Source organism: Mucor mucedo (genome assembly GCF_025094135.1).
Source record: "Mucor mucedo strain NRRL 3635 chromosome Unknown EV154scaffold_109, whole genome shotgun sequence".
Lineage (NCBI taxonomy): Eukaryota > Fungi > Mucoromycota > Mucoromycetes > Mucorales > Mucoraceae > Mucor > Mucor mucedo.
The window spans coordinates 57951-127493 of record NW_026252393.1 but is presented as its reverse complement, the minus strand read 5'-3'; the positions used below and the strand labels follow the sequence as shown (position 1 = coordinate 127493).

The 69543-nt window shown below is 36.2% G+C and overlaps 15 protein-coding genes across 15 annotated transcripts; 11 read left to right on the top strand and 4 right to left on the bottom strand.

The window, feature by feature from the left end:
* Positions 1-1388: 1388 nt before the first annotated feature.
* On the top strand, positions 1389-2290 carry EV154DRAFT_554710 (uncharacterized protein; the record flags this gene model as incomplete). Its single annotated transcript, XM_051605216.1, has 3 exons — positions 1389-1652; positions 1675-1799; positions 2093-2290. Exons 1-3 carry the CDS (start codon positions 1583-1585, stop codon positions 2288-2290), a joined length of 393 nt encoding a protein of 130 aa, XP_051453762.1. The 5' UTR covers positions 1389-1582.
* Positions 2291-17897: 15607 nt separating this feature from the next.
* On the top strand, positions 17898-20306 carry EV154DRAFT_485188 (uncharacterized protein; the record flags this gene model as incomplete). Its single annotated transcript, XM_051598741.1, has 8 exons — positions 17898-17912; positions 18070-18261; positions 18426-18536; positions 18964-19119; positions 19401-19564; positions 19640-19705; positions 19934-20015; positions 20187-20306. 8 exons carry the CDS (start codon positions 17898-17900, stop codon positions 20304-20306), a joined length of 906 nt encoding a protein of 301 aa, XP_051453761.1.
* An 11456-nt stretch (positions 20307-31762) lies between these two features.
* Positions 31763-33857, top strand: EV154DRAFT_574103 (uncharacterized protein; the record flags this gene model as incomplete). The annotated part of the gene is made up of 2 exons (XM_051606418.1): positions 31763-32150; positions 32219-33857. The coding sequence occupies exons 1-2, from the start codon at positions 32002-32004 to the stop codon at positions 33855-33857; spliced, it is 1788 nt and encodes a 595-aa protein (XP_051453760.1). The 5' UTR covers positions 31763-32001.
* A 760-nt stretch (positions 33858-34617) lies between these two features.
* EV154DRAFT_554709 (uncharacterized protein) lies at positions 34618-37064 on the top strand (the record flags this gene model as incomplete). Its single annotated transcript, XM_051605215.1, has 8 exons — positions 34618-34642; positions 34799-34855; positions 35472-35501; positions 35622-35725; positions 35920-35951; positions 36205-36366; positions 36432-36514; positions 36544-37064. The coding sequence occupies 8 exons, from the start codon at positions 34618-34620 to the stop codon at positions 36651-36653; spliced, it is 603 nt and encodes a 200-aa protein (XP_051453759.1). The 3' UTR covers positions 36654-37064.
* Positions 37065-38399: 1335 nt separating this feature from the next.
* EV154DRAFT_554708 (saccharopine dehydrogenase) lies at positions 38400-39922 on the top strand. Its single transcript, XM_051605214.1, has 4 exons — positions 38400-38478; positions 38549-38616; positions 38676-38762; positions 38827-39922. The coding sequence occupies exons 1-4, from the start codon at positions 38445-38447 to the stop codon at positions 39889-39891; spliced, it is 1254 nt and encodes a 417-aa protein (XP_051453758.1). The 5' UTR covers positions 38400-38444; the 3' UTR covers positions 39892-39922.
* EV154DRAFT_449497 (peptidase family M1-domain-containing protein) lies at positions 39861-42476 on the bottom strand. The gene is made up of 10 exons (XM_051597182.1): positions 42220-42476; positions 42016-42161; positions 41902-41950; positions 41551-41832; positions 41374-41481; positions 41270-41309; positions 41062-41196; positions 40807-40971; positions 40376-40741; positions 39861-40306 (listed from the first exon to the last, which is right to left on the bottom strand). The coding sequence occupies exons 1-10, from the start codon at positions 42433-42435 to the stop codon at positions 39969-39971; spliced, it is 1845 nt and encodes a 614-aa protein (XP_051453757.1). The 5' UTR covers positions 42436-42476; the 3' UTR covers positions 39861-39968.
* Positions 42477-44838: 2362 nt separating this feature from the next.
* EV154DRAFT_521503 (uncharacterized protein) lies at positions 44839-45412 on the top strand. The gene has a single exon (XM_051602907.1). The coding sequence runs from the start codon at positions 44881-44883 to the stop codon at positions 45349-45351; it is 471 nt and encodes a 156-aa protein (XP_051453756.1). The 5' UTR covers positions 44839-44880; the 3' UTR covers positions 45352-45412.
* EV154DRAFT_521501 (uncharacterized protein) lies at positions 45306-46617 on the bottom strand. Its single transcript, XM_051602906.1, has 3 exons — positions 46226-46617; positions 45846-46126; positions 45306-45779 (listed from the first exon to the last, which is right to left on the bottom strand). Exons 1-3 carry the CDS (start codon positions 46472-46474, stop codon positions 45671-45673), a joined length of 639 nt encoding a protein of 212 aa, XP_051453755.1. The 5' UTR covers positions 46475-46617; the 3' UTR covers positions 45306-45670.
* Positions 46618-46867: 250 nt separating this feature from the next.
* EV154DRAFT_574096 (uncharacterized protein) lies at positions 46868-47847 on the top strand (the record flags this gene model as incomplete). Its single annotated transcript, XM_051606417.1, has 6 exons — positions 46868-46919; positions 46965-47128; positions 47176-47269; positions 47300-47445; positions 47489-47526; positions 47600-47847. 6 exons carry the CDS (start codon positions 46868-46870, stop codon positions 47694-47696), a joined length of 591 nt encoding a protein of 196 aa, XP_051453754.1. The 3' UTR covers positions 47697-47847.
* A 120-nt stretch (positions 47848-47967) lies between these two features.
* Positions 47968-48919, bottom strand: EV154DRAFT_521496 (transcription initiation factor IIA, gamma subunit-domain-containing protein). Its single transcript, XM_051602905.1, has 3 exons — positions 48629-48919; positions 48427-48574; positions 47968-48283 (listed from the first exon to the last, which is right to left on the bottom strand). Exons 1-3 carry the CDS (start codon positions 48682-48684, stop codon positions 48140-48142), a joined length of 348 nt encoding a protein of 115 aa, XP_051453753.1. The 5' UTR covers positions 48685-48919; the 3' UTR covers positions 47968-48139.
* A 259-nt stretch (positions 48920-49178) lies between these two features.
* EV154DRAFT_567673 (uncharacterized protein) lies at positions 49179-51961 on the top strand (the record flags this gene model as incomplete). Its single annotated transcript, XM_051606032.1, has 6 exons — positions 49179-49272; positions 49338-49425; positions 49499-49632; positions 49690-51157; positions 51259-51792; positions 51862-51961. The coding sequence occupies 6 exons, from the start codon at positions 49179-49181 to the stop codon at positions 51959-51961; spliced, it is 2418 nt and encodes an 805-aa protein (XP_051453752.1).
* A 196-nt stretch (positions 51962-52157) lies between these two features.
* Positions 52158-54044, bottom strand: EV154DRAFT_554702 (WD40-repeat-containing domain protein; the record flags this gene model as incomplete). Its single annotated transcript, XM_051605213.1, has 2 exons — positions 53769-54044; positions 52158-53708 (listed from the first exon to the last, which is right to left on the bottom strand). Exons 1-2 carry the CDS (start codon positions 53868-53870, stop codon positions 52158-52160), a joined length of 1653 nt encoding a protein of 550 aa, XP_051453751.1. The 5' UTR covers positions 53871-54044.
* A 3627-nt stretch (positions 54045-57671) lies between these two features.
* On the top strand, positions 57672-58173 carry EV154DRAFT_485176 (uncharacterized protein; the record flags this gene model as incomplete). The annotated part of the gene is made up of 2 exons (XM_051598740.1): positions 57672-57770; positions 57919-58173. 2 exons carry the CDS (start codon positions 57672-57674, stop codon positions 58171-58173), a joined length of 354 nt encoding a protein of 117 aa, XP_051453750.1.
* Positions 58174-64199: 6026 nt separating this feature from the next.
* Positions 64200-64850, top strand: EV154DRAFT_18979 (uncharacterized protein). The gene has a single exon (XM_051594285.1). It carries the CDS (start codon positions 64315-64317, stop codon positions 64666-64668), a length of 354 nt encoding a protein of 117 aa, XP_051453749.1. The 5' UTR covers positions 64200-64314; the 3' UTR covers positions 64669-64850.
* A 1160-nt stretch (positions 64851-66010) lies between these two features.
* On the top strand, positions 66011-66996 carry EV154DRAFT_545345 (uncharacterized protein; the record flags this gene model as incomplete). Its single annotated transcript, XM_051604649.1, has 4 exons — positions 66011-66086; positions 66296-66366; positions 66424-66616; positions 66664-66996. The coding sequence occupies 4 exons, from the start codon at positions 66011-66013 to the stop codon at positions 66912-66914; spliced, it is 591 nt and encodes a 196-aa protein (XP_051453748.1). The 3' UTR covers positions 66915-66996.
* Between the last annotated feature and the right edge of the window lie 2547 nt (positions 66997-69543).

Sequence of the window (69543 nt, the reverse complement as noted above, 5' to 3'; positions counted from 1 at the left end):
ACTGACAAGGAAGCTATGATGGAGAATTTGAATCGTTCTGCCCTTTCTGTTTGTCGTGCTTTCGCTTCTCAAAATCACATGGGTAAGTACAGAGGATGGGGATCCTTGAATGGCACTGAGCAATGGACAATGCTCAAATCAATGCAAGAGGAAGTAGTGGAAATCGATCCAAGGTTTGGTTTTCTTAAGTATTGTGCTCGTCTTTGGCCATGCGAATTTATTTTGCAGCCCAAATGGACACAAATGTCCAAGAATTTCCGAACAGAAAGGTAAAGAGCAACATGAAAGAAATAAAAGTCTTCCGGTACTAACCTAGATATTTAATTACGTAGGCAAAACGCAGAAGCAAAGAAGATCATAGATGAATATCATTATCAAATGACACCTTAAATAAAAATCATATTTTTAGTTATCCAATTTTTGTAATAAATATAATAAGGTTTTAAAAGCATCATTAATTTACATCAATTTACATCCAGCTGATGTTTACACCATTAAGGTGGGATTAGGTGCATATACGTGTTAACATAATTCAAGTGTAATAAGATTGATTTAGGTGTTAACACCAGCTAGGTGTAATGAAATGTGATTAGGTGTTAACACTATTTGGTGTAATTTGGTGTAATGTGGTGTTAACATCAGACTGCCCCTGGGAGCGGATTTTTACACCGAAATGGTGTTAACACCAAATTACACCAAATTACACCAAAATTTCCCGATGTGTATACTATAATTTCATACCCAGATTATCACAGAAGTACCCATATATGCGTGATACTTAAAGACTCTTTCCCGGTTATTAAAACTTTCTAGACTGTGAATATGAGAAGTCCTCAGACTATGTCCGGGTAGAACTATTCGATTTATCAGTAACATAGTTGTCTTGATTCTAGGCAGAGTCACGTTAAAATCAGTGATAATCCGTCACTAGCTATCTTGGTTTAAAAAAAAGATATACATACCACATTGTTTGATAAAGACGAACAGAAAGTTTATTGATTGTAATGTAATTTAACGTATACTCATGCCAGTCTTGAGAATTAGAAGATGAACAGGGGGGATGTCAAAATTACTTTGACCCATGTGGAATCTGGTCATTGGCCCACATTTGCCCCATCCATTGGATGAGGCACCTCAAGTACCATAAGGTCTTATGTAAACAACTCATACGCGTTGATCATACCAATAAGAGCTGCAACTGGAGTGTATTGAAATAAACAAAAAATCACATGTCATTTATATGAATGACTACACATTAAATGATTGTTGTTATATTTTTTTTTTTTTTTTTTTTTTTGCAATGCATCTCCAAATTGCGTTAGTAATCGGTTGAACAGAAAGAAAATAATAACAGACGAGAAGGTTTATAAGACAAAAATTATTTTTTAAGAAAAAACTACATTTATTTGTAAGAATAATGATTTTCTATATATTGTGGACGTTAGCCGTTCAGAAGAACGTTACCAAGTCTAGCCACGGGGAGGCCTCCACTTTGTAGACTCACCCCCCAGACCCCAACGCTGAAAAAAAAAGAACATTAGTTTCAATAATATTAAAAGTTACCACCACAAAAGACGATACAATGGGAGAGATCACGACATCAGAAAAAGCCAAAACCACAGGAAAGACCAAAACCAGAGATACTAGCCTATGTTAGTTTTAATAATGTTTAAGATTACCAAAAACTCCAAGACGAAAGACGACACCACGGGAGAGTTCAACACATCAGAAAAAAACCAAAGACCAAACCATTGATACTAGCAAATGTTAGTCTAGTTGCGAAACTATTGAAATGGAACGTGCGTTGATATATACCCATACAAAAAAATAGAAAAGATTAAAGGAAGGAAAAAGATGAAAAAAAAATTTCTCGTTTTAAAATTCAAGCTAGTGTGTGACTTTCTTTTCTATATTTGTCTTCGATAACATCCTTCGGAAAAATAAAATTATTAGGATAAGTCATTAAAACACCAGTTGTACAATATAGAAAATATAAATTATATGAAAACGTTAGGTGGTTTTAATCTATTTTGACCGGTAGTAAAGATACATTTTATGCCACTATTTATTAAGTTTATCATTTTTGCCAAAGATCACACCGGTATTTGGGGATGAGATCTTTTTAGGGGACTACGAAATCTCTACGGTCGCCTCTGGATACCTTGTTTTACCTCTGAGTTTTTTTTCACTTTTTGTGTTGTATATTGGCTGCCACTTTTCTGTTAAACTTACCAGTAGAAAACAACGCATGCTTCTTTCTTTGAAATTAGCCTTTCATGCACGAATGTAATTGTTTAAGGCGTGATTTAACAAGAGCTCAAAATGTCATTAACTCATTTTATCATGTCTTGCCATAATGTCTTGTGAAATCATTCCCCAAACAACTATAATAAGACCATCTTGCATTACATCGAGCTCACAGTAAGAAGTATTTTAAATCAAGTCTCCCAAATCTTCTCTAACTCAATCTTTCTAATAATTTTTGGCGATAGGTAATTTGTTTTGCAAATTTACTTTTTGCGGCTGTGACCAAACGATTAAACTGTCTGAGCCATCTAACTATTCAATATCCACGTAATTCAGCTTATTCTTACTCGTCAAAGTTTCAAAACTCTTTTTTGTTGATGATAACTTTCATTCTCACTGACTTTGTCTGAATTTATCATATGAACAACATGGTATTTTCCTTTTGTGCCATCTCTAGTATAATTAATGTTAGTCGTTTCTGGAATAAAACCATTCTGAATCTTTGACCTAAGGCACTGTTGATCTTCTTAGATGATCTCATATTTTTATACAAACCTTCACTGTTTCGCCAAGTATTCCTCTGTTTTATAATGTCGTATTTTTCTCTTCTCTATGTGGCACTAATTCTGAAAAACTTATTTCGTCTGTTATTCTTTTTATTACGTAAGGAGAATGAAACGAGGTTCATGGGTACTGGTATATTCGAAAATATTACTCCTATTGCATTGTCTGATTATTTGAATAGCGCTTTTCCAGCATCTGTGGGTAGTCAAAAGTTGGAATCGATTAATTATAAACTGCGTGCACCATATTATAAACTTACACTATATACACACAACATACAGACTTCCGTATGCCTATGACTACAAAAATGAGAAAACCAAACTGGTAATGAGACCTCCCATCAAAGTGATTCATTCCTACAATGTTGCATTGGAGTTTTCAAGCAACAATAAATGACCAGGGTAAATGCTTCGGAATCATCTCCTCATACTATTTCACTAGCCTGGAGATCTTTTTTTGGTAACAACGAACAATCTAGTTGGTACCATCCGGGGAATGATCATAAATGTTACATTGGGAGATGATCCGAGAATCTTGTAATTTAAAAGTCTCTGACAAACTTCGATTTAATGTCCATACTATTGCGTAAGAAAATCTTGGTGAAGATTGCTACATCTTGACGTCGAAGAAGATTATGATAAAGGTTTTCAAGACTAAAAGAGCTTGAACCCTTTTTATTAGTTTGGTATCTTTTTTTTTTATACTTGAAAAATCCAAGCCACACGTTACTTAAAACAATTTGCCAAATCAAGTACTTTGTAGTAGGGATGTTTGCAGCACACTTGAAATTCCCCGAGACAACGTTTTTCTTTTCTTGGTCTCTTCTACACTAAAATTTTCTCTAACATAATTCTTTCGTTCCAAGGGCTCTAAATATGATACGTAGTTGGATAAGAACAATTTAAAAGCTTACTACGTTAACATCTGTGGTGTACCGTTCTCCATCTATGATTTGTCATAGTTTCTGTTACGTTGAAGACTTGCAGTATGTGCCACTCTTTCAAGTTTGGTTTTTATGGTATTATTTTTAAGTCACCAAACTCAAATTGTCTCTTTTTGTGTCGCCTTCTCTTGAATTAGCCTAAGCCAATTCGTGTTACAGCTAGTGCGTTTGTCATTTGTCGTATTTGAAGCGTAATTTTACTAATGTAATTACTTCTTATCTTGGCACTCAGATATAGTACATATACGCTATGTATTATAACTACCATATTTGGAATACATTTCTATTGGTTTGACACAATGTCAGATCAATCATATGGGTTGTATCGCAGATGTATTGAATCATAGATACAATAGAAATCCAATATTAGATCTCAGTAGACAGACTGGAGATCTTAATCATGGAAAGATTGCTATGAACGAATAACAATACATGAATTAACATTTATTTAATTCAAATGGACTAACGATTGAATAGTTAATCCCGATTTGATTTACAATTAGTTTAGACACAGCTTCGTAAAAGTATAAATACGACCTCATTCAACTGTTAATGAAAGGCTATCTTTACTTTGATTATTCATAAAGACCCATTTAATATCTATGATATTACAATATGTCCAGCTGAGATCAGATTTCATAATCAATCCTACATTGGTCGAGTAGCTGTTGTATTCCGGCAGTATATACAACACTTTTACGGTAACGTACATGAACTCCGACGAATGAGGTAAAATAACATCTTTAACCTTTTGGCCTATGACGGATGATAATTCTAAATTCATGTAACACTCATATCACAGTCGCGGACTCGGTAGCGGAAACCCGCAACATGTTGCGTAATTCCACGACATGTTGCGGAAAGACGCAACATGGTGGATAAAACACGCAACCATCGGCATATAATTTTTTATTAATATTTATTTTTATTTTTCCTTCCTTTCCTCTTTTTAAATTTTTTTTCTTTTACAAGCACTGTCATTAGATCAATTGTTGAAAAGAATTTAATTATAATAAAACTTGTCTACGCATTACAGAGAAAGATACGACCAACTTACAAATCAGCTAAAGAACCAGCAGGATAATGATTAACCTTATGAGTATAGTTAATTTAAGGCAAACAAGCTTTATAAGAAGAATATAATTCTTCTTTGACCAATAAGGAGCAAATCCGTAGAAAAATGGATGATGTGCTTCTACAAAAAAGTGTTACAATCAGCTACTGTAGAAGATGTTTTAGCGTGATTCGCACTTTAAATAATTTGCTATAGATTAATAAATTTGTTCATTTAGTTTTCTCCCTTTCTTTCTCTTATAACTTTTTTTAAGGCAGCCCGGAATTCTGCTTCGTGTTTTAAGAGCTGTTATTTAAGTAATAGATACCGTAGATTATACAAACTAGGTAAATATGACATATGAAATACAAATTGTTATTATGTCATTACACTTTAAAGTACCAAGAATTTGTGTGTATACATTGTCCTATGCTGAAGGTAATTATCATTTGAATTTCCAATACGGTTTTTCTAAAGAGTTGTATAGATTTCGAGCCGTCTTTGGACTTGAAAAGCAGGTTTAGGCTGTGAAAATTTTTTAATTAGGCTATATTTTTTTCTTTAGGCTGTAAATTTTTCTTTTAGGCTGCAATTTTTTCTTTTAGGCTGCATTTTTTTTTAGGCTGATAAAATGATTTGGTCTATATACTGCTACATCTCGCGGGACTCTCGAATGTTACCTGTATCTATAGGAGTCTGTTTGGCTAGTATGGTGTTAATTGGGCCCGTTAATAGTAAGTGCAAGAAGTATTATGGAGGTAAGTGCAAGAAGTATTACGGAGGTAAGTGTACCTTATCAATTTGGAGATGATAGGTACAAAAATTATAATAAATAAAGTAAAATACAAAATAAAAATTGAATAAAATAAAACGTTTTCATTTAAACCCTGCTTTTTTATTATATAATGTATTTCTTGATTGCGCAACAGTATAAAGGTTCATCAGCATCAATAATAATATAGTTAAAGTGATGTAATAACGTACGTACTACGTTTTGAGTGAAAGGACGCTATATTATGGTAAAAAGACGCATCAAGTGGAATTTAGTAGCTACTAGAAGTGGTATAAATACGCAACATGCGGAAGAAACCCGCAACACTAGGTGGTAAAAACACGCAACATGTAGCAAAAACCCGCAACATTAGGTAGTATAATTTTGGAGTTTTACCACATCCGGTGGTAAATGAACCACAATTCCGCAACATTCGGTGGTATAAAATGGACGTTTTTACCACCAAATGTTGCGGGTTTTTACCACATGTTGCGGGTTTCTACCACCCAGTCCGCCACTGTGTATATTTACTTCAGCTATAGAATGTTATTTTGTTATCCTTGATGAACCTTGCGGGATATTGACAGTTTAGACAACATGTCAATATAACCTACCCACGGTAGCTTTCTTCTAGTTTGCTGTAAATAGTTGTGTTCTTAGTGTATAAAAGAAACCCGCATTTTTATGTTTAATAAAGTTCAGTTCTTTTTTGCAATCTGTTTCACTCTCTGTTTCATCGTCTTTTTTATTTAATGATTTTTCAGAAGCTGGCGAAGCTTCTAGTTTCTCATAAATTTATTTTATAAATCCAATTTAGAACTCTGTCATTGAATAGACAAACTATAATGCACCAGAAGTGCCGGATATGGGTCACCTAGCTGTCTTCTATATAACAATAAGTTATGTTTCTTATGTAACTGATTTACAAATATTATTATATCATTTTAGTGTTCGAGGGTAGACAGTCAATTCGATCTGCGCAGGAAAAATCTTGCAGTAATAATTTATTATAAGAGGGACCTCTATTTTATTATGACAAACTCTCCAACTTATAATAAAAGATTATAGGGTCTCATTTCATTAATTGCTTGATTTTCCAATATACTCATATAAATGTTATTGTTTAAATTGATGTCTTCTGTTTGTATGAAGGAAAATACCAGATGTGGTTCGTTCATAAAATAAAGGATCAGTATTTAATATGAAGTACGAATACGAATTAATGGAGGATTGTCCAACGAATGATTTTAGATGTATGGATAGTAATACATAGTAATTGTATTTCCCAAATAACAGCACTCAGACCAGAAGGATTGTGTCTGTAAATTGTGTGTGTTCGGTACTTTTAACCCAAAATTCAGAATGTGTTTTGCAATTGCTGTATAATTGTATGATGGTGTTCAATGCAAAAAATCAAACGGCGTAAATAAGAAAACTCGGACGTAAATACGGGGTACTTCAAAGGACGAATCGTATTCCTACTAATAACAAAAAATGTGTATATGTATTATGCTGTCAGGAGCGGGGCTGGGCAAGCGCAGAACAGTTTAATTATTTAGGTGAGAACAGAAAGACAGAAATTATATATATATACAGTATATTAGTATTTTTATATGTATAAAAATAAATGAAAGTCGAAAAAGAATTGTTCCAAGAAGAAACGAAGATATATAAGATCTCAAATACAGAAGAACATATAAATAAACATGCTGCTATTTTCTATAGTTGACAGGACGGGTAGACAAGGGTTTTGGGATCAAATTTACAGAGACAGATTCTTAGTGATATTGAGTTAAAGACATATATGTGGCATCGCGCATACGTAGAGATGCTGACAAGGATTGGTATTACTAATGTTGTACAAGGGAGTTCAAGAGCACCGATACAAAGACAATGGATGTTAAATGTGTTTCAAGTACATGATATAACTGAAATAAACAATTTAGAGCAAAAACGTCCGACAGGATACAATAGTCATGTTTAAGAGCATCCCCAGCAGTGGCGCTTAAAAAACGGTTAGATAAAAGTGCGGTTAAATAAAAGTTTTAAATCAACCCCAGCAGTTGACAAAAAAAAAGCAAAAACTGACTTTAAAAGCTTAATTGTATGTGCCTGAAAAAAAAAAAAAAAAAAAAAGTTTACTTTTTACTCATCTTAAAGACTTTATAACATGGAGAATTACGCAGCCCTCGCAATGGCAATTATCAAAAAGCGTAGAATAGACACCGCTGTTCAGTTAATCAAAATTGAAATGTGTTTAGACGAAATGAAGAGAAAGTCAAAGACAGGTGGCTCTGTCAAGGGACGTAGAGTCATTAATAGAGATAGCGAGGCAGGCCATCAGCTTCTTATGAACGATTCCTTTGCCGAGAGACCAGTTTACGGTGAAAAGGAGTTTCGTCGTCGATTCCGAATGCGTAAAGGCCTTTTTATGAGAATTGTGGAAGCTGTCACCGAGCATGATCCATACTTCCAAAGAAAGCCAAATGCTGCTGGAAAATTGGGTCTTTATCCTTTGCAGAAAGCTACTGCTGCTCTCCGACAATTGTGTTACGGTTTTAGTGCTGATGCAGTAGATGAGTACTTGAGATTGGGCGAAAGTACTGCAATGGAGAGCCTCAAGAAATTCTGTGCTGCAGTCGTTGATGTTTTCGGTGAGGAATATCTGAGAAAGCCCAACGAGGAAGATACGGAAAGACTGTTGGAGCAGAACAAGAAACGTGGATTCCCCGGTATGCTGGGATCAATTGATTGCATGCACTGGGCATGGAAAAACTGCCCAACAGCATATCATGGGCAGTATACAGGCAAAGACAAGAAGCCAACAATCATTCTTGAGGCTGTGGCATCTTACGATTTGTGGATCTGGCATGCCAATTTTGGTTTGCCTGGCTCGCTCAATGATATCAATGTTCTTAACAGATCGGATATCTTTGATAGGTATACGGAAGGAAGCGGTCACGATGTCAAGTTTAACATTGGTGACGAAGAGTTCAATTTGGGGTATTATCTTGGTGACGGGATATACCCCAATTATGCGAACATTGTGAAGACGTATTCCGTCCCTAGACCTGGTGCCGAAGCTGTAAGTCTTGTTTCTACTAGCAATACTTAGTATTTGGGTTATTAATCGACTCTTCCTCTTAAATAGAACTTTGCCAAGGCACAAGAAGCATGTCGAAAGGATGTGGAGAGAGCTTTTGGTGTGTTGCAGGCTCGATTTGCCATTATTAGTAATCCTGCAAGACTATGGAAAAATGGTGATCTTTGTGGAGAAACTTTGTTTAACACAGAAAAAAAATAGATAAAAAAACAGGTAAATAAGATTAATAGTGCTTGTAGGCTTTTATTCTTATTATTAGTTTTAAAACTGAATGACCTTGTACATTATAGTAGAAGGCAGGGTATTTATAGTTATTGGGATCTGTAGTTTAAACGGTTATCTAATAGTTAGTGAAGGTACCATTGGGTGGTATAATACATGTCCGATGGTGCCTTAAATTTAAGCAGTCATTGCCTTTATGATTGGATTGATTCGTAAACAATGAGCTAGTCTTATTGTTCTGTCAGAATTGAGAGGACGATGGTTCTGAGAAATCTTAAGTCAAACTGAGTTCTAAAGTAGTAACTCAGTTTTTATACCTGATGTTCTTTTCTTTTGTGATATTGTATTTGGTATATGAGTCGACCATGTGGGATCGACGATTTATTTATTTTATTTCATTATTTATAAGTGCGATTTTAGCACAATCTTGATACGATCATGAAAGCCTGTATCATCATACACAACATGATTGTTGAGGATGAGCGCGACGAAAGCGATATGGGATCGTACATATACCATAAAACGCATTCTGCCAATCCTGCTGAGGCTGCTGACATTTCTCGTGATGGTTCACATTACAGCTTCAGTAGCTTTTTGGAACGTCATGGTCATATCATAGACTCATCTGAGCACTTCAGATTGAAAGCTGCCCTGGTCTCCCATCTTTGGCACATAAAAGGATTTGGAAGCCCCTCAAACTAGAATGAAAAATCACATTATAAAATTAAATAAAATCGATTAAAAAAGAAAAACAAAAGATTTATTGTTCTCTGGCAAGCCTTGCCTTTCATGATCGTTCTCGAGATCGTTCTAAGGCTTCCTCACGATTAAGCTTGTAATAAACAATGCCGTCTCGTCACCCTCAAAATCCTTCAAGTTAATCCTGAACAAGGCGTCATCTCTTTCTCGTTCACGTTGCTCACGATCTTCTTCCACCTGACGAAGTTGGATCTCACGGGCTTGATCCATCTTTTCAAGGACCTTCTTAAAGTCCTCGTCTCCTTGGGATTGCATCTTGTCCAATCCATCCAAAAGCCCTTTGTACTTCGTGTCCAAATCGGCATCCTTCTTGCTCTTTTTACGTCCAATAGGACGCACTGCAACCGATTCGTCACTCATGACATCCTCATCGTCATCAACCGCTGCCGGCATACCAGCATCAGTATCAGCATGGCTACGTGGAGCTGAAGAGGTAGCCACTTTACTCTTCACGACCTTTTGCTTCTTCGCCTTAATTTTGCGATCTCTGCACTTCAACTCGCTTTTCCACTTGGGGGCACCATTAAGCTCCTGAAAGCACGGGAAGTATTTGAATCGAACCTGATACTTTCGCTCAAAAAGCTTGAAGCTATCACCCACCTATTTATAAAAATGTTTGCTCTAGATTCTAATATTTTTAAAACAAATCTAATCATAATTCTTACCTCGTCAGCGGCAACTTTACCACTTGCCTTACGTCGTTCAATTGCAGCGACGACACCACAAAACTTGCTGACCAAAGCAGAAACAACTCTCCAGTGGTCTTTCAGACTTTTTTCCGTTCTTTCTGGCCAGGCTTGGTCGCCGGCAGCCTTGAAGTCGGAAAGAACACACTTCCAAAAAGCAGATGATTTTACCGAATTTCCTTCGATAGGTCTTTCCGAGACGGCCACCCAAGACTTACACATCTGGACGTCTTGAGCAGTCGTCCAAGCATGACGCTGCTTAGGCGCAATGGAAAGAGCTTCGCTTTGCTCCTCGACATCACTCTCATCGCTGTCATTGTCACAGGAGTAATCCATGACGTTGGTGTTGTCATCGTCATTGACCAACTGTTCATCGTCAACATTGAGGTTGTCAAGAACCATGTCCAAGTTAGCTTGGTCGTTGTCAGAGTCGTACATATTGTTCATTTCTTTGAGTTAATTTTTTTAAAAAAGGGGTAATTTGTTTATTGTCAAAGACGAATTTTTTTTGACTTTAAAAAATCTGTTATTTTAGCGAAATTTTAAAGTTTTTTTTAAATTTCGGTTAGATAAAACAACTTTAAGCCCACTGCTGGGGGTGAAAAAACTACTATTTTGCGCTTATATAACCGAAAAACGGATTTTAAGCGCCACTGCTGGGGATGCTCTAACAATGACATGTGGGACAAAAAAACTAGAACAGGAAACAGGGGCGACAAGGACGATGGATGGATTCGTTTCAATAACAATATGAGACATCTTGCAGGATTAATTTCAAACAGCAGACATCCGATTTCATGACCCCAACACTTTTTTACGTCTCGTCTATTGTATTAGAAATGAACACATGAACAGTTATTCAGACAATATAAAACAGAACGATAATCGACATTTCAAGAATTGTTTAAAATAAAACTCTTTATTAAGAATGAAGGAAAGGTGGTAATTTTGTCATAATGTTTTTGTCATAAACAAGTGCACTGTATTTATACGCGTTAATTTGCATGAGAAGAACTAATATAGGTTTAAGCTATATAATTGGACGAGGCTGTTTGTTTTATTGGTAAAATTAAGTAGGGAGGAGTTGATAATCAAAGATTGGCAAAATTTAATGGATATTGAGAAGGTAAATAATGTGAGAGAGCGAAAAGCCGGACCAAAATTCACTTGAACGATGCCTTTGACAAGATCCTTTGAAGCAGATAGGGAATACTGACATATAATTTAGTTCAATGTTGTATACGTGTTTTAAAGAGAGAGATATTTACCTATGTAATGTTTGTTCCCAGCAACTACAAGACGTTTTGGGGAAAACGAAATATACCGCTTTGGTTTCTTTTACAGGGTATAAGGTCGTTCTCAGGATTTCAATCTTGTTTTGTACCTAACAATTAGAACCAAAAAGTTATTCGTTTTGCAATGATTAATATATTATGCGGAGTACTTAACAAAAGCGTGAGCACCTGGTGAAGCAATCAATATGAAGGAGAGAACCGAAACGCGTTAGTCGCTTAAAATACTGATAGCAAACATAGGACTACCGAAAAAAAAAAAGCCTATAAACTCTCAACGGACCAAAATCTACTTGAAGAGAGCGTTTGAACTATTCAGCAAATTAAGTAGCTAATACGTAGGATGGCAAAAAAAGGCATTATTTGCTTAAAGTGCTTGTAACCAGCTTCGCATTACTAAGTACTACAGTCTATTAATTCTCAACGGACCTAAGTCGACTTGGAGAGAGTTTTCAAAGTATAACCGTTCGTCAGCGCATCCTTCAGCCCATACAAGTCTTACCAGATTACGCATTCCCCGATGGCAACAGCACATTAATCAATAAGCGTAGGAGTGATCCCGTAGAATGAAGAAGAATTCAGAATGAGTAATTGTTATAAATGAAAGAAAGTTCGAGAGAAAAATTAAGTCAACAAATACCCCAGTTATTACTTAGCTCTAGAAAAACCCAGTCACACCTGAAAACCATTTTGGCTCAATTTTTTACCCATATAGACGGGCCTTGAATACGGCTAATAGTATCAAGCTTGAAAGCGCTAATAAAAAACAGTATGCACTGTGGGAAAAAATATATGAATATATTAGAAATTATTGTATTTTGGTTTGAAAAATATTGGAATTTCCAAAATTCCAATAATATGGTTGGAAATAGTTGTAGCATAGTAGGACAATATTTTTATGGGATAAATATTGTACAATAAAAATACAACAAAATCACACATAATTCAAACATTGGAATTACGTTGTATTTTGGTTTGAAAAATATTGGAATTTCCAAAATTCCAATAATATGGTTGGAAATAGTTGTAGCATAGTAGGACAATATTTTTATGGGATAAATATTGTACAATATAAATACAACAAAATCACACATAATTCAAACATTGGAATTACGTTGTATTTTGGTTTGAAAATTATTGGAATTTTGAATATTCCAATAATATGGTTGTCAATAGTTGTAGCATAATAGGACAATATTTTGATGGGATAAGTATTGTACAATAAAAATACAACAAAATCACACATAATTCAAACATTGGAATTACGTTGTATTTTGGTTTGAAAATTATTGGAATTTTGAATATTCCAATAATATGGTTGTCAATAGTTGTAGCATAATAGGACAATATTTTGATGGGATAAGTATTGTACAATAAAAATACAACAAAATCACACATAATTCAAACATTGGAATTACGTTGTATTTTTGTTTGGATTATGTTGTGCAATACAAAATATTAAAAACATGTTGTACAATTGTTGGGTAATTATTCCCATTTGAAACTCGTGATCCAATAAAAAGACAACACTAGTCATACATTTTCCAATTGTTGAAATAAGTTGAGTATTTGTTTAAAACTGTTGTAAGATAAAATGTTTGAAAAATAATGGGTAATAATTTATTTATAAGTAATGTATAAATGTACAGAACCATGTATACATATTAATTCTAAAGATACCCACTGTTTGGTCAACAGAATTGTGCTTATGTTCTTAAAAAAAATGAGTTAAACAGAACCCCAAACCAAATTGACACGTCCTATGTCCTGATCGTTTAATGATCCAATTTCTATGCCATAAGAAACGACGTGTGAAAGCATGACGACTTCAAATGCATGGTTTAAATCGTCGTTCTTCAAATAGTAATGACAGTCTTGTTCTGCATTGTACTTTACTGGGAAGACTGTCTTGACCAAGGCAAAGTGCAACCCTTCATTACAGTACATGAACAGCACTTGTCCATACTTCAGCTGTGCTGTTCTTTCGATACACCTGTACAGGGTCCTACTGTCATCGGGCTGTGAACAGTAGACTACGAAAGTCCCCTTGCTCGATGGTTTTCCCGCGAGCTTCAACGTTTTACCGCTTCTGATCGGGAAGTAGCTTTCCACTGTTTGAGCTTCCTCATTTAGATTGAGTGCTCTTTCAATAGCTGCCCCCTCTAGTTCAGAACATTCATGAAATCTTTCAACAAGATTTATGCAATTCTGTGTCGTTAATTCTTTTCCATAAACAATTGAATTACTGTTTGTAGGAAACCAGTTTGCTTTGTAAACAGCAGCGAAATGAGATTTGACGCAATTACTTGCGTTTTCGCTTGGCTTTTGGCGTGATTTGATGGAAGATTTGATACTTCCAATCAGTCTTTCAAGTGGCCTTGCACTTATTAAACGCATAGGTCCTAAATTAGCGATAGCATCACTTAGGTGATTAATATAGTGCATGTTGACTGTGAATACATTGGGGCGGAAGTTTGCCACCAAAAACTCTTGCCATTATTTAATGCAACTATGATAAATGTTTAATTTACGTTTTAGTAATAGTTTACACTGATTTTTTATAAACTTACCGGTTTAAATCTACTAAATCGATTTCTGATATGCTGTATTTCTGCGTTATTTTACAGGCATTAGAAAGAGAAACAATTGCTCTGCATGCATTATCAGTAGCAGTCTCGTAGACATGTAATTGATCCAATGACATTCTTGATGTTGATTTGGAAGCTGTTTCTTTTCGAATAACATCTCTTTTTTGAAGTTGAAGAGCTTCTACCACAAGAGTTGGTAATATGAACACAATAAAATCAATCCAGTCTACACTGCGAAAAAAACCGGACTTTTTGTGGACATCTATTTTTTAAAAAAAAAATGGCTTAAGTTAAATAAATTTGTCTTGTATTATGTTTTGACATTTCCTACCCAAGAAAGCTCCGCTAATACTACAGCTGTGCTTGTTTTGTTGGGCCTGTTGCATTTTTGCAGATATAAGCTCTCGATACTTAACGCGAAGGAACAGAGGGTTGCTTGCATCTTGATATTTTTGACCATCATCAGTAATAATTGCCCATATTTTGCCGCCGACGTTTGCTCCCCAGAAATGCATCTCGTCTAATCCCCAAAAAAATGGGCCGTGGAAGCTATTTAAAAGGGAAAGTGGTGATTTTCGAACGATGCCATTTTTCTAATACAAACAAATTAATGATTTTTTTTTAAAAAGAAGACTCTAAAAAAACTTACTTCGTCTCCTTGAATAAAATCTTCGGGTTTTCTAATTAATTCTGTAGAAATGCCACCTTGTGGAAAGGGATAGCACATACTTGCTTTAACCCGTATAGCTTCGGTTCGACATATGCGACATCCAAAATAAGCTTGATGGCCAATATGACCACAAAGATCAGCACATGCTGGGATATCACCAATAGCTACCACGAGAGATGCAGTAAGAAGCTTCTGTTCGCCACTACTAAACTTCACTAGCATTCCATTTTTTTCTAATTTTATAAGCTCTTGATATGTTGGAAAAAGAAAGCTATGCATATTGTACGGTTTTTTGGGACCTGGTATGATTGTGGTAATCAAGATATTCTTTTTTTTGAATCTGATAGAAAAAACATATGTGTTAATTTTGTATATTTACGTTGCAAAACATTAAAGACACTAACCGTAGCTCTGGTGATAGATTTAAAATGACAAATGCTACTACAGTCATGCTTACACCACCCCTTTTAAAAGGATTAAATCCATCAGTATACATCGCCAGATCCAATTTGTAATCACTTGTGGGACACTCTTCATTATGACCGTCCAATTTATCTTTAGCTGTTCCGTCGAAAATATCTTCCAAAAAAGCATAGTTACTACCTGATTTGTTAGAGAAAAAGGCAGTATGTCTTGTCGATTTATAAGAGATGTCCGATCTTAATTGAGGTGTCTTAAGGAGATGCGCCAGCTGCTTAGCAAGAGAAAGTTGCTCAATTTGCGCTTTTGGTCTTCCTGCATCATCATAGCGATCCTCCTGGCATTTAGGATTACTACATGCTCGGCTATTATCTCCGGGATAAAACATCTGACATCCCTTTAAGCACATGTCATACTTATCTGTTTCAACAGGGCAAAATACAGCAAGTTCTTTCTTGCTCGATCGAAATTGGGTTAAGAGCGTTTTGTGACCTGTCAAAATTAGTTGTGAGCTAAATGTCATAATGCGCTTTATTCTAAACCCTTACCAACGCCAATTTCTTCCAAATAGCAATTAACCCATTTTATGATGCGTTCCTTTCCATTTTTAGATGCGCCCGACTTGGCAAGCAACGATTCAAACTCTATGCTTTTCTTTTCAGTATAGCTTAAGTTAGCGAGTTTGTCCTGATCGACAGTGACGTCATCAGGAGCCCTGGCGGAGGTTTTGAAATTTTTAAGATTTAGGAACAGGTTATTATTGTAACCACCATCTTTGTCTCTGATCCATTCTTCTTGAGGCTCTTCCAACTCTTCAAGAGCGCCAGCTCCAACATCTTCAGAATGTGCAGTGAAGTCTTCAGCAGGACCGTCGTTGTCTGCTGCTTAATTAGAGTAAGAAAAGTTTAAAACAATTTAATAATTTTTAAGTACCTTCATACACAAATTCCATAGCATCTCCTTCTGATTCAACGACGCTAACTGCACGAGAGGAACCTTCCATTGGAGAAACAACATTTCGTTCTTTAGAGCACTTCAGATTAGTACTTTTAAATCGTTGCAATGAAGCTAAACTCAGTCACCTTGTTCTCTTCTCAGATTCAATTGAACAATTTTTTGTTTTTTATGGTCTTTTAAATGCTTCTGCAAAGGACCTTGGAGTAAGGTATCGTGGGCAAAAACTGCATTTGACTTTCTGTACCATTCTATGTTATTAATGTTTTTTTATAGAACTGATTGATGAGTAAGAAAATAGAGGTGGTATTGAGCTCATGTTTCGGGCCGGATTTTTGGTGACTATTGTTTATTAACATTATTCGAAACTTACTTTTCGTTTGAGCTTACTTTTCCTGTTTCTTTACCTTTCTCTCTAAACGTTACGATGCCTCCCAGACAACAAGGAAAAACACCATCAAACGAAGAGTTATTCAATGCTTTAAATCAAGTACAAACCCGTATGACAGAAAATCATAATAATGTGATGGACCGACTCGATCGTATGGATGCAGCGATTGCTGACCTGACGAATCTTGTCCGTCAACATGTGGAAAGAGCGACTGCCGTCGAAACGACACAATCATTGCGTGTCTATCAAGGTGAAACAATTGGCAATCGTATTCCTAGACCGTCCAATCTCAACGGAAAGACCGGGTTTTTCCAATACTTGCAAACCCACTTGGCCGAGAATGATCAGCACAATGATTTGTACCTGTGTGTTAACCGTGCAGCTCTGGTAAGTGTACAAAGTATGCGAAATGCACACGGGGAACTGGAATTCGTTGGATGGGGAGGGCTTGGTCATGACTATAAGCTGGAAATGGCTGAGAACACGTTGGAGATTGCATTGCAAGAATACAACGTGTTGGATGTTATTAGACGATGTCACGATCTTTGGCCTTGTCTGATCATTCTACAGACAAAATGGACACAAATGTCTGCCTACCAGAGACGACAAAGGTAATAAATGTGTAATTTATGTGATAATTGAAAAACGTATTAACTAAGTCAACTTTTCTATACTTAAAAGGGATCTTCGACGTGCCAGACTAATGTCACAATAGCTTTGACAGCCTCATCATCATCGAAACAATTCGTAGTGCCTCTTTCGATGCTTTTTTTTTTTTTAATTTCTTTAATAAAATCTTTTTATAACGACCAATATACAATATTTTTAAAAAAAATTTTATACAGTCTTATTATTCAATATTATACAACATTATTATACGATATTATTATACAATATTATTATACGCTATTATTGTACAATATTATTATACGATATTATTGTACAATATTTTTCACACAGTATTCACACAACTTTATTGCTCAACCAAAATATATTAATCTTGTTGGAAAATATTGTCCAATAAAAAATGTTTGAAAAATGCATTTTCCAACAATTAGGTTGCACAATAATTTCCAATAATTTTCACATATTTTTTCTCACCGTGATGCTTGTTTTTTTAAACAGCGCAATTTTTAAGGAGTGATAAAAAAATTGGGGGTGCGGGGTGAACACTTCCACCCAAGAATACGGCTCATAGGATTAACGTTGTCCCTTTATTTTTTTTTAAAAAAATGTCAAATAATAGTGTAAATTGTGGGTCCTGTGGTTAAGAAGGTCATAGTCGTAGATCCCACCTAGATGTTCCTTTAAATCAAGTAAACCTATATACGAATGTAGTCATGTCTGCTTTTTTTTTTTTTTTTTTTTTTTTTTTTTTATTTGAAAATACGGACTTTTTTTTAGGTGCCATCTACATTGAATAACGATGACAATGGACTAAATAACCCAACCTCAATTCCTGTGTTACAGCAAAAAGCAAATATTTTTCAAGCATTCTCACTGATGTTCATTCCAAATAGGACATGGAGGGAGACGAACCTGAGTTCATTTCAACTCTTGAGCAAGTCCAAGAAAGAATTGTCCGCTGTTCAACATGTCAAAAACTTGGGCATTTAAGAAGAACTAGCCTTTTGTGCCACAAGAATAGTAATCGTGCCCACCAGACTATAAATCAAGCAAAGCACACTGAAATACTGCCCAGTGGACATTCTTTGGGAAGAATGACGACTATGTGTTCGGAATGAAATGCATTCATGTAGGTCAAAGAAAGATCAGAAGGCGGTCTTCACCCAGGCAGGTTTCAACTCTGTTGTGGATTGGGAAAGGACAAAGTGACGCTAATTCACCGTACACCAGGACTTATATCTAACGTAATACGCGGACATGATCAAAGAAGCAAGGCGTTTGAAAACACATACCGTCTTACAACAATACCTTAAGCTTTACATCACAGAGACCAGGTACACCAAACCAGATTTTGGTTTTTTTGACTCAGGTTTTCCTAAAGTTATTTTAAAATAATAGGGTTAAAGCAAACTATCAATGATTGACAGTTAAAAAGATAGGTGTAACTGAAGGATTCCCCTGTTGTGGAAGTACCTGGTTTTGAATATACATTCATCATATCCATAGATTTACCGGGATTGCCAAAGGATTGACAGAAAATATTGCAAGAAAGTGCTCAAGTCGTGGCACAGACAGTGTTACGTAGTCGGCATTTCAATAAAATGTGTCAACTTGCACTCTCACAAGGTTCTGACGAAATAAGCCATTATATAGTCCAACAAAAATATATAGATAATCTTTTATCATTTTGAATTGAATACTTGTCCACTGCAACTCACTGTCAAACGAGATCAAACTTTACTTTCTCAACATGACTTTAATTGGGCTATGCACTACGTTGCTCTGACTTCTCTGTGTGATGAGGATATTGTTAAACATTTTGGAAGGGTAGAGAACTATGGCTACAATGTTGTATTTTCTTTAGACATACATTTACAAGATATTAAAATAAAAACGAAGCTACATATGACTTCAATACAATCCAAAGATACATTAAGGATATTGACACAAACCATAATCTTGTTTAAAAAAAAGCATAGGCTCGACTGATTTATTTCGAATACCTTTATCTGCACTTGTAATTTATATTTACGAACCTTTATTGCACATCTTCCACCAACATGATCTATCTCAACGAGTATCTTAAACTTCCTCAAATAGGATTTTAGCATCACGTTTTAATGACCATGGGGATTAAACCCTCACTTTTGTCATTCACTATATTTTCGTCCGCTTTGCATATCATGCATAGCCCCTTTGCTTGTGCATATAAGTTCAGTCCTCTAAATTCTAGGCACGATAAATTCGTTTGGCGCTACGTACGGGAAGCGAAGTAAGTCTGGGTACCTTCTTATCTTGTCATGTTTTATTTCACTAATTGACGTTATCTTCCTTTAAACTTCGGTAGTCATTTGATGTGTCGAGCTTCAAACAATGTTTTGATAGGCTTGACCCAAAGATTGGATAAATCAAGGTATATGTTGAATTTATTTGATGCGAGAGACAATACAATTACTTTACAGATAGGTTTGAATAAAATTTGGACATAATTCCTACATCAACCCATCTTAAAGTATAATACTTAATAGAGAGTTTAGGGGACTCAGATTTTCACTAAGTGTTACACTACAGCATTCACAGTGACTTTTATCACTGTCCTAATACAGACTAGTAGAAGGCCAATAACATGAATTTTAAAAAGTTGGTCTTTAAAATATGGGATATTGACAGAAGCGATTGGCTTATTTCAAGGACAGATTAGTGAAAGCGTTTACACTAATAGTGTAAAAAATGGTGAAAAAAAACACTAATCTGATTTCCAAACAGTATAATTTACTTTTTAGTACAGTGTAAATTAATCCCCTAAAGTCTCTAATAATATCCCTAAAATCTTTGTAGAAACACAACGGTTGTAAAGCTATAATGAATATGTACATAAAAAGTAATTGCTTAAGACCTCTGCTTCGGAATTAAAAGCCGACTATTGCATAGTGTTTAAGCAAAGTGATTTCCAAAGTAGTGTCAAAAATACCCTTCAATATTTTAAAGGCGTCCTTAGTCCAGTGCAAGTTTAGGTCAAAACCAGTATCTCCTATAGTAGCAATGATATAATAAAATAACATTTGTCAATTAGCGTAAGAAACCATCACAACAAACAAAATGAGATTATAGTCATCAGTGTTCATAAATAGTAGGGCGTATAAGTATATATACATACCCAGTTGCAGTTTTACAACTCGTGGGGGTTATTACAAATGCAAAGTTATCCAAAGCTTTGGGATGAATAAGCAGGAGACTACCAGTTAAGTAATTGAAATCGTCGAGACTAGGATTTCTACTGTCGGTTTATGCAGTTGATTTGGAGGAAAAAGTAATTAAATATGATTATAATTAGAGGGGTAATGTGTGATTCCTGGTTAACTGTTATAATACTTTCCATTTTTAATGAGATCTGACAAATAACTATATTATTATATCCATGATATGATAAACATTATCCTGCACCAGTTTCAACATACCAGTTGAGACGGCAAATTCCCCAGTTGACATGACGAATGTTCAATGGTCAGCTAAACATATTAAAATATTGAGTATGCAGGTCTATTCAATTTATGGGCCACAATCGGTGATCACCAAACCAACCTTGATGTAAGGCGTCATTATGCTTTACAATATTTTCTTTTGTTTTCTCTTCGTGTATTCAGTATGACCCCTCTAATCTCCAGATGTATCATAGGAATTTTCTTCTCTTGTGCTTTCTTTACGACATTATTCACCTATTTGTTCCTGACATTGGACAATGCGGAATCCTGTGACACTCTGGTAATGGAAGATTTAATAGAGACTCTTAGGGTCCTGTCCTTTTCAGCAGCGGAATCAACTTAATTCCAATAAGACAGTAGCTCAATCGGGTCTGTGAAATCGCTAGACTTTTATCATGTCTTAGCACGATGGCCGTAACAAGCCTATGTAATAAAAAAATATCATATTCTTGGCTCTCTGAGATGATTTCAAACGTCTTCAACTTCATAATACTCTTCTTCGTAATGTGGCTCATCCGTGCTTACCATCTTTGATTCGGAAAAAGTGAAAATTGTCGTGTACATTCCCAGTGATAACTCCTTTGGAAAACGGTAGAATTTGAAAAAAGTGAAAAGTGTCGTGTACGTTCACAGTGATAACTGCTTTGCAAAACGGTAGAATTTTAAAATAAAGTGCAAATTGTCGTGTAAGTTCCCAGTGATAACTGCTATGAAAAGAAAAAAAAAACATTTGTTCTTGTTTATCTTCCTATAAAAAAAACAAATGTTTTACTATGGTAGGATTTGAAAAATGAACTTCTTTTGTTCTTTGTTCTGTCGTAGTTACAAATCATATCACCTCCGCTCACCTATAAAATAGAATCCATAATTAAATTAAATAAAGTCATCTTTTATCTACTCTTCTTTTATTTTATATACTAAAATATTATAACGACTATCACAACAGTTCTTCGTACTTCAAGAAAAAAATATCTGCTTTGTCCCTACATTGCTTTGATTTATAACTTTATCAAGATCAACAACCCGACAAATAAAGAAAAAGTAATTTGCAAAAGAGACGTCGGAGTTTAACAAAAAAATTATAAAAATTACAGCAACCAGTATTCCCATGTGGTCCCCCACCGTAGTACTGACTGGTCCAGATATTGCTTAACTGCGGAGATCGGACGGGATCCCGTGTTTTCAATATTGTATGGCCGTAACTTATTTTTCATATAATTAAAACAGCCTTATCACTAAAAAAATATTTGATAAAGCCAAAAAAGTCTTTTTGATAGACCAAATACCATACTTTTCAACAGAAAACAACAAGAACAAAGGTTTGCAAACCAACCACCACGCAACCACCAATCAACAAAGTGAATGTAACATTGTTCAGCCAATAACACTAGTCAACACAGCCATTAAGACAATTAACAACATTGCCAATATTGCCAACAAAACCAACATTGCCAACATTACCGACATTGCCAACATTGCGGGAAAAACAATACCTTACATGTACACAATGCGTTCTTCTTACGCTCTGACTGACATCAAATCTTTTGGAAGTGGATATTTCGGAGTATCAACATAGTCACCCTGTAGGTTACACCAAGGCTATAACTTTTTCGCCTGATACGTCCATTTAAACGAATGTGTAGCAAGTGTTTACCCATTTACCCAAAAAACAACCGGATTGGGTAAATTTACCCATTTACTCGTTTGGACGGATTTATAGTAAGCGTTTACCCATTTACCTAAAAAAAAAAACCGGATTAAATGCATAATTGAAGGGGGTGTATATTTTAAAATTAGCTTTTCCTTTCAGCCCTCAGCCAAATAAAAAACTTTGGTTTATACTTATTGAATTATTTAATACATTCTGTCAGGAGCGAGGCGGGGCGAGAGCAAAACAGAATGATTATTAAGGTGAGGACAAGGCAGAGAGAAAACTATATATCTATTAGTATTAATATATATTTAAAAAGGAATGAAAGTAGAAAAACGTTTATTCAGAAAAGCAGGAAAAATAGATAAGATCTTGAATACAGAAATAAGAATAAATATACATGATGTTATTTATATTAATTGACAGTTCGGGTAAACAAGGGTTCGGGGATCAGATTTACAAAGACAGATTATTAGTCATGTGCTAAAACCACATAATAAATGCTACTATGTACAAACGGAAAGATGTTTCACGAGTAATAGATCGGGATTCAGTAACCCAACTTCCTGGAAATTTCTTCATTACAACACAACTCTATGCTCCAACCAATGAGAAATCAGAGAATTTAAGGAACAATAATAAATCAAAAACAGCTGTCTTACGATCTTCAATAAACCAAAGGAATAGTCTATCATATAAAACTACGATGGATATGAGCTATCAAAAATACAAGCAACAATATGTTCAATCTTCTATAAATGTCAGGGCAAACCCGCCCGTTTAGTTAGCTCTTAATCAATTTGTATACAAATGAATCTACCAGACTTATACATAAGGTAACTAAATTATAAGGCAGTTTGTGAATAATTTGAGACTGTTTATAATATGTCTTTATTATGAAATAAAATGAACAAGTATTTATATAAAAAAGACTATCTGCTGTGCCACTATCTTAAGTGTATCTTTGAAGTTGTTATCATTTTCCCATTGTGTATCCTGTTACTTTTAACTGCTTATTTTGTAAATATTGTACACTTGGAATCACTGTGATCTTAGACACATCGTAATTTCAAATTTTAGTAAGACTTAGTCACTGTGTTCTTGTAATCTTGTGATATAATAGTACTAACTGTCTAAAATGAGTAATTGATTCCTTTATCATTTTTAATGTATTGATGTCATATATATGAATTTTTTAATGTAGCAATAACATAGCAGATCACTATAATTTTTAATTACCTTTTCGTCCCAATCACTAGCTCCATAAACCAACAGTGGAAATCCTAGTCTCGACGACTTCGGTTAGTTAATTGGTAGTCTCCGGCTTGTTCATCCCAGAACTTTTAATAACTTTGCATTTGTAATGACCCCACGTGTTGTAAAACTGCAACTGGGTATATATATATACACTTATATGCCTTACTATTTATGAACACTAATGAGAATAACCTCATTTTATTTATTGTGTTTGTTGTGATTATAGTGTGTAGTTTTAATATTTTAATTGATGAATGTTATTTTTTTATATCATAGCTATTATAGGAGATACTGGTTTGGACCTAAACTTGCACTTGACTAAGGACGCCTTTAAAATATTATAGATCATTGTTGACATTACTTTGGAAAGCAATTTGCATAAACACTAAGCAATAGTCAACTTTTTATTTAGGAGCAGAGGTCTTAAACAATTATTTTTTGTCTATATATGCATTTTAGCTTTACAAGCGTGTGTCTGTACGAAGATTCTAGGGTTAACATTAAGTATTAAAATTTAAGATGGGTTGATTTAGGAATAATGTCCAAATTTTATTACAAACGAATCTGGAAACTGATTGCATTGTCTCGCGCATCAAATAAAATTTAACAAATATTTTGATTAATCGAATCTTCGGGGCCAGCCTATTAAAACATTGTTTGGAGCTTTACACATCAAATGACTGCCATTGTTTAGAGGAAGATAACATCAATTAGTGAAATTAAATATTACAATAATGGAAGGTACCCAGACCTACTTCGCCTCCCGTAATCAGCGCCAAACGATTTTGTCGCGCCTGGGAATTCAGACGATTGAACTTATATGCACCCGAACAAAGGGGTTATGCATGATATGCAAAGCGGACGAAAATATGGTGAGTGACAAAAGTGAGTGATTGATCCCCAATGGTCATTGTAGTGGATTAGGAAATTAGGTTACACAATTACAAATATCCATAGTAGATACGGATATGGTGAAACCAGATCAGCTCTATCAGTCAGGTCCACTATCTTTGACATAACACTAATAATCAATATCTACAGATAATGTTCTTAACCAATATGATAGCTATCCTTATCATACAATTATTTAGTATAAATACCTTTGATATTTTTCCCAATTATGGAGAGATCGTACTTATATTAACTTTGAATAAAAGAGTTTTAAAAGTATTCTTTTGTTTTTTTATTTCTTTTTTATAAATCAAACTACCCTTGATTTATTACATTTTTTACTTTTAATCACTCAACAATGTCTGGCTCTAACACTACCCAAGGTCCTATGGAAAAGGAGAACTCAACTGGTGGTTCCCCTACGGCTGGTACTCCAATTCACTCGGAAGAAGGTGTACGTAATCTGGAAGGTACTTTAGCAAGCATGGATATAGACCATGTCTTGGAATCCACGGAAGATTTATTGAACCGAGGTGTTGCTAAACTGAATGAAAGATTGGAAGTGTATTCTCGGGAATACATGAAGGTACTGGAATTGGATGATCCTATCCGACTCGGTGAACTCTCTGCAAGAATGGTATCATTCCAACAACAATTGGATGTTTTCAAGAAACAACTAAAGGAATGCGAATCGAAGGAAGAGGGTTCTAAGGTGGCCGAACCTAAGCGCGATTATGTAAATCGAATCATGTCAACCAAGGATGTCCCGAAGTTCCAAACGAAGGCCATGCTTCCTAAGCTTCCTTTTCCCGAGGAAAAGATTGTCTATGAAAACACTGAACATTTTTTGAAGATGTTTGAGAAAGAAATTATGTTCGCTGGTGCTGATATCGAGGCTGAATGGAGTCGAACCATTGGATTTTCTGTCCATTTTGATCATGATAGCTGGGTGGAGTCAACCTTACTTAAATGTGATTCTTGGAAATCTGCTCGTGCGGCATTCATTGAAAAGTTTGTTACTGAAGACGATCATCGTTATGCGTCTGCCAAGGTCTTCACTATGGAAATGAACAAGGATGAGTCTATCTCGAGTTACACAACTAGATTTATCAAGACGGTATCTGAGGCGAATCTGGATAAGAACAATGAGATGATTGCTCAAAGGTTCATGGTTTCACTAACCGAAGAAGTCCAACGTGAGGCCCGTATCGCTTGGTACTCTAACAAGGATTCTACTTGGACCGTCGACAAGTTGTCGAAGATTGCTCGTGACGTTTTGGGGGATAACCCCGCCAAGTACTATGGTCGTGGTGGAGGTTCTAGCTCCGCTGATAGTAAGTGGGCGAATTCCGGACGAAGAGCAGTAGGTGGGAACTCTGCGGGTGACAAGAAGTTATTTTGCAAAATTCATGGAAAGAATCGTACGCATGTGACGGCCGATTGTCCGTGATGCCCCTGGTCCCAGCGCTCCTAATAAATTCTATGGTAATAGAAACGTTCCCCACAAGGCCGGCTCATCTTCTGGTAAACCCTGCAACTACTGCAATAAGGCTTGGTCTCCAGGTCACAGGTGTGAGGAGTTTTTACAAATGAAAAGACAGCAAAGTAACCAACGGTTTGATAAAACCATTCTGGCGTTGAAGGTCAGCTCATGTGAAGCTGCACCTAGTGAACCCACTAAGGAAGAAAGTGAGGATGAGAACGATATGGACATTGATTCATACATGGAACATGAATCCTATGAAGGTAAAATAGTTAACATGAGCACAAAATTAGATGCATTTAAACTAATTACGCCTATTATTGTTCAGGGAATTAAACTATTAGCAAAAATTGATACAGGGAGCGAGGCTACTTGCCTTTCCTTATCTTCATATAACAAGAAGTTAAATTTATTTAAAATAAATCGCGTAAAAGGAACATTAAATTTTATTTCAAGTGATGGGCATAGTGCGAGAATCGGTATAACTGATCCGCTTAAGATAAATTATTTAAATAACATTTCATTTAATCATCAATTTGAAATAATTAAGTTTAATGAGTCCATGAACTACGATGTATTATTGGGAACTGATACCTTATCGAAATTAAATATCGGACTATCTGGTGTAGCCTATAAATATGATGGTAATCATGATGAATTGTCCAATATGAAGAGAGAGGATGAACAATTCCTAAATATAAACTTTGCAAATGAGAATGAAGAAAAACCCGATGAAACTCCTGCTGGAACAAATGATGAACAAGCTAAGTTTCACGAGTTCATACAACCATCATTAATAGCAAACAAAAAAATCCCTCTAAATTCCTTTTGTACTGTTCCTGAAAGCATTATTCACATTGACACTAAGGAAGGGGCTACAAGTTATACTAAACAGTATAATATTCCTTATAAACTTCGTCCAACTGTAGATAAGCAGATTGAGGAGTGGTTATCTAACGGGACTATCATAAAATCGAGAAGAAATACTTCCTTTAATAGTTCACTATTATTAGTTCCAAAGCGTGATAAGCTGGGTAATATCGTATCGCATCGTGTAGTTACTGATGTACGCGGATTGAATAATCTGATAGACCCCATAAATTACAGCAGTAGAACAATCAAAGATATATTTAATAACATGCAAGGAAGCGAAGTATTTACCACGCTTGATTTAAAGGCCGCTTATCATCGTTTTCTCGTGGATCCCAAATCGCAACATAAGTTGACGTTTACATATAATAACCAAGCATATTGCTTTCAAGGCTGTTGTTTTGGTTTGAAAACGGTAACAGCAATATTCTCTAAAGTGATGGATATCGTCCTCGCTGATCTTCCATTTGCTGAATGTTATATTGATGATGTTGTTATCCATGGATCTATTCAAGACCATGCTATACATGTTAAAACAGTTATTGATCGATTAACTGAAGTAAAATTGATTTTAAATGTTGATAAATGTTCTTTTTTCCAAAAGACTGTAAGATTACTTGGATTTATCATTGATTCGACAGGAACTCGAATCGACCAAGTTAAATTGTCTGGTATAAGTTTGTGGCCTAAGCCACAATCAGCAAAGCAAGTTCAGCGACTGATGGGTTTAGTTCAATATTTTGCTGACTATGTCCCCATGATCTCTCGTATTGCTGCTCCCATAAACAGTCTACGAAATGATGCTGATGTAAAGCATAAGTGGTCTGAAGTTCACGATAGAAGTTTGGAGTCGTTAAAACTGATATTACAATCTAAACAAGTGCTGCACTACCCTGATATGTCGGCTCCATTTTATGTATATACAGATGCTTCCCAATATTCGTGTTCGGCTGCATTAACACAATTAGACAGTATGGGAAGGACCAAACATGTCGCCTTTTTCTCTAAAGCTCTTAGTCCTAGCGCTCGTCGTTGGTCTACATCAAAAAGAGAATGTTATAGTATCGTGTTGGCACTAAAAAAGTTTCGCTTTTTTCTGTATAACAACAACGTGACGTTTTTCTGTGATCATGTGGCTTTGTGTTATTTACACACTCAAAAGGTCGCCAACCCTATTTTAATCGGATGGCTTGAGACTCTTCTTGAATTCAATTTCAAGGTTGTACACTTACCTGGCATTACCAACATCCTGGCTGATCAATTAAGTCGACTTTATCCTCCAGTAGAAGATGAAGTAGGCGGATTAAGTCTGGTGGGGGATGGCTTGGTACCAAAAAAGACAAGTAAAGTTGAAAAAAAGAATAAATTCTATAAAAAACGTGTAGTGTATAGTAAGGATAAACAAATTAATATTCATGCATTACACATTAAACATAAACAGAATAATCCAACGACAACTGATTACATGACACCACCTATTGAAGAGCGTGCACAGTTGCTAGCAGATGTTCATGAATTTGGGCATTTTGGATCTGCAAGTATAATTAAGGAGATACACCGTAAGGGTCTCCATTGGAATACCATCTATGATGAATCCAAACAATTAACAAGCTCGTGTGCAATATGCCAGAAGCATAATATTCAAAGAAAAGGTTATCACGGATTGACTAGTGTAACCTCGTATTTACCGTTCGATCATGTAGCAATTGATCTAGCTGGTCCTCTGACAGTAACTGAAAATGGAAATGTATATTTATTTGTGATGGTTGATATATGCACTAAATATATTATCATCAGAGCAATACCTAACAAACAAAGTGATACCATCGTTAAAACAATATTAGATATAACCTCTGAATACGGATATATATCTTGTCTACAATCAGATAATGCATTAGATCTAAAGAATTCTTTAATGCAAACAGTTTGTGAAACATTAAATATTGAAAGAAGATATTCCACACCATATCACCCAAGAGGGAATGGTGCTGCGGAGAATGCTGTTAAATTATCGTTGAATACAATTAGAAAAATGTGTGACTCAAACCCTCAAGATTGGGACACGTATATTGGTATTGCACAGTTAGCAATGAACCACAAGATTAGAGAAAGAACTAATTCATCTCCATTCGCACTAATGTTTGGAAGATCTATAACTATTCCTAAAAAGGGAAGTGAAAAGAAGCCTACTCCTAATGACCCTATGACGATAGAAGAATTAGAAAAGAGAAATGAATTCATGGCTAAAATAGTATTTCCTGCAATAAAGGAACGTACCATGCAAATAACTAAATTGCAAGAACAGAAATTTAATAAAAATAACAGACTGATTGATATTCCGGACAATTCACCAGTTATGATAAAATTATCAAGGAGAGAAAATAAATTATCTCCTATATATAAAGGACCATACTTTGTAGTCAGAAGAACCAAAGGTGGAAGTTATATCTTGAAGGATGAGCAAGACGATTTGCTGCATAGAGAATATGTACCATCTGAATTAAAATTAATTACAATTAATGAAACTGAAATTGAAGATAACATATACGAACTGGATTCTATAAGAATGCATCGAGGAGAACCAGGAAATAGAGAATATCTCATAAAATGGAAGGGATACGGTGACAGGAGCAATACCTGGGAAAAGGCTGAAGCTTTCACCGATCCTACAGTATTAAATGCGTACTGGGATAAAGTAAGAAAATTAACAAAGGAGAAAAAGGTTAAGGAAATAACCAATGGGAAAGTTCCCAATATGAAGAACGCTCGTTCGATAAATAAATTAAGAGCCAAACCACTTGAACAAAGTAAGCGAAAAGTGTCGAGCGTAAATAAGCTATTGCCCGAAGAGTTAAGACGTAGTAAAAGAACTCGTAAAAATTAAAATGCCGTGTCGATCATTGATCAACTCTGGTGGGGGATAATGTAGTGGATTAGGAAATTAGGTTACACAATTACAAATATCCATAGTAGATACGGATATGGTGGAACCAGATCAGCTCTATCAATCAGGTCCACTATCTTTGACATAACACTAATAATCAATATCTACAGATAATGTTCTTAACCAATATGATAGCTATCCTTATCATACAATTATTTAGTATAAATACCTTTGATATTTTTCCCAATTATGAAGAGATCGTACTTATATTAACTTTGAATAAAAGAGTTTTAAAAGTATTCTTTTGTTTTTTTATTTCTTTTTTATAAATCAAACTACCCTTGATTTATTACAATCATAATTTTCTGTAATTAACATCACTTTGACGTGCACTTTGTGTAATAAAAAGGGCGAGCGAGTTCGAGCTATCGTATTCGCAACCGAGCCGAGCTTAAGAAACTTCGAGCGAGCACGAGCTGCAAAAAAACGCATCCGAGCGAGCTTCGACTGGAACACGATCGAAGCTCGCTCGAGAGTTTCGATCTTCATTCCGAACACTAGTTATAATGAATATGTTCTATTTAGCAAGAGAGGAAGGGGGTTAGGACTAAGATCCAGAATAAGGTTTTTCTAATAAATAACTAGCACCTATTTATACTATTTCTTATACATGAGAAAAACTACGATGGGTTTAAACTATAGATTAACAATGGATTTTACGGAACAGATATGGCGAGTAGATTATCAACAAGGATGAGTAATTGCGATTTGACGAGTAGTAACAGGCTGTATTTAGTTGACATTAAATAAAATGATGGTTCGGGGAATACTTATGGTTTGACACGGGCGGGAAAACTGGATTAGGAATAAAAGTAATAGATGTTCGGGAAACGTTTACTAGGGTTGAGACAGACAGGAAGCGGGAGTAATATTGAGAGACAGATTAATGATATGTTTTACAAGGAGTTCGGTGGCGGGCAAGATATACTGATATGATTTTTGGTACAAGGTTTTACAGGGAGTTTGGTAGCGGCCAAGATATACTGATATGATTTTTGGTACAAGGTTTACAGGGAGTTTGGTGGCGGACAAGATATTCTGATATTAATTTCTAGGACAAAGTTTCACAAGGGATTTGCGATTATGGTTAAGTTTTGCACACAGTAAACAGGGCGAGTAAGTTCATGACAGATAATATAACGAATCCAGAATAAAAATGAGAAATTTGGCGAAGTAAGATTACCAAACGGCAGAAATAAACTATAGTCTTTATTATAAAATAAATTGGGTTTTTTATATGCATATTCAGGCCTAGCTGAATATCAATCATTAGAGTGAAACCTGTGTCGTGATCGAGGCTATATACTTAATATATGACTCTATCTACACTTCTTAAATCTTCCATTTGATAATCCTAAATATAATTCTTATTTGATACTGTTATATTAAATACTGATCATTTACTTTATGTACAGGCTTGATCTCATATCATCCTTCATACAAGTATAAGACATACATTTAAATAATAACATTGATATGAACACATATGAAGGTTACATCAGCCACATTGAGGTGCCACAGCTATCTGAATTAAGAACTATAATTTCCCTTGAATATTGTGCTACAAGACATACACAGTTTAAGAGTGAATGTTATTGTTATTGTTATTGACATCTCATTATGGTCTTTCTATATGGGATCATTACATCCGAGTATTATCTGGATGAATCTACCCACGACTGTCATCAGCCCATCTGTGATCAATGTCTGAAATAATGTGTATATAAAGACCCCTTTTTATTTGTTTAATAAAGCCTTAGTTAATTTTTGCAAGTTTGATAATTTTCTTGTTTTTATTTTTATAAATCTACACCGATTTTCACAACCTGTCAAATATACAATAGGCGTATTGTCAATTATAGATCGAGCATCTCATTGTATCTTCGAGAATCTTCCTACTTCTATTTCAATGGCTTGAATTAAAAATATCGTGTTTTTGGTGGCCTTTTTAGGAACATCATACGTTTTCCAAAGAATAGCATATATGAAGCACATAATATTTCATGAAGTAAGTCTTTTACGCCCTTTAATGCATATGATTAGTGTCCCTCTTTTTGAATTAAAAGAATATAGATCTTCCTTCTTTTAGCAGAGGCAAATATTACCGAACTAGGAGAATCACACTAAAGCTATGTCACAATGTGGCTTAGACGACTTACGTCACTCTTTCCCCCGCAGCAAAAAAAAAAATACTTATTATTTTTTCAAAAGCGTATTTTTTTCTTTTTTTTCTTTGCGAAACTATTATTGGAAAATGATTCAGCTGCTTTTCGTTGACGTGTAAGTACGAAAGAGTATTTTCAAGTAAAGATGTTTGCACATTTCTAATGTACCAATTAAACAAATAGATTCCTTTGTGCTATGTTTTGCTTTATTGTTAAAGTGGTTGTGTCTTTACTGTTGGAAAAGCTTGATAACTTCTTCTCGTTTTTCTGGCTTAGGGGTACAGGCCAACGTTTGCCCATTGACCATGACATTGTCGGAGAAATCCCCAATGCCTTCGTGCCTCCCCTCATTTCCACCACCACCACCATTAACAACTTTCCTGTTGTTTCTTTGGAGCCTATTGCTCCCACACAACCACAAACAATGTTCGGTTCTCTCCGTGAGGTTGGACCAAGTCGAGATTATCTCGCTTCTCCACCACGCGTAGAAAAGGAGTTCCGTTGCCTTGCTCTCTGGTGTGCTTGCCTTGTCGGTGGTCCTTGTGCTGGCCGTAACTATGTGCCTTCACCTCCCAGTGAGTATGGTTCTGTTCCACGTAGTTCTGTTCCTTCTTGGGCATATGCCTGTGAGGCCATTACTCGTGCCTGGATGCAAGAAAACAATGTTTTCGTTGCTCCAGTGTCTTCGGTCGTCAACCGACCAAGAAAACAGACCAACTTGGCTCCCCACGCGGTTTCTTCCCTCTATAGGGATAACGTGTGCTGTGCGGTTTCTTTCTCTTATGAGGATAACGCACCTTCTGCGGTTTCTTTCCCTTATGGGAATAACGCAGCTCAAGCGGTTTCTTTCTCTTCTGAGGATAACGCTTCTTGTGTGGTTTCTTCCTCTTTTGAGGATAACACACCTTCTGCGGTTTCTTTCCCTTATGGGAATAACGCAGCTCAAGCGGTTTCTTCTCTTTCTGAGGATAACGCTTCTCGTGTGGTTTCTTCCTCTTATGAGGATAACACACCTTCTGCGGTTTCTTTCCCTTATGGGAATAACGCAGCTCAAGCGGTTTCTTCCTCTTATGAGGATAACGCTTCTTATGCGGTTTCTTTCCCTATTGGGGATAACGCATATTGCGATGATGTAGGTGTTGCTTCGGCTTCTACCTTGCATCCAGCAGGTGCAACCTCTCTCGAGAGGGTTGGTCGTCATACCTCGGTATGTCGTCCTAGTACAGCTGGCATGCGCCATCGTCGTCTTCGTGCTCGACTTGGTTTGTATAGACCTCGTCCTTCACGACGCCATTATTATGGCAAACTTCGTCTTCGTGCTGCTTTGTTAGCTTTTTCTCAAGCTACAGAGACTATGGATGTTGACGTTGTATTTTTGTATCCTACAGCTGCTGAAATGGATGATGTTATCCCTGAACCTATGGATATTGACTCTTTTGAGGAGTCTTTGGAAGTAGTGGATGGTTTGACAGAATCTGTAGAGGCCGAAGATGCTGTGGATAATGGGTTTTGTGTTGCTCCTGTCTCAGTTCCCGAGGCAGTTAACGATGATCATGTTCCCGATCAGTTCGTTGAGCAAGATGCAGTGGACTTCAACGATCTTAGCACAGAAGCTCCCTCTGATGCTAGCGATGATTGTTCATCTGTTACTGAATATGCTGTGGATTCAGATGTGGAGTCAGTTCCTGCAGAATTATCTAACGATACTTCTGATGGCTTCATTCCCTACAGTTTTTTCTCTGGTTCTCCCTCTGTTTCTGGTTCGGTCTCTGGTGATGGAGACGAAGAAGAAGGTTTTTCTGTCTTGGCAGGCGTACCTTGAGAAGAAGTTTCGGCTTTTTTTGTTTCTCCTTTGGTGGTGAGAGTTTTTCTGGTTTAATCAAACCACTGAAGCCAATAATGAGGTAGAGAAGAAGGAATCAGGCGAAGAAAATTGAGTGGAATTGATTCAACGTGGTGGAAAACAATTGGGAAGATTTGGTGGAGTCTTCTGCTGCCGGTGGTAGTCGTCTTTGGTGTATTTTTATTTTCCTAAGCATTTGGAAAAGGAAATATGGATGAGGCTATTCATCATCATTCAAATAACACCTTAGCGACATCCATCAATTATCAAGAATAACACGATAAAGACTTGCTATTATTTGTTACGTGCAAGCAAAATTTGCAGTGTATGACAACTGATCAAGATCCTATATGCTGCGCTCTAAGAAATCTACAAACAACGCTTATGCACAAGGTGCTACAATTCAGTCGCAATAGCTTACAACATCAAAAGAAACATCCAATTGTACAAACTATTGTAAAAGACAGCACTAATAACAACAAAAAATCAACAAACATCAAACAACCAAAGATCTAATAATCAAATTTAAAATAACAAACAATCATACAACAACAAATGATATAACAACAAAATACATAACGACAATATCTAAACGAAAACCAAAATCGAAAGGATGGAAATCTTTAAAATAAGCATCCATGTTTGCTATACGACAAATTTTCGATATGGCCTAAGTCGGAGCAATGCAACTTTACGCAAACACAACTAAATTCTGAAGATTTAACAAAATTACGGGCCAATGGATATTAGCGGTGAAACAGCAAGTAATAACATCAAGCATGTCAACATTTAACATCAACATAAGCAACTACTCTATAGACCTGGATGTTATTCACGGCTACTTGCTGCGAACACTCACCTAGCAAACATGGTATAATCCAAATCAAGGTATCTAAATGGACACTTAAATATCTTTGAAGTTGAAGCAAAAAAGATCAACGATGAAGAGAAACGCTTCAATTTATACCAATACAAACGTAAGTATAATTATGGCATCTTTATAAAACGTTCGAAGGTTAAACTTTTTTGTAATTTAGACACTTGATAACTACATATTGAAAACCGTAGTAATCAAACTAATGGGAGTTTCAAAACAGTCATCGTACAATATTACACAAGTACGATGTTGTTTAGTAGAAGTATCGTCTTTTTTTTCTACTAGCCGAAATGTATAAACTTACAATGTGTCAATCTTACAAGCACATTGTGGTTTAGTAAAAGTCTCAAAATTAGCTTTTACTAGGGAACGTTAAGAAATTAACAAAATGAATATAAACCAGATGAGAAAGTAACCTTATTTATAACATGGTACGTATCAATGTAATTCGGGGACCATTCTTATGCTGACTAATTTTTTTAGGCCATCTTTAATTTTTCAGCCGCTCTCTAAAAATTAACTGATGTGTTAAAGATGGGCTTGTTATATTTAAAAACATCGGACTCAATTGTAGCGAAGATCTCAATAAAATCTCCAATGAGTCTTGAAACTAATAACACCAACGAAGAAGAATTATCTGTAGCTGTAGATAGGCTTGAACTGGATCAAGCAGCATTAAATTAGGGAAATGCAAAACAATCTCTACTTTATTAAAGACAATGCAAATATCAAGCTACATATGGAAGGTAAAGCGAAACATAATATCTTATGACGTTAGTATACTTACCTTCTTAAACCTCTTTAGCTCTACCGCTGATCCAGAGAAAAAACAAGTTTGAAGAAACAAACTCAATACATCTCTTCAGCGGCCAATATTATGGCAGAATGCAATTCTGATTTGCTGCATAATTATAACAATTATACGCTTTCATGCAACACATTCTTCACACAACCCAGATATAAACTTAAGGTAAAATCAGTACCAACAGAGATAGAATTTTAATTAATATTTCTTACAGTTTAAATAGAAACTGGGTTCTTTATTTGACCCATATACAAACACGGTCCAAAAAGAGAAAAAATCCTATTTTGTAGCGGTGATATTATTGAAGATGACAAATATAATTTATCATCCAGTTTGAATCATGGTCTGTCTTCATATAGTCATGTCTGATGCCACAAGTTACAAAGCAAAGGTAAACTACCAATGAAATATAAAAACGATATGATTTACTCAATTCAATAGTAACTGGCAATCCCGCTAAACGAAACATCCAATACGGTTCAACAAAATTTGTTACCAGTGGTACGGAAAAATACAAACTCATCAAGCCTCTAGTTATAATGAGGATATGTTTTCCAGTAACGGTGCTTTCATACAATCAGCTACCAACCACAAATGAAAAATAACCTGTATCATTTGAAGCTGATTTGTATGAACTCCGTTAGTCACTGTATCATCCCGCTGAACAAGGCAATAAAACAGTTCCAAAACAATTCAACAACTTGTTTAAGCGGGTTTGAAGCCAAAAACAAATTTTATCGCGTTATCAATTGTATTAGTGTATCGTTTCAAAGAATCAGTCCATATGATACAGCTCATAACAAGAGGTAAAGCAAACAGAATTTTAGGGCAATACGTTGTACTAACTATGCTTATTTGGACTACTTATTAGCGCTGATACGGATGAACGCAAATACTATGACTTTTGTCAAATACCCCCGGCGGGTGGTTTGTCATATGATGTTGGACGTTTGGGTAAGCATAATAATTTTTTTTAAAAACAGGCGAAGCTTGGAATTATGGTTCTAATTCACATTGTCGTGTAGATTCAGGAATTAGAAAAGAAAAGTTGAGACATCTTTTCCCAATTCCTAAGCATGGTATACTCTTGTAAATAGGAGCAGTCTTACTATAAATAAAATTTACCCGCCTTAAATTGTACATGAACGACCCATTTTAATAGCATATAGTTGATTTCCACACACTGCCACTTTCAAGGGTCACTGTCCTTATTGAAATTTTATAGCTGCAGTTGTTCCAAGCCAAAAAAAAAAAAAAAAAAAAAAAAAAAATAGAAGGCGTGAGCATTTCGGTTGCATTAGACGGTCAAGGCGACTACTTTTCCCGCCATAATGAATCATAAAAGAGAATTAACTAACCAATGATTACGATCAACGATTGCTGAAATGTTAAGAAGTCGGCTTTAGTACGAAAAACGAGATTATCTAAAGCTATTTTTCTAAGGATAAAGGATAAAGCGAACGGGAAGTAAAACCAGAAGGAAAGAAAACTCCCTATTTCAATGAGCAATCTTTTTTTTTTTTTTTTTTTTTTTTTTTTTTTTTTTTTTTTTTTTTTTTTTTTTTTTTGTAATCCCTAAAGCATATAGTCATGATAAACAACTAGACACCTGTAAGCAGACGGTCACTCTTTTGAATTGGGACAAATGGATAGCGTGGGTTATGATTTAGTGTTAACAGAATTATTCGCTCAAACTGAAAGGATTAAGCGCTCACAGACGACCATTTATTCAGACGGCAATGGATAGTTGTTTACAAGCGGTTTGCTGTTCATCCGTTCAAATTGGCTAGGTAACTAATTTTAGATTCGGTGTATTATGTAGACATCAGAGAAATCAAAAAAAAAATTGATGTTGAGCAAATAAGGGGATTAACTTCCCCTTTACGTTTTTCGTGTATTTGGTTGTTTCCAATAATTTATGGCCTATATAACAGCAGAGTGTCAGATGATGATTTTGGAGATGGGAGTCATAAAACCAGCTCAGAAAGTTGTTCATATGATTTTGGCATTGACGATGTATGCTAGATATGGAAACTTGTTTGTTGTCACATAGACTTGATATATAATATATGTATATAGATCCTTTTGTAGATTGCGGTTAAAAAAACTATCACTGTAGAGGGAAGATAACCACACTCATATTTCAGTAAAGATTGCACCAGATTATTGTGGAGCATACATATAGTAGTCCCAATGTAGAAACTGTTTTGTTAAATCTGAATTGATAGAAATATAAGCATACTTGGGGAGAGTTCCCAAGAAAATTTAGTTTAGCACATAACTACCCTTTGGCAGTTCAATTTTTACACATCACGATTAAGAAAATAAATGATCCTTCTTATATACTTTAGTATATGGGATCTAGATGAAGGGAGAACCCAGCCTTCTAGGCCAATTAATTTAGGATCTAAAGGTACTTACAATATCACCACGAGAAGGGCTTAATTATGAAATCGGGGAGTGGGTGTTGTAGTAATAATGATACTGGATCTCGATAGCCTTACAACATTGGCGTCATAAAACAGCATCTGTGATATAATGTATACAGATATGCATTTTCTTTTTAAAACAGGTTGCATGATAAATTTTTTACGAAAGCGTAGTGCTTTATAACTAATTTAATTGCTTTATTGATAAATAACCAGGAGTAAATCAGGTCTTTTTTTTTATGGATAACAAAATTATAGTTACCCGAACCAAGAAGTCTACGTAAGGATGATTGCATGATGGTGATGTGACTTTTTTGAAAGGTTTAGGGTAGCACACATCGAGAAAATCATGCGATACGATCTCCGCCTATTTGTGCTGACACTTCTTTTTTTTTTTTTTATAAAATACACCTTCTTCTTTTCCATTTATATTATATATACATATAAAAAAAAAAATGACTGATTTTACTCAAAGAAAATACGATCTTGGTATACTTGAAAAATAACATGATAACAACCAAGGCGATAGAAAACTAAATTTTTTATTATTATTATTCAGTTGTATTTGGTGCAACAGGATTTACTGGTGCATTAACCTGTGAATATTTGGCAGAAATCCAAGATGAGGTAATATTTTTTTCACTTTATTTGGCCTTAACTAAAACAAAAAAAAAAATTGTCACTAGAATCTTTCTTGGGCTTTAGCAGGTCGTAACCTTGGTAAACTTGAACAAGTACGCGATCGTCTTGCCACCATTGATCCTAAATTACAGGCAAGTGTTTTTCTCTTTTGGTCTAAAAAAGACCTGTTTTTTTTAACAAATTACCATACAATAGAATCTTGATCTTTTAATTGCGGATGCTACACAAACGACCAGTCTTGATACAGTCTTGTCACAAACCCGTGTTGTTATTAGTACCGTGGGACCTTTTGTGAAATATGGTACACCACTTGTGGAAGCCTGTATTCGTCAAGGCACACATTATGTCGACACGACGGGTGAATATCCTTGGGTCAAACAACTCATCGACCGTCTCGATAAAAAGGCTCAAGAGAAACAAATCATGATTGTCCCTACATGTGGGTTTGATTCCATCCCTAGTGATTTGGGTGTTTACATGGTTTCCGATTACATGCACAGCAAGCATAATTTAGCTGTAACCGATGTCAAGATGTCGCTAGTTCATGTGAAAGGAGGTTATTCGGGAGGTACTGTACAATCCATTGTAGAAATCATGACCAATAAGGATATCTCGGGTAAGGATCAAATGGACCCTTATCTTTTAGCTACACGTCAAGGTGTGGACAGACCTAGCTTACCCATGATTCGTCGTGACCGTGACTTTGGAGATAAATGGCAAGCCTTCTTCTTGATGTCTGCTGTCAATGAAAAGGTCGTGCGTCGTAGTTGGTCTATTTGGGCTGATCGTGGTCAAAGTTATGGTAATCTTTTCCGCTACAAGGAAACGATGACCTTTGATTTCTTGCCTGCTTTGGCTTTAACCTTGATCCTGTATACGGTGGTTCCCTTGGCTGCTTTACTTTTCAAGGTACCCTTTTTGGCCAACAAAATGAAATCCATGTTGCCTGCTTCAGGTGATGGTCCTGATGCCGAACAAAGAGCTAAGGGTTGTTTCGAGATGCAATTTATTGCTACAGCAGAGACAGAGCCTTATGATAAAGCTGTACGTGTACGTGGTACTGTAAAAGGATTCAGAGACCCTGGGTATGGTGATACTTGTCGTATGGTCGCAGAATCTGCTTTATGTATCGTTAAAAGTTTAAAAGATCTTCCTGGTAATGGTGGTGGTATCTTGACCCCTGCTACTGCTTTTGGTAAAGTCTTATTGGATCGTTTAACACATAATGGTGGTATGATCTTTGAAGTCAAGGACATTTAAATAATAAAAGTATGCGCGTGTTTGTTTGTGTATTTTTTTTTTTTACATTTACAAATTGAAAAGAAAAAAAAAATTATTTATTGCTTCAAGTTGATATCCTTGGCAATGAGTTGAGCGGCAATAGGATGGTAAAAGTTCTTGTGTTTCAAGAAAGTCTCTTGCGCTAAAGTAGCACCGTTCTTGGCATTGTAGAGGTAACGGTAAAGAGGACGAACGAACTTCATACGACCTTGCTTGGTAATAAATTCAACGACGCTAGGGTAGATCTTTTCATAACTGGCCATGACACAGATTTGCTCCCAACGGAATCGGATATCGGCATTACGGATAGGGCTCATTTCATAAAGTTCATCCATCTTGGCAAGAACTCTGTGAGGTAAAGGTTCACAATCTGTTAAACGTTCCAAAAAGACAACTACAAACATACTATGTGTTAGTATCTGTGAAGATTTAAACTAAAAGGAGAAAAGAGGGATGAACTTACTCTTTTGTGTAGAAGTGAAGGATTCGACATCCTTGGGAGAGAAAGCAGACAAATCGTCAGAATCACGGGCTTGATCCCAACGTGTAGCGAGGTTATAACAAGCATCAGCAAGGCTAGTATCAAAGTTAGGATCAACGGGAGGCATACCGGGGCTGTTAATCCAAAGATCAAAATCGATGGACTTTAACTTTTGGAGTGTCTCTTGACCATGGTTGACTTCCATATATTCGTGGATATGAGCTAACCAATCCTCGGTGGTGATAGATTTACTAGCAAAACGTTCCACATGAGCCTTCATGTAAGGTTCAAAGACAGTAGGACCACCTACGACCTTTTCAATGTGGTAAAGCAAATTGAAACCCTTTTCTATTTGATGGTACAATCAGAGTTAATAAAAACAAAGACCCATCAATTGTTACAAAATGACTTACCATAAGGGATGGAACTAAAGTAATCATCAGGATCGATACCACTGCTTAAATCAGGCTTCAAGACGGTAGCAGGAGAATCTTCACCAAAGAGCTCAACACTTTCTTTCAAGGCCTTCCATCCAATGATGGAACTAAATTGTCTTTCAGCTTCACCGTGAAGACGAGCTTTTTTGTATTAAAAAAAAAGAGAGAATAGATGTGAGTTTAAGAGGGGGGAGTGAGACGCCAAGTTTCTCATGGTTTTTTCTTTCTTACCGGCAATCTTTCTTTCGATAAAGACGGTCCAACCTTCATTTAACCAGAAATGCTCCCAGTTAGATGTAGTGACTAAGTTACCCATCCAACTATGTGCGATTTCGTGAGCAACCACATCCACGGCACTCTTATCACCTATACCACCGAAAAAAATATTAGCTTATTTTTTCTCTCTTCTACAACACTCGTGTGCCTTTGTCTTTCTTACCAGCTAAAAGAGTAGGTGTAACAAAAGTTAAACAGGGATTCTAACATAGAAAAACACAAAGTGAGAATTATATTCAATATGTTTCTGGGGGTGAAAAAACTTACCTCCATACCACCATAAGGGAAAGAGGGAGGCAAGACCAAAAGATCATAACGTCCCCATTCATAAGGAGTCAAAAGGCTTTCACCGGTAGCAATGAATCTCTCGGTGTCCTATAAACCAATACAAAACATTAAATATATGTATGTCTATATTCTCCCTTTACACACAAATACACTTACATCGAATTCCCAAGCGGCTTGATCAACAACCTCAGGTTCACACCAGACAGTAGAACGAGGACCGATTTCACGGCCAACCAAATTACCAGCAGCGACAGCAATCAAGTAAGAAGGAATAGTGGTAGCTTGCTTAAAGTTATAGGTCTTGGTATTATCTCCATTATCATCGACAGAGGACAAAAGAGCAGACATGACAACGGGTAAAGCAGACTTGACAGCAGCGGAATAGGTCAATTTGTTGGAAGGTGAATCCATACAAGGCAACATGGATCTAGCATGGATCTACGAGGTTTTCACTTTAGTCTCTCTCTCTTTTTTCTCTTTCTCTCTTATGACTCTTTTTATACTTACAGCTTGACATTGGGAGAATAAATAGGGATGCTTCTTACCAACAGTTTGTCTATAGTGGATAAATATTAGTTTTTTTTTTTTTTTTAGAATAATTAAAAAAAAAAAAAAACTTACTCGGGTTCCAAGTATTGAACACCAGTACATTTGTCGGTAGTAGAGTACTCGACCTTGAGTTGGAATTCCGTACCTGCCTTGGCGATAGTAGGAATGGACACGGTTAATGCAGAACCAAGACTGAGGTGACGTTCAGCAACAGTGTACTAGTAAAAGGGGGGAGAGGTTAAGATATAATATGAAAGTGGCGCGTTTTAATTTTACTTGAAGAGGTTCACCGTTGAGAGAAACAGCTTGTAAATCAAGGTAACTTGTGTCCAAAACGACCTTGTCGACATTATCCACCAAAGTAACAATATCCAAGACGACGTTACCACCAATTTTCTTTTGGTCAAAAGAAATAGTCCAGTTCATGTGAATGTGGTTGGTACGCACCTCATCGAGGTTAGCAAGACTGCTGGGATCAATTACTCTGGCCATTGTTATTTTTTAAAGAAAGAGAGAGAGAGGGAGACAATAGGAAAAATCGTGAGAAAGTTTGTTTTAAGCCTGCTGTGTTATAAAAAAAAAACTTTTTTTGGTATGACATGAGAGAGGGTGTGAGAAAGATAGAGTTGCATTCATTGGGCAGGGGGGGACAACGCGTATCTTTAAAAAATAAAACTTCCTTCCGTTCGTTGTAAGCGGCGACCTTTTTTATTTTATTTTATTGCTTTCTGTTTCCCCCATCTGGATAAAATTGCCTTTTTTAGATTTACTTTTTTTATAATCACCTTTTTTTCTACAGTTCTTTATATGAGGTCAATTGTAAAGTGAGTTTGTGAAATTAGATTGTTACTATCATAAGGAAGCATTACTGAATGTTGTTAGGGTTTACCTGTTTAGAAATCAATCCTTTTGTTCAAGAAAAGGCAGAAAATAGGTGTTTGTGTAACCTTAGTGATATGTCAAATGGTTTCATTTTAAAAGAAAGACCCCCCATGTTTTTCATATACATCCTTTGCTTCAATTAAAACACAATGTTTGTATACATCTATTAGAGCTGTAGAATTTCCTCTTGTCTCTAATACATCAGTATTAGTAGCAATATCTTATATTGTATGGAACAAATGGACTCATATGTCGTTTATATTTGTTTTCGTCTCTCCCGTGAGATTAAAGATAAAACGTTTATCTTACTATACATTGGCCTTTGAAGAAAGAGTTTTTTTAAGATGATGTTTGAGATCCATTTACACAGAAAGGATAGAATGATATAAAGTTCATTACGTAATACAATCATGCAAAACTAGGCCCCAACTCCGAAGTAGTAAGCACTTTGTTGAAGCTAAAAGATGATAAAGACCTAGAAACTTACCCCTTCTTTTTTTGTCCCTGTGTCATTTGTGTTACTCAATTAATATAGATAATGCATGTAGGGTGTCTACCGAAAAAAAGTAAAAAAGAACTATAAAGACAGAATTGCTGTCTTGACTATAGTAGATAATAAGGCTCGTTGTTTTTGATACGGAATTAAATGTAAAAAAGAAAATAACAAGAAAGATACAAGTTTATACATGTTTTATAAACAGAGAAAAAAAGAGCTATAATAAAACACGAAGCCCTCATGTTATTTATTGACGCAGAAAGAAAAAAAAATGTTGAAGTGCTCAGGTTTTTATTTTTTCTGTGTGAGGCAATAATGAATCACATCATGATGCTTGGTCTTATGTTATAGAAGCCTATCGAATGATGTATATTCATGGTATATATAAAAAAGGATTGCCCTTTCTATGTAAGGGCTATATGAATAAGTAGTTGTGAACGTCATTTCACAACTACTAGAACCCCTTTTTGCGGGGGAGAACACGTGTTTTGAACATACGCAAAAAAAATAAAATAATAAATTAAGGGTCAACCTTTTTTTATTTCTCTCTCTTTTTCAACAATAAAATCTCTCCATCATGTCGTTCAAGTCAAAGCAAAGAGCAAAACATGGCCATTTGTTTGGTGATGGTAAGTAAGTATTTTTTTTTCTCCAAGAAAAAAAAAACATTCTCCTTTCGTTACAATGACTGGTATGCTTAAAAGATAAAGAAAGACCCTTTAAATGTAGTCTCTGCTTCGGAAGACCCGCTTCTTTCTCCTCCTTCACCTTCTAGCTCTCACGGAAGTAACAGTACACCTCTCACGCGTCGGACAAAAACTGCCAGTATATTCGGCGATGTTGATGTAAGCAAGTTAGGTAACAGCAAAAGAACAAGTCCATCATTACGCTCCACTCCTTTACGTTCATTAGAGGACGACGAAGAGGATTTATTTGGTGGTAAGAGAACATCTCGAACAAGAGTTTCCAGTAAACCTTCTCCCGTACGACAACCAGCTTCACCCATAACTGAACCTCTTAAAAAGACTAATCCCACCTCCACCACCACCACCACTTCACCTGTAAAACACGTTGTGAAAGAGCCGTCCGTGTCTAAAGAACCGCTTGTGGTCAACGAACAAGTGAGACCACCCGTCGTCAAGGAACCAGTAAAACAGTCACCCGTTGTCAAACAATCGCCCATCATAAAAGAACCCGTGAAGCAAACACCCACACCTGTTGAAGAGGAGGAAGAAAAACCCTCGTTTTTTGCTTCAGCAAGCCGGTTTTTCAAGTCCTCGGGTTCAAAGCCTTCTTCATCGGCTTCCTCTGTTGCATCTGCTTCTAATTCGCCTAAATTAAAAAACGAGCCTGTACCAGTAGAGCCTGTAGTTCAACAACAGCAACACAAGCCTTTACCTAAACCACCAACACCTAGAAAAGTAGCTGTCCCACCGCCACCACAACAACATCAGCAACAACAACAAAGGGAGGAAGAGGAAGAGGAGGAGGAAGAGGAGGAGGAACAATACCAGGTGGTAATTGAGGATGAGGCGACACGAGCCTTTGCAGACGATGTCATGTCTTTTAAGAGTCATTATGCGTCTTTAGCCACGAGTGACCTTGCATTACCTCAGGTAATGGAGACGTCAACAACAACAAAGCGTTTATTACCATCAGCCAGTACACCCACAACACTGAGAACGGATATGGATGATCCATGGTTTGATGGGACAATGAGAGAACAGGATACACCTACAATGCATCTGATGATGGAACCCTCTGTGAGTTCACCTTTGCATAAGGTGTCAGTGCAAGATATCGAACCCGAGAAACGAAATGCGTTTGCGGATTTGATCACGAGTTGGAATACAGGACAAACATTACTATTAGAACCTGTGCGAGAAGAGGAATCGTTCTTTCATGAACAAGTGGCAGAAGAGCAACAACAAATTGGGTTTGCGAGTTTACCTCCTCGTGATCGTATCTCTTCTACAAGTGGAATCTCGGTTATAGATTATAATGATGAGGAAGAAAACCCATGGCATTAAAGTAATAATAATAATGATAATAAAAAAAACAAAAATTTATTATTTTTGATCAAGAGGAGGAGGAAGGAGAGGACCGGTACATGGCCAGTGTCTTTTCTAAATCTTGTACACGTTGATGATACACATGCACTTCTTGTTGTAATTGTCGAATATGATCCACCGATTTTCTCAAGATCGCTCCCTTATTAGGTTTATTGTTGGGTCCGATATTTGTATTTTCTAAAGCCGCTTCAGGCAACAATGTACAAAGTTCGCCAATGCGATCGTTGATATTATCTCTCCGCCTTCTCTCCACTTTTTGAAAGACAAAAAGATGATTTCAGTCTTCTTTTCTACAAAGAGCACACATATATTTTCTAAACAAAAACAACTTACCAGCGTTGTGGGATTCTCTTCTACGACGTCGTTTCTCCATCATCAACTGCATACTATAATTTGAATTCTGATGTTTTAGCAAAAAAAAATATACGTTCATATAGAAACACTTGTTTTACTTCATTTGTACAGTGTAATCATCTTCAAAACTTCGGGCTGTGCCACTGGTAGATGGTTCCAATGTAACATTATTAGCAGAGCCTGTAGCACCACCACCGCCACCATGAGCTGATGGATTGTTAGATGGGTATCCATAATCATAACCTGAGGGTGCAGACATGGCTAATGAATGAGCAGAATCTAGACTGCCAGGCATAAATACAGGATTATAATCTTGTCTTCCCATGGATTGTAGTGTAGCATCCGTCGCAGTAGAGGATCGTCTTATATCCATCGGGGTCTAGTTTTATATATATATATATATGTGTGCGTGTTAGTTTTATCTCTATGCATATATCAAGATAGACACACACACATAAGGGATCCTTTTTTTTTTTACCTGTGTGGAAGAGCCAAATGAGTTTCGGTTATACATGGGCGTAAAGTCTCCTTCATCTCCGTAGTCTTGATTCAATAGGTTGTGAGAGAACGAATTGTTAAAGTCAATGGGTGAAGTAGGTGGGTCATGATTAAAACCTAAGGGCCGAGATTCGGTTAAAGGGTGGCCCGCAGTTGGCTGCTGCTGTAAGTGATAAGGTGTAGGATTTCTTAGTCTTAAAGGTTGTGTAGTAGCCTGTTGCGACGACATGCTTGGAAGAACAGAGTGAGAGATAAAAAAAAAAAGAAATAGATAAAAAAAAGGGGGGGGAGGGGGTTGTGTGTGTGTGTACACAAGAGATTCTTCCCCACACACAAGAAAAAAAAAAGAACTTCGCTACTTGTGATCCCGCTACACTTCTATTGGTTACTTAAACATAACGAGCATTACTGAGAGATGACGTTCCTTTGCAATACGATTAAAGATTGTGCTTTTACACACAAAGCACAATCTGTAACGGGGTTTTAAAAAATATGCTTTTACTTTTTGTGTAAGCAGTGGGGATCAAAGCCTGTTGCTGACAATCAATATGTCATGTTGCTACGCAACAGTTGACTTCAAGGCCGATAAGCTTTGCCCGTTGTTTGGATAACTAGTTAATACATGCTGACTTTGCCGTTTATCTTGGTTTGCTATGTCAAACATTTGCTTCTCCGTAAGCTCTACACTATGGTTCCCAGTAACTGACATATTCGTAGAGAAACAGCATCAACAGCAAGAGCAAGAGCAGCAACATTACCTAATTTAAACTACTCTCAGGAATATCTAAGGTATTTCAGGCGAACAAGAGAATGGCGTTACATTCCACGTGGCAAAAATTGTGGTCCTTTGCGTAATCACTTAAATGAATCATTTGCTTTCGTAGTAAAGAACGATTTATGTTTGCTTTTTCCTATACTTCTGACGGCTAGATAGAAAAAAACAAGCCATGCAACAAACATGACAAGACAGTCATTATAAAGACCAATGAACAGAACCCCTATTTCGATTTGGTTCTTATTAACGGTTATAAAAACTGATAGTAATTTGGATAAGGCTTGGAAGGGGGACATGAACTGATTACACTGCTGGAAAAGAATATTGATTTCGATGTCTCTTCGGCAGCGTGGGGCGCCTATAATTCGAGGAGAGATAGTTGCACAATTTCTATAGATCAAGCTGATGAAAGCGGTTCTGTTAAGGTATAAACTGGTCTTTTCATATACACACTTATTAAGGAAAAAGAAAAGAGAACGCAAAACGTGTTTAACTGTTTTATTAAGGTATGATGATGTTTACAGCGGTTTTGTTTATGGTAAATATTGACAAAATAAGATTGGTGTATTATTGGTATAGACTTGCATTCAAAATGGACAGTGCTTCTTTTAGTTTTCTCTTGCATGAACCAGACTACCTCTATGAAGCTGATAACAGGTGCTATGATACTAGATAGCCAAATCTAAAGATGGCTCATGCCTTTTTTTCCCATAAGAAAACCCACAACACTACTATCCTAACACCTATTGATCCTCAATCCTGATAGCGTCCACAACCCCTAGGAAGATGTTAGTAGGCTAAACTCTAAACGCTTTTATCCTAGGACCAAGAAAAGAGTAGAAAAGAAAAGAATAAGGAGGTCCGATATGGCTGGGCCCGCCTGATATCGTAAGTCGCTTTTTTATGTGAAAAAGACGGACGTCAATAGCATAATGAAAATGGCAAGCTTTATTTTTATATGAAATGATAGGCCAACATGTATTGCCCAGCCGTGATTTGTTTTATTTACAAAAAAAAAAGAGATGATATAAAAAAAAAAACGCGTTTATAGGGGTGTTGATTGAGAGATAAAGGTTGAGTCGTGTTGAATGTCGTATACCAATCATATATATTTTTTTTTTACTGTTCTCCAGGTCTTTTAGCGTTACAAGCAACAATCTTTACTTTATCGGCCGAAATGGTTTCTTGGTCAAACTTGAAGTTTGGGTTTTCAATGATGAATGTCCAGACCTCATCACAGAAACGGTAAGTGTGTAAATGACCCTTTATTTTTTTTTTGGTTTGTTTTTGGTTTTTTGTTTATATGTATATTTTTTTTTGGTTTGTATGAAAAAAAAAAATAAAAAATTTCATTCATTTCTTTTTTTTTTTTGAAAAAAACATCTTTACAACAGTTGTGTGCTTACCTTGATATTTGCCTTGTTTCTGACGAGTTGTGAAAGAGCTTCGGATATACTTCTATCAAAAGTCATCAATACACGCATGGCTAATTGAGGATTAATATGACCACTTTGGATCAGTTCATCCAAAGAATCGGTCAAAGCCATTCCGATGCTATAGTAAATGTTAAAATCTCTTTCACTTTTCTGTTTGCCACACTTATTTTACCTCGAACGGCGGTATAACTCATAAAATGGAGTGCTAGACATGGTTAAAAGAAGCATTGTTTTGAAATCGTCGCTCCCTATTTATAGCGATGGCTTGGCGCTGCCATTTAACCAATCAGAGCCTCTGTTTCAAGTGACGTACGTGCTTTTTTTTTTTTTTTTTCTGACTGTGACAACATTTGGATTTGTCATGCATACACATTTTATAAAAAAATGAAAATTGTTAAGCCGGAGTTTTCGTAACCATCACGAGGGGCGAAACAAAAAAAAAAAAGTGCTGAGCAGTTATTATTTTTTTTTTCATATAGTTTGTACTTCTTTTTCTCTCTCCTACAGACAACAAAAATCAGCGTCCTTTACAAAATAACCCAAAAGGGAACAACACAACAAAAAGGGAGAGAAAAGAATAAACCGAACTAGTTTCAATACACACACACAAAAAAAAAAAAAAGTTTAATAAAACAAAAAAAAGTCGCAATACTCTACTCTTTTTTTTTATTATTATTCCTTTTTTTTTTTTTAACTCGTCTACCTTATAAAAAAAAAGAGAGATGTCAGCAAACACTAGGACCATTCGTCTTACAGTTATTGCAGCAGATGGGTTAATTAAGAAGGACTTATTTTTTAAAATGCCCGACCCTTTTGGTACTTATTGCATAACATTTGTCTTTTTTCTTGTTATTAACCTTTTTTTCTTCTGTTTATACTAGCTGTTGTAACTGTGGATGGCGAACAAACACACACTACTACCGTCATGAAAAAGACATTGAATCCATACTGGAATGAAAGTTTCGACTTGTAAATAGCCTCTCTTGTTTTTTTTTTTTTTTTTTTTTACATATTTTATATTTTATTAATAACATGGATATAGAAAAGTAACCAATCAAAGCGTTATCGCTGTACAAGTATTTGATCAAAAGAAGTTTAAAAAGAAGGATCAAGGCTTCTTGGGTGTGATTAATGTTCAAGTCTCCAACGTATTCGACCTTGACGTTGGTGGAGATGGTAAATATATAGTTAGATGTGCTATTGTATTCGAGATTAATCAAACTCCGTTATTAGAAATGCTTACACTGGAATTAAAGAAATCCAATACCAACGAGGCCGTGCACGGAAAACTCATCTTGAATCTATCTACCAATGTAAATGTACCTATTCGAAATGGTACAGATACCCTCGCTGCAGGTAATCCCAGCTCTTCCTCCAGCACACCTAATCCTACTGCTGCTGCTGCTGCTGCTGCTACTACTACTACTACTGCGGGTGGATTAGTACCTCCGATGCAAGTGGGTGCTTCCGAATCAAACACCAATATTTCCACAGCTTCAGACAACAATGATTTACCTCCTGGTTGGGAACGTCGAGTAGATCATTTGGGAAGACCTTATTATGTGGATCATAATTCTCGTACAACCACCTGGAAAAGACCTTCCGCTAGAACGGCTCAAGATCAACAAAATCAAACAGAATTGGAAAGACTGCGTCATAATGCTCGTGGTTTGCCTGAAGATAGACCTAGTGCTGCTAATAGTAATGTATCCTTAGATACAAGTGCTCCTCCACCTACTCATGCTGCTTCTAATGCTGCTGCTGCTGCGTCTGCTGCTGCGTCTGCTTCTGCTGCCGCTGCCTCTTCTGCTTCTGCTGCCGTTGCTACGGTAACACCCAATACATCCTCCAGTGTGACTGTACCCAACAACAATATGACATCCGCAGGATCAGGACCACTTCCACCTGGTTGGGAAATGCGTACGAGTGCTGAAGGACGACCTTATTTTGTGGATCATAATACACGTACGACAACGTGGGTTGATCCTCGACGACAACAATACATTAGTACTATCGGACCTGGATCTAATTTACAGGTGCAGGTACAACCCGTGAGTCAATTGGGACCTCTACCTTCTGGTTGGGAGATGCGATTGACAAGTACAGGTCGTGTTTACTTTGTAGATCATAATACCAAGACCACAACGTGGGATGATCCTCGTTTACCCAGTAGTCTTGATCAAAACGTACCTCAATACAAGCGAGATTTCCGTCGTAAGTTAATTTATTTCCGTTCTCAACCTGCACTTCGTCCTGTTCCTGGACAATGTCATATCAAGGTACGAAGAGATCATATTTTTGAAGACGCCTATGCCGAGATTATGAGACAGGCCCCTGCCGATTTAAAGAAACGTTTGATGATCAAGTTTGATGGTGAAGATGGATTAGATTATGGTGGTTTATCTCGTGAATTCTTCTTCTTGTTATCTCATGAAATGTTCAATCCTTTCTATTGTCTGTTTGAATACTCTGCTCATGATAACTACACATTACAGATCAATCCTCATTCAGGTATCAACCCTGAACATTTGAATTATTTCAGATTCATTGGTCGTGTGGTAGGTCTGTCTATTTTCCATCGTCGTTTCTTGGATGCTTTCTTTATCGTTTCGTTCTATAAAATGATCTTGAACAAGAAAATTTTGGTGGCGGATATGGAGAGTGTGGATGCTGATTTCTATCGCAGTCTCATGTGGATTTTGTAAGTTTTTTTTTTTTTTTTAGTGTGTGTGTGTGTGTGTGTGCGTGTACAATGCAAAAATCATGATTTTTTTTTGTTTTACTTATCACACGACATCATAGGAACAACGATATCACCGATGTCTTGGAGTTGACATTCTCTACAGATGATGATCGTTTCGGAGAAGTGGTGACTGTGGATTTAATACCGAATGGAGAAAACATTGAGGTCACCGAAGAAAACAAGAAGGAGTATGTTAATTTGGTCACTGAATGGCGTATTCATAAACGAGTGGAAGAACAATTCAAGGCCTTCAAGGAAGGTTTTAACCAATTGATCCCTCAAGATCTTGTCAATGTATTTGATGAACGTGAACTTGAATTGTTGATTGGTGGTATTGCCGAGATTGATGTCGAGGATTGGAAGAAGCATACGGATTACAGAGGTTATACTGAACAGGATGATGTGATTCAATGGTTCTGGAAATGTATTCGTACTTGGGACAGTGAAAAGAAATCCAGATTGCTACAATTCACTACAGGTACTTCTCGTATTCCCGTCAATGGCTTCAAGGATTTACAAGGTAGTGATGGTCCCAGAAGATTCACTATCGAAAAGTCAGGTGAAGTCACACAATTACCCAAAGCACACACATGGTAAGTTTGATTACACAGATCTGAAGATTATTCTCTTATTGAACCCTATTCTTTTTTTCTTTTTTTTAGTTTCAATCGTATTGATATGCCTCCTTACAAGTCATATGAAGTGCTTGTTGCAAAACTTACTATGGCTGTGGAAGAAACTGTTGGTTTCGGCCAAGAGTAATTTACTCACTCACACAATCACACAATCACTCACACACTCTCTCTATTACTCTCGCTCTCTCCTAAACACACACACTCTCTCTCTTTATTCTTACGTAATTTTTGATAAACAAAACAAAAACTTTTTTTTTTATGCAAACAATGGGGGGAATTTTATTAAAATGTACATATGTGTGTAATGAAAGGGGGGGAATAGATTATTTACAGCCAAAGTCAAAGATTCTTACTTCACCTTGATCATCAGCACTGACGATTTTGGTATCACTGAGAGCCACAGCAGTGACAGCCGATGCATGTCCTTCTAAACAATGCATGGGTAATCCACTTTCGATATCCCAGAGTTTTAAACTGCCATCATGCGAGCCAGACACCATATGTAATTTATCATAGGCTAATGTCCAAATACCTTGAACATGACCAAATAAAGTTTGTAAACATTCACCGGATTCTAAAGACCAGACCTTGATGGTATTATCCAATGAACCAGAAATGACCACTTGTTCGGATGATCGACGGTCACAATCCTCGCTACGTGTGCTTGTATTGCTTGAGTTACTACCACGACGTCTCAAGACAACTGGTAATTCTTCTTCATCGCTACTACTACTGATAGGACTAATAGCTCTACGAGGTTTGACGACAGGCTTGTAAAAAGAATGCAAGAAACCAGGCATACTAGGAATAGCAGCTTGAACGGGAGCCATATGACCACTGAGGACACGAGCACAGGCACGTTTTTCGAGATCCCAAATACGAATAGAACCATCATCTGAGCTGGAGATCAAGGTAGTACTGTTCTTTTGAATGCTGACATGATTCACCATCTTGGTATGACCTGTCAAAGTATAGCATTCACCTGTTTGAAAGTTCCAAATTTTGATGGAGGCATCGGCAGAACCACTTGCCAGGATTCGACAATCAAAGTTAAGATGAACGACACCGTCCGTATGACCTTCCAAAGTACGAATGCATTGACCTGTATGATAATTCCAAATACGTAAGGTATGATCCATTGAACCCGTCACACATTTGGTATCATCGAACTGAAGTGTACGAATAGCACGAGCATGGCCTTCTAATTTTCTCAAGACTTCACCAGTTTCCAAGTTCCAAACGATAGCAGTTTTATCATAGGAGCCGGTGATCAAGATATTTTGAGCCTCACAGAATTGTAAAGAGGTGACACCCCCTTTATGTTGACCTGAAAAGGATTGAGTAGCAGATCGATTACGACGCCAATTACGACCGACCACAAGACGCTCACTGTAAACATCTTTCCAGGGACGACGACGATCGAGACGTTTTGCAGCGGGGATGTCTTCACACATGGCATCACTTTCGACCTCACGAGCACGTTTAATGCGAATCACTTTACGTTTTTGAAGGAGAGGTAAACCCCAACCACATTTGGTGCATTTCTTATTGATATGTTGTTCGCACATGTGATGCCATAAAGTGTCATCGTCAGCCAAGTTCTTCCAATGATGATTGACTTGAGCAGCTGAACAGAGCGAAGAAGCGTCGAGTAAAGAAAAAATATGTTTGGTGATTTCGGAAGGGAAAACTGCAGTGAAATCGGTACGTAATAAAGGTTTGACGGCGTTGGAAATAAATGAAAGTTGAGGTGTGCAGGAAGAGGCTAATATACCCTTAAGCATTAATAATCGACTCTCTTTGTTGGCGGTTTGAAAAGTAGACCAAAGTGTGGAAATTTCTAATTGGGTTTGTGCTGGTAATAAGCTCAATTCCTTTTTTTTAAAATATTAGTAAGTGATTTATTTTCGGTTAGTTTTTATCGTTTTTTTTACCTGTTGTAAATGCAGCGTGGTCACATCTTCCTTGTTACGAGTCTTGATTAATTCGGGACTATGTCTGTAGCAATAGGTGGGAATTTTGGTTGTACAGTTCATGGTGAAGAAAAAAGAAAAAGAAAGAGAGGTGGGCCTTTTTGTATAAGACGGGGTAAATAGAAGGAGTGAGGGGGATCGAAAATGTATAAGAGAAAGGAAAGAACTAAAAAAAAATAATTACATATATATAGGGGAACCAAAAAAAAAAGATGGAAAAAAAAATTAAAAGAGGAGCATACATAGACAACAAAAAATTTAGAAACACACAATATCTAAGCTTTTTGATTGGATCATCATTGTGCCATCAGGCATACATTAGCCAATAAACGTTAAATTTCAGTGTCCGGTATTGATATAGCGTGATTGGCAGCATTTTTGACTTTTTCTTTCTAAAAAGATTGGTCAAACAGGAAAAGTCCAAGTATTTTCATTGGATGGAAAAAGGTAGGTCGGAAATGGCGACATTCATCATCTAACTAGTAATAAAAAAAACCGAGACTTTAATTTGTTCATAAACATTAGGCGACATTACCGTTCAATCAAGCGCAATTTTTTTTTTTTTTTTTTTTGTTATTTATTTATTTATAGTCACACACCTATCCGTCGATCCTCTTATGTGTAGCATGAATAAAAAAAAATGTCAGAATGAAAGGCGAATATTTCATCATTCTTGTGCCATAATCAAAACCCAGAAATGAATTTTTCATCCTCCCCATCTGTCAAAAAAAAAGAAAGCTTAAAAAAGTGCTGTACATAAATATACATGTTTAAGCAAAATATACATGTCTATAAACAAAATATACGTGTATCACTATTTTTTGTGTAAACAAAAAGACATCATGCCAAAGTTGTCGTAATGTTTATGATCGGATGTAGTCCGTTATAAGTGGAATGATCAGTAGCATTAGAATATAAAATAAAACTGGATGTTTCGTGTATTTTTAGGTGGCATGTTATTGAGGTGACAAGAAGTGTTTATCAATCAGGATGACAAAAAAGCCCTTATCAATTTATCAGCAAAAAAAATTATGAGATAATGGATTCTCACTGCAAACTTGTCTGTCCATGGTTACACTTTTCAAGTCATATATGGAAATTGTCGGGAGAGATAATTTTTTTTTTTTTTGAAATGGATTCTCACTGCAAATTTACCGGTCCATGGTTACACCTTTCATTTCATATATGGCAACTGTCGGGAGAGATAATTTTTTTGCTTTAAATCCCAACACGGTGGAACAGTCTTTGCCTTATTAATGCTTAAAGTCTTTTGTGCAGATAAAAAAGACAAAAAGTTCAATCATTCATACCCAAAAAGCCCTAATAAAGCAGTATGTATTGTGCCATAAAACATCTAATCGAGTCATTCTTACCAAAAAAAAAAAAAAAAAAAAAAAAAAAAAACAAAAAAAGGATATCCAGCTTTTTTTTCTTCTTTCTTTTTCTTTCTTTCAACGACTATGAGATCCGCAGCAACGGCAATATCATGCGTAGCATTAGCGAACACCATATCAGCAGGAGTCCTTACACCAACAGCAGAGATCACAAACCCAGCGCCATCATTAGAAGTCTCGGCAAGAAGGGATTTTGTCACTTATTATGTCTGAATCAGATACTGTTAAATTGGAAAAAGCCTGCTGTATTTTTTATTGTAAAAAATTCAGCAAACGTAACGCAACCCTTCTTACGGAAAGAGTAAAAGGTCTACAGGATACTCTTATTTGCTACAGAAAAAATCCATACTATCCTGAGCTTATTTCTGCAACGAGATTCTATGGATCGCCTCACATGTATATGCGTTACAATGTAAGAGAAAAGTGGGACAATAACAGTGATGATGATAAAGATAAGGATAATGAAAAAGAGGACGTGTATTCTGATTCCGTATGCAGCAGTGGTCCTAAATGGGGTAAATAACTAGGAAAGAAAGATGATAGCTAAAATCGGTCTCTAATAATACGATAGAATAATGAATTACTTTTTTTTAGCTCTTAAAACGTTACCGATACCAATATCATCAGTAGGGTAAAACCAATTAGTCTCACGACGGTCTAAACCCACTTAAACATAAATACATGCTTAAATACATAACATTGAACAGGTCATCGTAACTATCACACTGGCTTTACAAGCTTTATACATAATAATATTTATAAATGCTTTTTTTTTTCTTTTTAATTTTCCCAAGCGTTGTCTTCCTTTAATGCATGCCAAGCACTACCAAAAATTAAAGGAAAAATTCGGCCACACAAATCTCTTGTAAAACTCCTATAAAAAAGATTCTCATCATGCAGTTTTTTTTTAAAAAACAAGTGGTAACCCTCTAAAGAAGAAGGAGTGCTATCATCAAACGATATTGTACATCAGTACTATCTCGTAGTCGGTCTGAATGCTTACTTATAAAAAAGTGGGGTTGGCTTCTTTAAGTAGTTTGGTTTTTATTTAGAAAAGCGAGGTTATTTTAAAATGCCACAGCCTATATCCATAAAGTTTTACCATATAATTTTGGCCGTTTGTCTTGCAAGACCGGTTAGAGGCAATGAAGAATGAAGAAGAAAATTAAACTAAATTTATCATCACTGTTAACTATATATAAATCAGGTGTGTAACTTTTGAGAAGTTTGTATGAAGGATATTTATACATGTCGCATGTAAAACATAGATATACAGTCTATAATTATGGACTATGTTCATCAAAATAATGTGCCGAAACTATGGCTTGTAATCTGTAACAGGTGTCATACTTGATTAGTATAATATTATTGTATACGTATTCAGTGTAAAACATACCAAGAATCTATATTGCTTTATAAAAAGAAAAGACAACCAATTTTAGAAAGGAAAGGTATAGTTTTAATGTGTTGTATATGTTCACACAATAATCAAGAGGTTTGGATTATTAGATGACTACAACAAAGATAATGGGGCATGAAAGTATTGTAATGTATATTAATGATCAGAATAAAAAACGGGTTTTATTTATGAAATCATGATCATCGATAAAAAGGAACGTTTTAACGACGTGGTGGAGGTTGGGTGTAAGGGGTAGGCGTGGCGGGTCTGGGAGGAATATCTGGTTGAGGTGTGGGTCTTCCTGTAAAGTAGTTATTCATTTGATTTGATGATGAGATATGAAAAAATTTCTGCGATTATGTTATGCTTTATATATCAATTTAACGGCAACATTTTCTCATCCATTCAACAATGCAGAATACAATGAACATAAAGAGTATAAAATATTGTCAGTAATGTGAATCTCGTTTTAAAGAGAATAAACAATCATCAATATGTCGCAATCGCTGACAACCTTTGTTTTTGCGTGACCCTTTCAAAATGATTCAAAAATAAAAAATAAAAGCTCGTAAGTCTTCAGCTCCTTCCTTGGATCAGCAATGAAGGGCTTAAGGCTGCATGGAGTTGATTCAGAATGAGCTTCAACTAAGGAGCATGAGTTTCTAATAAAGCCACTTCTCCATCGGCAATAACGAATCGATAAAGAACATGGCTAAAAGCAGAACCGACGTAATTCTTCCAGCCGTAATGAACGTTCGAAGTATGTGGCCAATATGATATAAAATTTCGCCATGTACAGGAAGGTGGTAAAAGTACTTCGTGATTTCCAGAGCAAAACAGGTTCAAGTCAACTCCTAAAGCCAAAGGTTTTGTTGAAGCATATTCTTGTTTGCTGTAATACATCTATAATCTCTTCTGGTAAACCCGCATCGTCAGTCGTCTCAATCGCTAGCGGCTCGGTCAAAATCAGCATCTCCTTCAGTGGCGATGATTAATTTAAATAACTTGTGTCAATAAGTATAATAGACAAAGTGACGTTACTCTCTTCAGCGTTCTTAAATAATAGGGCAAATGAGTGTACGCCTATACCCAAATGCAGCTTTACGTCGCCTGGGTGTCATTACAAAACAACTTTTTCAAAATCATTGGGATAGTCAACTGGAGGCTTACGTTTAGCTAATCTGAATTCGTTGACACTAGTTTTACAAAAAGTAGTTAAAGACGATTATAAAAGCCAAAGGAAAAAAGAAGAAAAAAGTATATTTTTAAGATATAAACTATATTTAAAGTGCTTCTCTTAGTTTCCAACATATGAAAGCCATACCGCGAAAAGGTGGAAGCACATACTGGCCCAAAAATTAAATATGTTTCCGATAAACCATCTTCAATACAGAACCTGATTATCCTCATGCTGCCTGCCCACAATACACAACATGAGAATCAACAGGACCAAACACCCCCTACACCATATTGGGGATGGTGCTTTTTATCCTGGCAGCTGAGACTTAGCAGCCACACCTGGATGAGCATTCACATCAGTCTCCCTTTTACACGGAACGGAAAGGATAAATAAAGTGATTCGCAAGCAATTATTTAAGGCCATGTTCCGTTTTGGTAAATAAACTTCAAGGGCATGAATGTTCTCAGATAAGAAAAAAGGTACACTCCCGTCTCTAAGATGGTGGGAGATCAACAATGATAGGAAAATCAAATGTAAGAACTATACATATGCATAGGTATCTGGCGGGAGATCTCTGAAGCTATCTATCAATACAATAAAGACATGCGTTTCAGCCTCCAACCAGCATAAATAAAAATATAAGCCACGTGAAGGATATGATCTATTTTAACTATAAATACACAAAGGGTCTGTATATTTCTTTCGCTCATATTTCTTTTCAGCTAGTGCTCATTTTGATATGCAAGCCTTTACAAACTTCTTCAAATATTCCCAAGGCTCTGCAACTCCATAACCTTCTCCAAGGCTTGCACCTCATATCAGGTCTCTCTAAACGTAATACAAAGGCTCTGTAACGCAATAACCATCGTCAAATATTCCCACATTGCGTCAATCCTCTTCAAACGTTCCCTTCAAGGCTCTTCAAATATATCAAACGTGTGTCAAAGCTATGTCATCTTAACTCGGTCTAGATTGCGAAGGCTTTAAGGCAGCTGTTCTACTTCTGATATTATTCTAATCACGGTACAGTATAAGCCAGTAATCTAGCGTGGCTAGACCCATCGAAAGTTTGTAGATGTAGTTACGATAGATATGCGCTCCTGGGCTTGGGAGGCCAGCAATCCGTTAGTGTAGGCAAGGATCCTCTAGTGGCAGTCTTCGCATAGTTACGACTTTAATATTCCCTGCGAATGGGGGTTAAGTTTTATGAGTAAGTTTTAGAGAAGCTTGTCCTTTTCTCCTCTGGTTCTTGGCTGGTGGTCTCTTTACTTCACCCCTTTCCATACCAAACTTTTCCTGTCTTTCATTTTTTACAATAAATATTACATTTTTCATACCTTTATTAGTTTATTTGGCTTAAGATGATCCGCAAAATCACACATAAGTCCTTCAGGCTGTGTTCCGTCATAATACGAAATAATGAGATTGTGCAAGCCAAGAGCCAAATAATAATACCTGAATCTCAAATAACATGTCTTCATGTTAAAAAAAATAATCAGACTTATGACTCTACAAGACATAAACGGCCATTGTCGAACCTGCAGTTTCCAATTCATTTATTAATGTGTATAAAATAAATCCCTAGTTTGTACAATCTGGCACGATGTAAATTCACACCAGATCACACAGCTGCATTATAAATTTAGTTTGTAGTTATTTTGCTAATGAGTGTTCATTCTTTTAGACGACCATATTGAAACCAAGGAGCGGTTCATAAGTTATGGTATATTTATTGGACATGATATTTCCACCACCATCCCTCCAGAAAACGTCAAATTAGTTTACTTCTGGTACGAATTGCATTTGCTTTATGATAGTCATGGATGCTTCAACCTCAATTTCTTTCTTGTTTCCTTTGGCATTTTTATCAATAAATCCATAAGGATGCACGTATGTCATTTTTTTCTCCTTTGCGAAAACATACAATTTCATCTCTTATCAAGATCTTTTTAAAATATCCAACACATTTAACAGAAAGCATGATTTACAAAAGCTTGCGAGGACGACTAAAACAACAACAAAATGAGGTAAATGAAAACATTTTTTATTTATTTTTTTCACGAAAGTAAGCAGCTTTGACGCTATCCACCTAAATATATCTTTTGAATAATCACTCTTTTTCTGCAAACTCTAAGCATTGGGTCCAATCCATATTAATCTTTTTTTTTTAACGCGGTAAGATCAGCAAAGTGCCATTCATAATTTACTCTATGACCTTGGACAGTGGAACTAGCATTGATTTCGTTAGCGTCTGATAAATGAGATTCGAGCATATATTTTCTAACCTGTGATCAATCTAAGGTTGCTATCGAGGCACTCAAGAGTAAGCTCACCAATTTTATTTTCAGTTTATATAATTTTAGCCATGGTGAATAAGCTAATTGATACAATAAAAATTTCGTTCAAAGTATCCTCCTTGTTCTTATCTACCGTGATCTCACCTTTGACAATTATGTGTAAGGATGATGTTTAGCCAGTTGGGCAAGCGACATCAAGATGCTTTGGGTTAAGGTCCTCTTCATAAGAATAATAGAAAAAATGATGGCTCTGAATCTCGTATCCATTTTCCTTGTAAATAAGCAACTTGTTCCGATGTGATCGAATAAACCCTTTCATATACTTTGATCATTGCCTCAAGCGTTCCAGATGGCTTCCATGTAACTTTTAAAGTCGATAGTATCAGCAAGAGGATTTTCGTCATCGTGTACTTTTGTCCCAATTGTCCCATTGTCAAGTCCATCTACAGCGTTACAATGTCCAAATTTAAACACGAGCTTTTTAAAGATAAATCGATAAAGTCAAATATAGTGATCCAGATAAATCATAGTGAGCCGCGTTCATCAGGTTCATCAAACCAAGTGTGTAAAATAAGTCATCATAAACTGCCACTTTTCTTTAAGGATATTTGTTTCTGGGGGCATCAGGAATGGATAGGCTGTCTACCCATGACTTTTTTTGAATAGACGACAGTAGCCCTCAAATCATCCAAAAACTGCCTGACGCTCTCATCATTACCACATGTCGATCAAACATTCTCTTAAAAAATAGGATCAAATATCATATTTTTTAACTGGCTTTGGATCCAGCAATACTTCCCTTCCCCTCCTTCAGGCACCACCTTCAATACAGACCATCACCACGAACGATTGTCGCCATGGAGCCTAAATAAAACGCATTCCAACATCTCCAAGCTGTGCAGCGTCGAATGAAGACAGCAGTCATATTTCGAAGACGATTACTTGCTACATCCTTTCTTGTGGTCGTTTGTGTTAAATCATGAATGAGGAATTCTTCAAAATCACAGACGGGTCACAAAAGTTGAGCCAAGATTTAGGAAGAAAGAATTTTACCTTTTACTGAAAAATCATTTAAGGAGTTGTTTAAAGTTAATTGTTGACTTAGAATCTAGGAGGCAAAAGGGGCGCAAATTAGCTGGTGCTTTTACAGGTGTTAAGGCAGAAGTCGTGAGGTGTCTTGAGTGGACGCAAAAAAAAAAGGCCTCTTGTGAAATAAGTGGAATTATAAGCAGAAAAGACAGATTTTGAGAAACAGAAGAGCTGAGAAAAAAAGAAAAAGCGATAGACAGGCTTTTACCCACGCACATAAACGTTTTTTATTTTATTTTTTTCACCTTGCACAAACTTTATTTTTGCTACTTTTCTATTCCATTTTTGACAGATGCATGTGGAAAGCATACTTTACGTTTGCTTAAAAAGCAAAGAAACCTTCCTTTTGATGGGAGTCATTGTCAGTGTAACCAAATACAGAAGTGTCTGCAGATACACTTTGTAAAAATGAGGCTTATGCTTGTCGACCCCCTTTCTTTTTCTTTAACAAGAATTATAACTAGAGGGATGAGGTTGGTACTTTGTAAATTCGAAGGTTACGGTTCATCCAGCAAAGGATAAAATTATACCCGCTTCACGCTAGGCTTTTAATTAAATAAAGAATCCTGCGAATTATGAATAACAGTATCTAAACACAACGAGTTGGCAAAGAGGATGAAAGCTTTTGCGGGATCAAGTTTATGTCGTTTTACTAAAAAGCTATATTCTTTCTTCTACATCAGTATGACATTCCCTTAGTCTGAGATTAGGTGAATTAAAACACAAATACCAATTTATACACGAAAAAATAAGAGAAAGAAATGACGAGGATTCGGATGATAAAATGAAAACTATGGAATATCAACAATTTGGAATCCCTGCGTTTGAAAGATATATTCTTGTTTGTTGTACACAGTCTGACAATTATGCTAGATATACAGATTTAAAAAAAAATTGATGGTGAGGTTAAAGCAGATTTATAAAATTAGGGTACAATGGGTTTCTATAAAAAGTTTTTTTTTTTCCTTGGAGTCTTTCATTATTTAACAATTAAAATCAAGTTATTTTTCAGAAAATCATTTTAAATGTTTAGCTTCCCTAATCCATGTGACGTTATCTTTAAATCAGATTACGAACGTATAGGATTTTAAAGTTTGTTTTTTTTCTGTTGATCTATCTAGTTAAAGATACAACATCTAAAAATTTATTGGATATTTTTAATGGATCACGTACATTGTGCTGATGTATTTTATGCTATTTTGGTCATGCCCCCACCGAGTCACCTAAATAGTGCATTAGAAACAGAAATATGGGCCTTTTATTTACCTTTACAGCTGCTGCGATATAAACTACCAATTTTTTGGGACCACTATACAGGAAATTACATTAGTTGCAGCTACCAGGTTCTCTCCCTTTTTTTTGTATCTGCGTCTTACCTAATATTTATATATACTGTAATTCCGCCGTCAATTGGTCATTTGTAATTCATAAAATGGCACGTATAAGAACAATGAGATAAATGAATATTATTTTTAGGGTAAAAATAGACTAAATAACTCTGCTGCTATGAAATAATCGATCCCTTAATATTGCCAACATCTCCTGGATTTATGATGTGTCAACCGTTCTGGTTTTGGATTAAATCTATATTTTAGTCTTCTATTTTGTGTTATTCGATTTCTACTCGTTAGAATTGATTAAAGGTAACGTTGTCCCATATGTGTGAAATAGGAACACGAGCATTCTGACAGATACTGAGTGCAGTGGAACACTTCTTTGTAAGATCGTGTAACGGATACTGTTAGAGGGTACGTACTAGTTTGTCAAGTGTTATTGGCATTAGAACATAATAGTTATAGGTGATTATTTATGCATTAGTTTTCTAATGCATAAAAATCGTACCCAAATACGACAAATACTCTTGAAATGAAGTAAAGAACACTGTATGGCATCGAAACTGCGAGAACTGATTCTGCTGGTAGAAGTGGTTATGTTATTTCTTCTTTCTCAACTTCTTGTGTAAGTTATGATGTTGTGGTGGACGATCTACAAATGATCACTTGCAGCTGCCCTGACTTCCGCTTTAACAATATCCCATGCAAACACATGTATTTGTTGAAGTGTGATATGTCTTGCTTCTCTGTATTTAAACGCAAAGATAAATACTATTAAATTCTTTACGGCTTCATTCTTTTTTTTTACTAACCTTAAATCGAATAGTTTCTTTCGACCCCACTTTCTCAACCATTCCCCAGAGCTCGCCTGATAGCTCAGCTCTTCTTACTCCAACTGAACAAGCTCCTCTCACCGCTCCAAGCAATTCTTCAATAGATTTTGACACTCTGCTTTCTAACATTCATAAACTTAAACGCCAGCAGAATATTTTGACCGAAACTGAACTCGAAGAATGAAACAGCTTCAATTACTGGTTTCTCTCTCGTATAAATTCTACAAACATTCCTTCCAACTCTAATTTTACTATACAAAGATAACAAAAAAAAGTTAATAATAAACGCTCTGCCTAAAAATCAAAAGCAAAGCAGTCCTCTACTTTTAAAAACCGCTCGAAAATTCGGGAATATAAGTAAACCGTCTAGCGTCGACTTACGTCACCCTTTCCCCTGGAGCCAAAAAAAAAACACTTCTTATTATGTTGTGAAAAGCGTATTTTTTTTCTTTTCGAAACTATTAGTGAAAAATGATTCAGCTGCTTTTCGTTGACGAGTAAGTACGAAAGAGAATATTGGAGTAAAGGTGTTTACCCATTTCTAATGTACCAATTAAACAAATAGATTCCTCTGCTTTATTTTTTGCTTTGTTGATAAAGTGTTGTGTTTTTACTATTAGAAACACTTGAGGTTTTCTTCTCGGTTTTCTGCTTTAGGGGTACAGGCCAACGTTTACCCATCGACAATGACATTGTGTGAGAATTCCCCAATGCCTTTGTAACTCCCCTCAGGTCGACCACTACTACCATCAACAACTTTCCTGTTGTTTATTTGGGGCCTATTGCTCCCAAACAAGCACCAACAACGTTCGGTTCTCTCCGTGAGGTTGGAACAAGTCGAGAATATCTCGCTTCTCCACCACGCGTAATGAGTATCTTCTGATGTTATTGCAATAATATACTTCCTGCTACGTTCCTGACAGCTCGATAATTAGTAAAGCCATTTTCGGTGATCATAGCGAACGTTTAGCTTCAGAATTGATGACCTGGAGGCAAACTGAAGAGTACAAGAAGTTCTGGATCGATATGAAAAACAAAAAAACTCGACTTGATGTTCAGGAGGGATGCGCTCAATACGTATCTAATAGTGCAGAAGACGCGTTAGGAGCACTTACCTCCACGTCAAGAACTGAACCAAGCAGTAGTAATTCTACTTTTCCATCCTCACTGTCACTCGTCAATCCAGTACCAAGCACCAATACCGACAATAGATCGATACCACTATCGCCTATTAATTCCCCTGTCCTTGCTCCGTGGCTTTTTAAGGGGGTAGATATTGCTCTTTCATTTACAAAATTCAAGCAGGCCGTGTCACCTTGGCTGTGGTTTCGCTAGATAGTAGATAGGGACAGTGGGAATCTCGTTAATCCATTCATGGGCGTCACTAATTAGATGACGAGGTATTTGGCTACCTTAAGAGAGTCAAATATCTAACGATCATTTGTTTCTCATCGAATCATCCATCCATGAGCTTCTGAGTCTGTCGAATATCCTCCTCTTGGCATCGGAGCAACACAGCAAGCTCGTGGTTGACATTTTTACGGAAGAGACTTTATATGATTTGGATAGATATCTTTTGAAAGAGTGTTTGGACTCAAGGCAAGACATCAGTAATGATGTGTTCACCAAGTTAAGTCGAATTGTGAACAATGTTGAAAGCAAAGAACAAAGTAAAGACGATGCAGAAATCGAATTATTAATGCTCGGAAAAGACTTTTGTCCAATTCAAAAATTATTCTGTCAGGAACCTGGATGTCATGAACCTCGTACTTTGCACTTTGCCCCTGACCATGTATCCCCGTCTAATGGAAAGTTCTGGGATCTCATGCTGAGATTCAACAACACCAGTGTCCAGAACTTTCCAGGACCTTCCAAGACTATCCATGCAATGACCCACCGCTTCCAAAGATTAGCAATCATAACGCGTTTCCAAGTATCTCCGACGCCAAGTAATTAGTAATCATGACGCGTGGGTTTCGGCCACGTAAGGTGAAACCAACACTAGGACTAATTAAGTAAGCCAAGACATTCTTAAATGCAAACCAATGTTATCTGAAAAGATATAAATACTCCCACTTTCCCTCGCCTTCCCCGTTCCATGTTGATTATCTTGTATTCCTTTCCCTTCCTTAAATAGTCTATTATTAATATTAAATACTTTTTAAACCACCCTTCCTTTGTCTTTGTCTAACTAGTACGTATCTTCTGATATCATTGCTATAATATGTTCCTAGCCACGTTCCTGACGGAGGAGGAACGAGATAGGCAGGACAGGTCAGAGAATGAATAGCTTCTTGTAAGAAGGTTATTTATTTAAAAATAGAAAGGTAAAAGAAAAAAGAAGATGATTATAAAATATATCTGATAAAAAAAACTGAAAAAGTGAAATTTATCAGCCATATTTATAGAGAAAGAAAACAAGAAATTGAATAAAAGCATAATCAATGACAAAAGGTGGTCATAGCTTATGTGAATCATGGCAAAGAATTTAAAGAGCTGACAGATCAATGATGAATATTGAGTCTGAACGCTGGTTACTCATAAAGTATATTTGGGGCATAAGATGTTACAGGATCATGACACATTCATCTTGGGAATAAAAGCATGGTAAGTCACTTTGAAAAGTGGGATTGAAGTTTTATATTGTGAAGAATAAAACTGACAATGTTTTAATAGTATGCGTAAGCTGCCGCTGTTGCCCATAAACAACAAGAAATCATTCGGGGAATGCGAACTATTCACCAATTCTGGTGGTGCATTCAATGCTTGGTGGCGGTGTTGCTGAAAGGCGGTAATTGTTGACAATGTTGCTAATGGTGGTGATGAGTCAAGATTGACGTTGAGATCTTCGAGATCTGAGCAAGAAAGGCTTGCTTTTGCAAAAAGGAGGGCTAGGTAAGCATATTAAGAAAAAAAGAAAAAAAAAATGACCAAAACCTGGTGAAATAAACAAAACTTGCAGCGCCAGGAATACCACTTCTGTCTGCACTCTTTACGGACCCTGATAAAAATATTATTTTACGATGGTCCAATGTAACTTGTGATGAAACTGCGGACAAGCGCCCTGATTGAACAATATCAAAAATACAGCAAAGAGATTTCGGTCCTAGTCTTGGATTTGGAGAGGTTAAAGTGGCGAACCCTACAACTGACAACCACGCTCTCTGTCTTGATCTCCTTCGTCTCGGAATCTTCAGCAAAGACACGGTTGATATGAATAAATTGCAGGCATCTTTCAAGTTATTACAACTCGACTGGGTTTACATATCCGTAAGAAAAATTTGTAGGATTGCTAAAGGAGCTTCATAACAACTTTGCTGTGGGCTTAAGGGGTTTTCCACATCAATGGCTTCACCATCATCTTTTATTTGATGCGCTTACAACATGATGGTATTTACATTATGCAAGAAATTGATCGTGTTGCATTTCCTGCGTCGTTACAATATTTGGCCGTTTTTCTCAGTTTGAAAAACATTCGCACGTTGCTTATGGTATCAGATGTGTTTTGGCGTCACTGTAAGTCAGTGAATGATGATTCAATGGGATTCGATGCGCCGACCAGCTCACCCAACCATTTTTAGTTTGATCCACGCGAGTTAAGACAGGCATCGATTATGTGCACTTGAATCTACCTGTTAATAACAAATGAATGGTCCTATTGCTTAAATTATTAATTGTAATTAATTTGAAAATAAATAAAATATAATTGTTTATGGACCACTCAAGACTAATTGAAGCACCCTAAATCTCAAATGTTGATTAATACTGCAGTGTCTATAATAATATCATTCTTGTCATTTCTGTCAATTGTAAGGACGTATCGATGGTGTATTGAGGGATACGTGGAAAAAGTCATCAGGAGACCCTTAAAATAATTGATACCAAGCCAATTTTATTTTAACTGAAGGGCGGATGGAAGTTTAGACAGTGTTTAATCATTGGTTTGGTAAAACATACATAGTTTTTCATCATTCTTATAAAACAACATGTTCAAAAACTGGTTGTTTAGGAACCGCATGTTACAGTAGCCGAGGTTGTTGATGATTTGGCTGCAAAGTTCAAGAATTTGTCTTTGGGTATGATCCATGTCTACTACCATACGAAGACGACCTGTAGCCTTTAGGTTAGCATTGCACGCTTGGAATCCCAAAAAAAGAACAGTTTAGAAAATATCGAAGAGCGGTACATATGGTTAATGGATTGGAAAGGTTGTAATATAGACTTTACCAAATGATGCGTCTTTAAAGACAAGAGTGGTTTTTATACCAATATTAGGGAAGCTTTGCCTGAAGTCGTGTTGGAACATTTCCAGTGGTAAAACCACCAGTAAGAAGGACAGTTATCCACACTATATTGGGTGCGATTACAGCCGATACAGTCATCCACATTTCATTCAGAAAGCGGGCACGACCAAAACCAAAACCAAAGATGGCAAAGACAAACAAAAGAAAGAAGAAGGTGTAATAAATCGGTAGTCACTATGGCGGACATAACAGCAGCTGTGAATTAAATGGCAACATAACTGCCATTTTTTTTATTTGCTCAATATCCCCAGCCAATAAGATTCGAGCAAAAGATTGATACAAATGATCATAATATCATAAAAAACAAAAAAGCTTCAAAAACATTTCTGAAGCCGTCAATATGTAGTTTAGATGTTATAGAAACTATCTCAAAGTTAAAATTAGATTGCTATATGCCAAAAAATCGATGCAATATTGATCCGAATTTGATGGGTTACGGTATAAAAAATGATTTTTTGCGCTTGTGAAGCAAATGGTAACAAGTTGCCATTTTTTTACTTATTTTTTTTTAAAAAAAAAAGATATTGCGCCTGGAAAAACTTGCGAATGACAAGGGATTCAAAATTTACCAGTGTAAGAGAATGTGGTGTGCTAAAAGCTTGTTAAGGGAGAGCTTTAAAAGTGACAACCAAACACACAGAAGAAGGATAACAGTAAAAGGTTCTTTAGCGGTTTGTTACATAAATATCAATAACAAAGTATACAAATGTAGAATCAACAAGATCCCGATAGTTCAGACTCTATCAATGACGCTTTCGAAGATATGGGTCGCGATGAGTCCCCCATCATAGCGGACGTGCTGTAAGTTTTTTTTATTGTTTTTCATGCATGATATATGTATACTCATATGCGATAAATATTTTTTATACAGTTCTCCTCCACCAGAGGTAGCGAATGAACCTTCACGTAAAAGAACCAGAAGAAGATAATAGTCGTGTCTGGTCGACATGATAGGTCCATTCTGGTTTTTAGCTTCTTTATTAGTGTGTATTTTAGCGCTCTTTTAACTTACAATTTTTTCTCTCTTTCTTTTACTTTTATTTATCTTTTAAAATAAATAGCCTTCAAATAATGATGGTAAGGGTATATAGCCCCTTCAAAATAACGGAAAGTGTGAACAAATATGTTGGAATTGGGTATGTTTGCAATGATTGAAGCAACGACATGTAATCTGTATAATAAACTAAAGGGTTTTTTTTAGATAAAATTTAGCCTATTTTTGTTATTTTGATCAAACTAAAGTACGTCTGTATAATATAACCATTTTCCATAGATAATGGTCCTCGTCAATAGACGGTTCTATCTTTACGGGTAAATAGTCTTTAAAAGGTTATGTTTTATTCTTATTGATATCATACTGCTTACATATAGACTATTTATTCTGTGTACCTTCCACTCAAACGACGACATTTTAGGAACACTGCCGGTCAAATAATCATCGACATCAGAACAAAAGGCTGGTAATAAAATGCAGAATTAATTACAGTATTACTATTTTCTAAAAATACCTTTATAGAGTGTTAAGAGAGTCAAAGGTAAGCTAAAGTAACATCCAAGCATTATAATCGTATATCTTATTGCCATGTATACAACTACAAACCTAAATAAAAAGGTTTAAGTTATATCAAACCCTCCTATACACCACTGAAATATAAATAAACAGTCCAATAAAACGTGCTTTACTGCGAATAATAACAATGAATAAGAAAATGTCAGCCTGCCAAATATAAAAGAATGGGTCTAAAAGAAAGGTTAAGGGTTTGTCCGTTTAAAAAAAATGGCAACTGTGAACGTTTTGTTATTATAGAATATCATAACTGCCACTTTTACAAGCCAGGAAAATGGAAGCTGTGAATGATTTGTCTTCAACAAACTAAAATAGATGCCATTTTTTAAAACCAAAAAA

Bases quoted from the DNA above. Each gene is read 5' to 3' on its own strand.
- EV154DRAFT_521501 (XM_051602906.1), bottom strand. From the start codon at position 46,474: ATGTCGTCGCAACAGGCTACTACACAACCTTTAAGACTAAGAAATCCT. The intron at 46,127-46,225 runs GTAAAAAAAAAA...ATATAAAACTAG, and splicing joins CATTTGGCTCTTCCACACAG to ACCCCGATGGATATAAGACG. The intron at 45,780-45,845 runs GTAAAACAAGTG...TTCAAATTATAG, and splicing joins GATTACACTGTACAAATGAA to TATGCAGTTGATGATGGAGA.
- EV154DRAFT_554708 (XM_051605214.1), top strand. From the start codon at position 38,445: ATGACTGATTTTACTCAAAGAAAATACGATCTTG. The intron at 38,617-38,675 runs GTAATATTTTTT...AATTGTCACTAG, and splicing joins TGGCAGAAATCCAAGATGAG to AATCTTTCTTGGGCTTTAGC. The intron at 38,763-38,826 runs GCAAGTGTTTTT...ACCATACAATAG, and splicing joins CCATTGATCCTAAATTACAG to AATCTTGATCTTTTAATTGC.
- EV154DRAFT_521496 (XM_051602905.1), bottom strand. From the start codon at position 48,684: ATGCTTCTTTTAACCATGTCTAGCACTCCATTTTATGAGTTATACCGC. The intron at 48,575-48,628 runs GTAAAATAAGTG...CATTTACTATAG, and splicing joins GAGTTATACCGCCGTTCGAG to CATCGGAATGGCTTTGACCG. The intron at 48,284-48,426 runs GTAAGCACACAA...AAAAAAATAAAG, and splicing joins GAAACAAGGCAAATATCAAG to GGTCATTTACACACTTACCG.
- EV154DRAFT_449497 (XM_051597182.1), bottom strand. From the start codon at position 42,435: ATGGCCAGAGTAATTGATCCCAGCAGTCTTGCTAACCTCGATGAGGTG. The intron at 41,833-41,901 runs GTAAGTATAAAA...AAAACCTCGTAG, and splicing joins TATTCTCCCAATGTCAAGCT to ATCCATGCTAGATCCATGTT. The intron at 41,482-41,550 runs GTAAGTGTATTT...ATTGGTTTATAG, and splicing joins AAGCCGCTTGGGAATTCGAT to GACACCGAGAGATTCATTGC.
- EV154DRAFT_521503 (XM_051602907.1), top strand. From the start codon at position 44,881: ATGTCTTTTAAGAGTCATTATGCGTCTTTAGCCACGAGTGACCTTGCA.
- EV154DRAFT_18979 (XM_051594285.1), top strand. From the start codon at position 64,315: ATGACCTGGAGGCAAACTGAAGAGTACAAGAAGTTCTGGATCGATATG.